The 72,089-nt window shown below is 43.1% G+C and overlaps 1 protein-coding gene across 3 annotated transcripts; it reads left to right on the top strand.

Moving 5' to 3' along the window:
- The first annotated feature begins 5,189 nt into the window (after positions 1 to 5,189).
- Positions 5,190 to 40,458, top strand: LOC129827477 (tetraspanin-11-like). 3 transcript variants are annotated; one of them, XM_055888382.1, is made up of 9 exons: positions 5,190 to 5,350; positions 8,068 to 8,169; positions 10,087 to 10,278; positions 25,676 to 25,750; positions 26,811 to 26,915; positions 27,429 to 27,587; positions 30,186 to 30,272; positions 35,501 to 35,623; positions 38,105 to 40,458. In XM_055888382.1, exons 2-8 carry the CDS (start codon positions 8,083 to 8,085, stop codon positions 35,576 to 35,578), a joined length of 783 nt encoding a protein of 260 aa, XP_055744357.1. In that variant the 5' UTR covers positions 5,190 to 5,350; positions 8,068 to 8,082; the 3' UTR covers positions 35,579 to 35,623; positions 38,105 to 40,458. The 3 variants fall into 3 exon arrangements, with proteins under 3 accessions (XP_055744357.1, XP_055744348.1, XP_055744365.1); XM_055888373.1 differs by having other exon boundaries at positions 5,190 to 5,341; XM_055888390.1 differs by lacking the exon at positions 35,501 to 35,623 and having other exon boundaries at positions 5,191 to 5,341.
- Positions 40,459 to 72,089: the final 31,631 nt, after the last annotated feature.

The raw sequence follows: 72,089 nt of genomic DNA on the forward strand, positions 1-72,089 counted from the left end.
AGTTAAAACCGCTGCAAGTCGCAAAGAAAGCATCATCAAATCACCTCAACCAAAAGATACCAAAAACAATTCAGTCCAAAAAACATAAGCTAAATATGATGTGGCTGTCTATGTTTCTGATTTCTGTGTGCGTGTGCGTGCGTTTTAGACGCAAAGTAGAAAAACATGTTGACTCACCCTAATTGTAGAGAAACGCCAATGCCGAAACGGTCTATCACTCTGTCATACAGCACACACTTTTATTTTTTGTTGTCCTAGGCTACCTGGATAAAATGCTTGCTCGCTAGCCTAACTTCCATTCATCGGCAACGTTAGCTAGTTAACATTAGCCTTTTACCTCTAGCTACATATTGAACTTCCATCCTCTCAGGCCAGGGGCACAACAAAGTATGAATTAATGGTTGGATCAGAATCGCCATTACAATCATTGGCCAGTACGGAGAATTAAGTAAAGCCACAAGTCAAAAATCCCTATCTTCATCCATGGCTAATTTAGGAAAGGGTAAATTTTAGCTAGCTGGCTAGCTAGCCATCTGAGGACAACAACACAACGAGATGAAACATTTCAGGTTTTGCTGTCAATGACATATGCCCTCAATGGGATTTGTTAGGAGTGAAGCCAATTCCAACCTAGCTTCACTTGACACTTTTTTCTGTGTGCCAGGACCATTCACAGTTGAGCGCGCTCAGTTTAGCTCAATGCTGATTTGCACATTTTTTATACTTTTTTTGTCATGGGAGGCCAGATTCTCACTGGCTTCCCTTGCCTTCAATACTATGGGCGGCAACAATGTCATACTCGTTTGGACCAGACAGCATCAGATAGATGGCCAACACATAGATAGACAGAGGGGCACTGTGAAACAGAGAGGAAAGATAAATTATAAAACATTTTGGTCAATTTTTTGGGGATGCCTGGATTCCCCAAAATACACACCACTGACTGTCAGGAATACACACCACTGACTGCCAGGTCTCTGACCTCCACCATATAGGCTTTCTCAAAATCAGTTTGTTGATCTTCAAATATGGAGTTTCGCTGAGCAACTATCTTAATTTACTTGGGTTACGGCCGGTACGTATTTCCAAAAAAGGTCAAAATAAAAATGTACAAGCAACCAAAAAAACGCCTCTTCGGCGCCTCCAGTGTATTGAGCTGTTGTAAACTTCAGACCTGTGCGTGGAAGTAATGAGTGATTTATATTGGAGGTGCAGAATAGGCATTTTTTCGGTTTCTTGTACATTTTTATTTAGACCTTTTCTCTTTTCTGGAAGTACATACCGGCCAGCCTTAATGGGAGTAAATTAAAATAGTTGCTCAGCGAAACTTGGTGATCAACAAAATTACTCTGACATTATAACGCATGCAGAGCTGGTGAATGGGAGTTTGAATTGGCGCTTTCTGGGCATTAAACATATATATAACACACAGGTACTGGTTCAGGGCCAGCTAGCTCTAGGCTAAGGTTGGTGCTAACCCACTAGAATGTGCAAGTGTGAACACTCGCTTAGCCCTGGCTAAATCTCCCTTAGCTCAGGGCTAAGGAGGCTCTTAGCCCTGGGCTAAGGTGCAGTGTGAATGCACGTAAAGTGCATTTCCCTCACATGTTGTGTCCTTTAATCACAGTGTCTTGTTTTGAGTCTTGTTTGTTGACTATATCAATTTAATTAATCAAGTGCACCCTGTAGATTAGGCTTTGGGAGTTTAAAAAATACATATTCTGGTGAAATAATGTTATTTACCTAAGCAAAGTGTTGACTGATGCAAATCATTTAATTGGACACCTCATGCGTGAAATTAATATTTTAGAGACTGATTTGGGGTTATTTAAGGTTTTGAAAAACTGTGGTCAACAAAGAGGCGGTTCTATCAACAACAGCTCCCTCTTCATTATGCAAAGTAGTCTGCCTGCTGATGAAGTGGCGGTCTCTCCGACCACCACAGACAAAGGTTAATTTGGTATTTAAAAAGAGAGCCGAACATCATTGATTTGACTGGCGTGGTCAATTAAATAATGATGGAAGTGAAAAGGAGATTGGGTCACAGTGGCGAGTTTAGCATGTAAATCTTGGTGGGGCAAACTCAAACTATTTTTTTTTAGATACATGCCAGCAAGGTCACTACACAACACTAAACCATACATTAATTGCACTATAATGGTGACAAAAAGTGCCACAAACTGTTAGGGCCAACATAAAGCTGTCGTAACAGCAGAGCTTTCTTTCAGCACAATGAAGTGAATCCTTACCACCGTTACCCTGGCTATCAGCGGAGCCTTGTCTGGCAGCCAAACAGTTCATTCAGACTCATTTACTGCCTTTAAATAAAACCTAGCTGACATGGCTGACTTGCTTAAATAAATGGTGTTTCTACTGACAATTGAGATGTACAAACTATAAGGGAACGACAAACTGATAAGAGGCAATCCATAATTTTGATGAGTGATCTAGGACGGAGGTAGTCAATATACAGTTGAAGTCACCTTAGCCAAATAGATTTAAACTCAGTTTTTCACAATTCCTGATATTTAATCCTAGTAAAAATTGCTCCCAAGGATGAACCAGAATTGTGGAGGTCTACAATTTTTTTTCTGAGGTCTTGGCTGATTTCTTTTGATTTTCCAATGATGTCAAGCAAAGAGGCACTGAGTTTGAAGGTAGACCTTGAAATACATCCACAGATACATCTCCAATTGACTCAAATTATGTTAATTAGCCTATCAGAAGCTTCTAAAGCCATGACATCATTTTCTGGAATTTTCCAAGCTGTTTAAAGGCACACTTAGTCGACTGTATGTAAACTTCTTACCCACTGGAATAGTGATACAGTGAATTATAAGTGATATAATCTGTCTGTAAACAATTGTTGGAAAAATTACTTGTGTCATGCTCAAAGTAGATGTCCTAACTGACTTGCCAAAACTAGTTTGTTAACAAGAAATGTGTGGAGTGGTTCAAAAATGAGTTTTAATGACTTCAACCTAAGTGTATGTAAACTTCCGACTTCAACTGTATATATATACTGTACATTTGAAGGTGTATGTAAACTATATATATATTTAGGTAAACAGGTGGGTTGCCACTGGTCACATAAGGAATACCGAGAAGGCGAAAAACAGTGTGAGTGATCCTCAATTGCATTTTGTGTCTTTTTGTCACAGTGAGAGGGACACACTGTTAGCAATGATCACACAGACGCCACTGTCATTACAGTGAAGCTGACTAAGACACACACACACACACACACATACACATAAAGACACACTCTATATACACACACAACCCCCCACCCCCTTTCACACAGACAGATAGATGTGTTTGTTGTCTCCTTTGCCAGTCCTGTCTTTGACTTTGTCTGCTCGACTGTCGCCCAATCTTAGGCCCTCCAGCGAGACAAGGCATTAAAGAGCTTAGCGGGCTACAAACGATGGACGATAAACTAATGACGGTGGAATGAGAAGCAACAGGCAGGTGCTGGCGAGGAATATAAATGAGTTGAGTTCTGAGAGAAGGAAGTATACTGACGCTGTTTATTTCTCTCTCATTTGAGTTGCCTCCGAGTTTATTTTCAATCTCCAGAGTGTGATTAAAAGTTGCTTCAAATTCAGAGCTGTGATAATCTCCCTCTCATAAACAGCTGCTGTGTTTGTGAATTCTGCCCATTAGCTCAGTGAAACACAGAAGCCATGATAGATTTATTTGTATTTTTTATTCATCCGTTATTTTACCAGGTAAGTTGACTGAGAACACGTTCACAGCAACGACCTGGGGAATGGTTACAGGGGAGAGGAGGAGGATGAATGAGCCATAATAATATCCCCTTCTGTAATGGAGTTCGGGGAGACTGATGTTGCTGTAGCAGGTAACATCCACACATCCTTTCTGGGTGGCACTCCATCTATTCCCAATGGGCTGGGGGATGATTGGGTTACTGAGATGAGGCTAGAGGGGAATACACAACAGTCTTCCTGTTTGTTAGAAAGGAAGCAATCTGAAGACAACGTGTGTGAAAAACTGGGGTGAACATAACATTGAAAAAAATAAATGTAGAGCTGAGCAAGAGAGGATAAATATAACCTGGTTCCAGAATCCAGATCTGTTGGTGCTGTCATTCCAACCCCAGCGTGACAATGACCTTGTTTACAAGACATCACAGACAGATCTGGAACCAGTCTAGGATCAATAGGCTTGTAGTCATAAACAATTATGATAGGCCCTCTCTATTGTTTTTCAATCAATTCATATTTGGGAAAGATTAAAGGCTTACAACTCTGACACTATGACATTTGGTTAATTATTTCCCAATTACCCTAGCTATTCAGCTGGAGGCCTCTCACCCAAACTATTTCCCTCACATACACACCTGAATTATAATCTTATGTGGCACTTTCTCCCAAACCACAACATATTTCCATGTGCCATGTACGTGTCATGTAGAACCCCGTAGCCATTCTGAGGCCTAAGAATGTTCATTGACTTGGGGATGTTTGCTTCGACCTGAACTCCCCCTGCAGAAAACACCATTATTTCCAATCATACTGCTGTTACCTCCCAGTAGCGCATTTGTTTTCCCACGTCATCGTTGTATTCATTGTGTGACCCAAACTCGCATTCTTAAAATAATTGACCACACCAGTCAAATCAATGATGTTCTGCTCTCTGTTGAAATGCCAAATTAACCGTAGCCTGTGGGGTCCGGAGAGCCGCAACTTTATCAACAGGCAGACTACTTTGCATAATGAAGAGGGAGCTGTTGTTGATAGAACCGCCCGCGCCTCCTTGTTGACCACTTGATCAGAATGGATGACGTGAAGTGTTTTTTAAACCTCAAATTACCCCTAACCAGTCTCTAAAATATGCACTAACCGCATGAGGTGTCAAATGAAATGATTTGCATCAGTCAACACTATGCTTGGGTAAATAACAATATGTTCCCAGAATGTGTATTTTTTAAACCCAAAAAACCTCATCTACAGGGTGCACTTGATTAATTGGATTGATATTATCAACAAACAAGACTCAGAACAAGACAACATGTAACACACTTACTAGACTTGCACTTGTGTGAATAAACACACAATAACAATGTAATAACCGCCTGTTACATTGTATAGGCCTATAGGCCAATGCACTGTCTCAGTTGCACTGCGGCTTCAATACTATCCAATCCAATGGGGGCGGGTAGTTTCATTCATTTCCTTTTCACCCCATAATGACCCCTCATTCTTCTCCACGGACTGGACGCTAGGGAAGCAACAAGCTTGATTGAATCACATAGCCTATGCTACAATAAGGAGACGGCTATTTGTCCGTTTATCCTCAGAAGCAAGCCGTGCATTTGGTGAGTGAGGTAACTAAAGCTGCTTTCCTAAATTGAGATGCATGCTAAAAATATAAGCAATTTCGTGAACTCTGTCTGCTACACGCAGCTCAATGCAGGTGCATCCAGTTTGCGGTGTTTTGTTAGGGAAGCCTTCTCAGTATCCATGGCCTCCAAATGTAGCAACACGTTTTGGGAAATGAATAATGAAATCATATTTTTTATGTTTTGAAAATATTGTCTAGTGCGTAGGCACCGGTTTCCTTATTCGGCTATGTAGACAGTCAGAACGTTAAAAGTGAGTCTGCAAACCAACGTCCAGCCTATTCCACTGATCAGCGAGCGAAATGGACGCTAGGTAGATAGACAAACGTGATGATCTATGGCAATTTAGATTTTCATATTGACGGTGGCGATCCCTTCTCTGATATGAAGCTTATCAAGCACTCATCTCTTAATGGATTTTTTTATGCGGGGGGAAATCGATTTCGCGGATCCTGCCTGCCTTCTGGTCGTACATAGATTGCCGCAAGTGCCCGTAAACATACTTCCATCACATATGTTCACACAGGGTGGGTAGCCTACATGTGATTGCATGTACCATGTTATCGTGGATATAATATTACAGGCTACTTGTCGCTGGCCGGCTGACCTGGCTGGTTGCATAGGTAGCCTACTTGTGAAACATTCTGTCCAAAGCATATTCTAGAATGTTCTGTTTTTGTTTCTTGTCTGTCCCATAAAAGTTACACAGTAACTGATTTGTTAGTCCGAGGACAAAACTTTCAGCTCGTTTGTTTTCAACCAGTGAACGACATACCGGTAGCCTGCAAGTCACATTTCACAGCTTGTGCGCTTTGATAATGCATGTTCAGACAGTTCAACCAATTCCCTGTGTACTGGAACTCCCTATAGCCCAAAGCCACTGGTTTGAAGGAACAGTACACACAAAACACCCATTGTGCTGAATAACGTTTGAGCCAGCAACTTCACAAAGAACTCCCCTAGAATAGAATAGAATAGAATAGGACAAGAGCATGAGTATAGAATACAAACAGTAGAATATAAATGTAATAGATTCGATTCACTGTATTTTCCCCAAGAGTAGAATAGAATGAATACAGAAAATAGTATAATATATAAAACAAACATTGTAAAATAGAATAGAATAATGAAATAATTTTTCCCAAGGGAGCTTTAGGTGTTGCAACAGTAGCCTATAAACACATACCAGCACAGTTAAAGATACAGATACCAAGAAAACAACACAGTTTTGATGCAGTTTAGGGTTTAGTTCTATTCCAGCTGATTGACAAAGCCATATTTGCAGATGTGTTACTGCAATGTTTATAGTTGGGCTGTAATGGCATGAACTAAACTTCTCCTAGGCATCAATGTGGCTAATCTATAATTAGCAGCTTGCCATATTTTCTTATGGGAGGATGGACACACACACACACACACACACACACACACACACACACACACACACACACACACACACACACACACACACACACACACACACACACACACACATACAGTGTTATTAGCTTGAGCTAGAACTGAGAGAAGTCTTGAAAGCCTTGCAGTGGCATTCGTTGCTGTCTGTTGATTGGCAGATCAATGTGGCAGGCTTAAGTGCTTACTACCATCACCTTTTATTTAAAGTGCTGCAAGTGTGTGCTTAATGAATGATTTATGTATTTCTACTCAAGTCCACTTGTGTGAATTATTTATTTACCTATTGCTGTTATTGGATATGTGTGGTCAGCAGCATCTAGAAGTACTGACACACTTACACAGTGTGTGGCAGTGACTAGAACCATTCTATGCAATGCTTTGGACATAAACCTTAATGAAATTAGTTGATTAAAAGGCCATAACTATACTATAAAGACAGTCTTACAGGAATAGTTGACTCTTGTTAGTTGGCCAGTCCTATGATTGACAGGTCTGAGAAATGAAGAAGTGGATAGTCATGTCATATTAGATTAAGCTGTCCAGTGATACTGTCATGGTGATGTGTCAATCAAAGGCCTTCAGAGGCTAGGCAGCATCTTTCTCCCTCTATTTAATTGGAATGTGCGTGTGTGTATGTGTGTGTGTGGGTGGGTGTGGGTGGGTGTGGGTGTGTGTGTGCATGTGTGTGTGTGTGCGTGTGTGTGTGCGTGTGTGTGTGTGCATGCCTCCACAAATACCTTTGTTTTGGTGGCCTGGCTTCTGTTATAACACCCAACGCGTCTTCACAGGGTGTTCACTGAGTGTGAGGATAATCAATGTCCCTTGTCTGGTGTGCTACAAGGCTATAGTTGCTAGTTATCGTGCAGAAGGGAGGAAGTAACCAACAGCAGTTTGACTGACTGCTGGTGAATCTGAGATTTGGGTTATTGTTTCTACTGATGTCATGCCTTGTGTGATGTGTTATTGTTCTCAAAATGTCCCCACATTTTATGTTTTAATTTGCATTAGAATTACCGGTTTGCATTTTGTATGTTGTTAGACCGTTTTTCAGCCATTTGAAATGCTATGTGAATTGTCAAGTACTCAGAACTCCTGGTTAGATTTTTTGTACCCTGTTTTTGGAATATTCTTCAATCTTTGGAGAATCTTGTGAGAACAGAAAGTCTGTGAGAACTGCTGGTTGGGGTTTCTACCCTGTTTTCAACCCTCTTAACTGTTATAAGAACAGTCAAGTACTTCAGATTCAGAACTGCCAGTTTAAGTTTTGTACACTGTCTGTCCAGAGCTGTGGAGGGGAGATGTCGGCCATGTACAAAGACGACCAGGATGACTGGATGACCGTCTGCCTCAAATACCTCCTCTTCGTCTTTAACGTCCTCTTCTGGGTGAGTAGCACTAGCAAGCTACCCTGGATCTGTTTGTGCTGCATTAGCCAACAACCATGGGAGTTGGTCATAGGAGTTTGCTATACATGACAAACAGATCTGGGATCAGGCTATAGCAAATTAGCAAGCCCTCCTGTTTGTCTTCAACTTTCTCTTCTGGGTGAGTAGCAATCTAGCCTGGTAAGATGGCCTGGTAAACTGGTCTGGTAAGCTAGCTCGGTAAGCTAACCCGGTAAGATCTTTTTGTGTTGGGAAAGACCAAGTGAGTTGGCTTTACAGCACAAAACAGATCTGGGATCAGGCTGTATTAAACCTCTAGTACACAGAAATAATACTTTTCTTCCAGTGACAGGTTCATAGTTGATTTATTTAAGAGGGGAATCAGGGAGAGAGTGAATTGGGTTAACGTTCGCGATGGCATGCATAGGGAGGAGTGATATTTGACAGGTTTTCCATCAAAGGAAGCTAGTTAGACTTCTTGTGTGACTTCTTGTGTTGCTCTTTCTTAGCCAAGAGAGAGAGAGAATCAGAGAGAGAGTTACGGTGAGGAAAGAGAGGGGAATAGTTACAGAGTGAGGAAAAAGAGACACAGAGGGAGAGAAAAAACATGACAGAGAAATGGAGTGGGGGATTACATTTAAGGAGCGCTAAGAAATGGACTTGGCCCAGTGTACTCTAATATTTATGGCCTGTCGGTGTTGGACCGAGGAGCTGTGGATCAAACCTGGTCCCTGGCAGCTGCTGTACGTTTACTGTTTAATAATACAGTTAACTATTAAAGCTTTGTTCTGCTGGGCCTGAAAACAGTTGTTCTCTGTCTACAGAGTAAGGGATCAGATTCAAACAGGTTCTCTTTTATATCTCTCGCTTTACATTTCACACTAACCTAACGACTTCCCTTCAAACCCCAAATTGCATAACAGTAATACCTCCCACTTTCCCCAACGGCCACAGCCTCAGCCTGCCTGTTACTCTATATTGTAACCCTGCACCCAAAGATACCACATACTAATACTCCAGAGTTGCCCATTCCTTTAAACGGTCACTTTTTCCCCTGGCATGGTGTTTTAGCACTATAGATGTCAGATCTGAATTTGAGCCAGTTTGCTACAGCAGGAAAATAATACAATAATCCTGCAGCAACAGGAAATGTGAGTTATTATGTGAATAATAATTAATGGACATTTTATAGGGGTTGATACATTTTCCAGTGGAAATTACAAACGTCAGAAGCCTTTTTAAACCTAAAATACGCTACAAGTTTGACATTTCCTGTTCTGCAAAAGGGTGATCAAATTTAAATCCTACATCTGTAGCAGCAGTGTTTGTTGTTTGGGAGTAGGGGCTTGGCGTGTAGAGGAGGAGGAAAGGGATGGGAGGCTGAATAGGAGCGACTCTCCCTGGGATTTCCTGCACGTCCGGGTGTGACATAGATGACAGAGATGGGGAAAACTGATTAAGGGCATCGCCACGTCACCCCTCTGATGTGGCCACCATTGTTTAAGGAAACAAATCACTCCACTCTGGCTCTGTTTGGCTCTCTCTCCTTTTTTGTCAATCTGCTCTCTTCCTCTCTCTCTTTCTCTCTTTCTTTCTCTCACTGTTTTTGTGTATATCCCCTTCCTCTCTGACTCACTTTATTGACACTGCGTTCTCTCTCTCTGTCATCCTCTTTGTTTTTCTATCTCTCTTTCTCCCTCTCTTTGTCTTTGTTTGTCTCCCCTTTCCCTCGCTGACTCACTTGTGGATACGCCAACACTCTCCCCCCTCCTCATTCTCTCTCCCCCTCACACCCCTCCTCACACCCCTACCCTCTCTCCTTCTCAATTCAATTTCATTCAATTAAATTGGCATGAAACATTTAAAGCCAAAACAAACATATGGGAACACATGACATCAACCTGTCTGTCTCCTCAGGTTGGTGGAGCAGCGGTGATGGGCGTGGGCATCTGGACCCTGATAGACAAGAGTGACTACCTGAGCCTGCTGGCCTCCAGCACCTTCGCCGTGTCCGCCTACATCCTCATCCTGGCCGGGGCCCTGGTCATGGTCACGGGCTTCCTGGGCTGCTGCGCCGTCATCAGGGAGCAGAGGAGCTGCCTGTCCACGGTGAGGGAGCCCTCCCTGGGCAGGGTGACTACTCTTGGCCCCAGGCTTTCTGGATGTCTGGAAGGCCCCTGGGTCTTCTGAATGTTTATGTTGATTAAAGGGATAGTTTGCACACATTACAACATTAGTTAGATACATTATATTGAAAGTAGTGTATGGCTCATAGATAACTTTCAGGGTAAGATACTAACTAATGCTGTAGTTTGTGTGAGATATCTCTTTAATGGCAGTGTTGGTGTTTGCATAAGAAAGGGACTGGTTATATACTGTAGCTACAGGTGACTAGTGAAATGAGAGCACACAATGAAACAAGGAGAATGGAGCTATCTGCACTCTGTTCTCCTTAAGGGAATATTCATTTAGAACATCCGTTTAGCTTGTTCCAATTCAAACTCACCTTGGTTGCACTCATCACTTTTGGGTACATTGTATACTTTCCTTTACCCCAGATACCGGTTTCCTTTGAAACGTCCCTGTACCTGATGCTCCTTCCCTGCACCCCTGCTCTCACATCTCCACTTGTGTCTTTCTCTTGTGTGTATGCGTGTGTGTGTGTGCGCATGTGTATCTGTGTGTGTGTGTGTGTGTACACGCTGGGAGCTGACAAATGAGCTGACAATACTGTCCTCATTGTTTTAAAGATAAAGGCCAGGCAGGAGAGGAGCAGGCCGGAGGTGAGCCACTAACTCTGCTACTGCAGCAGGATTGGTGTGTTGGCGTATCAACAAGTGAGTCAGAGAGGGAAAGGGGAGACAAACAAAGACAAAGAGAGGGAGAAAGAGAGATAGAAAAACAAAGAGGAGGATAACAGAGAGAGAGAACGCAGTTTCAATAAAGTGCTGGAGGTCAGGCATTAGTAGTCATACATGAAACTGATGTAGGGAGGAGAGGGGGCTTTGGGTGGTGGAAGCCAGTGGTCCCGTGTGGCTCAGTTGGTAGAGCATGGCGCTTGCAATGCCAGGGTTGTGGGTTCAATTCCCACGGGGGGACTAGGGTTCAATTCCCACGGGGGGACCAGGATGAATATATATGAACTTTCCAATTTGTAAGTCGCTCTGGATAAGAGCGTCTGCTAAATGACTTAAATGTATAAAGTACTTAAGTAAAAATACTTTAAAGTACTACTTAATATAAGGAATTTGAAATTATTTATACTTTTACTTTTGATACTTAAGTACATTTGATCAATTACATTTACTTTTGATACTTAAGGATGTTTAAAACCAAATATTTTTTGACTTTTACTCAAGTAGTATTTTACTGGGTGTCTTTCACTTTTACTTGAGTCATTTTCTATTAAGGTATCTTTACTTTTACCCAAGTATGACAATTGATTATTTTTACCACCACTGGTGGAGGGTGTGTTTTGGTTGTGGGGTTAGTGTGAGTGTGTGTTTAAAGGAGAGGCTTGAGTGAAGAGTTGGTGTTCATCAGATCACTATGGCTGTGGGGTTGTATGAAAGAGAGATGTGTCTACGTGTGTGTGTGTTTGTGTAGAATACAATATAATGCAATATTACTGCCACAATGGCTGTTAGGAATTAGCTTTAGTGTGGTGTGTAATAATACACCTCCCACCTGCCTCCATCTGCCATAACCAATATTCTGGCATAACCACACACACAATGTGTTTGTTGATGATGATGTGTGCTTGTGCGTGTGACTATGCGGGTGCACGTGTGTGTGTAGTGTCATGACGTGGCCCTCTTTGGGTATAGCGAATGCCTACCCCCCCTCTCCCTCTTACACCCAGGTTCTGTTATATCAGGTCGTAAATTCCTAGAGGAGACTCTCCTCATGGCCAGGCAGTATAGTCAGAGAGAGTTTCACAGTAGAACAAAGGAACTTCTTCTACATCACAGAACTTGAGAACTGAACAATATCCTTGTTTTGGAGAATGTGGAAACGGTCGGTGAAGAATCCAGCTACGACCAGTCCATTTCGTTTTATGATTGTGACCTCAGGAAAGACAATACAGCCACACTACCATAACTCTGTTTATACAGGAGCCTCCGTTCTGAGGCTTGCATCTAATTATTGTATAAGATGAATGAGTAAAGATTAAACTATTTGTGAAATTGGATAATGTGATTTTAAACCTTTAATGTGAGAGAGAATTGTATTTCTGTTTAAAGTTTCACTAAGTCATTGGCCCGCCCCCATGAGCACAGACATCAATCTGGCGTCATGGGACAGCTTTTCCACAGTTCCGAATAAAACCCCCACCTGGAGAAATCCTCTTTAGACCAGGCCTACCTCGGTCAGCTGAGGGAACTAAGGTTTGAGTAGAGACCATGTCTACCTCGGTCAGCTGAGGGAGCTAAGGTTTGAGTAGAGACCAGAAAAACCTCAGGACAAGCTAAGGTTGTAATGGTTGCTGAATTCTTAACCATACCACGTGGTTAAACTCTGAGACTATCTGTACCGACAGAATAAGAGCAAATCTTCGATACTAATTAGTAGTCTGCAGCTAGGAATTATGTACCATTGAATGTGAAGACCGACAACCGCCGAAACATCTATTCTATAAGAACATTTCTAAATGTAACTCTGAAGTATCCATTCTAACGGCGACTCCAGGGACGCAAAGAGATGTTCAGATGAACTTTGCAACAGAAAGACGGACGATTCCAACAGAGATCATGATGACACACTGAGCATAAATGTTACGAATCCCTCTGGCCCGACAGTCTAGGGGGGGATGGTAATGGGACCCGTAACACAACTCATGCAAATTATTATAGTGACAACGTAACAGTGAGAACAAAAATAACCACAGACAACTAAATTACTACCGTCAAACACTCAAGGTTTATTTAAAAACACACGGTAATGGGGGGAGCAGGAAAAAGGGGCTGAGCGGGACCCAAGGAATGAAAGAATACCAATTCAAAAACACCCCTAAGCTAAACTAGCCTAATTCACAAACAGCTAACTAACTAACCAAAAATACAGGGGGTGGTCCGCCCAGTTCTAACTAGTGTTTTTAACAATATTTAACTACGGGTAGTGTAGCCCAAGGGCGACTTGTCTGGTTACCCCCTTTTCCCACCATTAAACAAACACTCAAACACCATAACCAAAACAATACTCACAGGTGGGGACAAAGTGACATGTAGATGCAAAACACACAAGCGATCTACAGACAGAAGGCATTTACAAAAGAGATTGAGCTCTGGAGAAAACAACTGACAGGGGTTTTAAACCAAGGGAAAGGGACTGTGATTGGGTAGGGGAAAGGAGCAGATGTCTTCCGATTAGCGACTGATTGATGACTGATTGGGGAATGATTATTGTCACCTGTGAGTAGGGGAGAAGGAGAGAAAAGAAATACACACAGGATACACACAGAACATTTGTATCCGTAACACTCCCACCCTTAAAAGAGCAACCCTAGGGATTGCGAACACATTTACAAAACATACAAACATCATAATTCTCACACACGAGACAAAGCATCTGCCAACACATTCTCAGAACCTTTTTTATGCTTTATCTCCAAATTATAATTCTGTACAATAAGGGCCCAACGCATTAGGCGCTGGTTCTGGTTGTACATGCGGTGGAGAAACACTAAGGGGTTGTGGTCCGTATATACAATTACTGGTAGGGCACTGGAACCAATGTACACCTCAAAGTACTGCAGAGCCAACAACAAAGCAAGAGCTTCCTGTTCTATTGTGGCATATTTTGTCTGACAGTTGTTAAACTTCCGAGAAAAATAACAAACAGGATGATCCACTCCACTCTTGTCCTGCTGCAGTAGAACAGCACCAGCACCTCTGGCACTAGCATCTACTTCAAGTTGAAACGGTTTTAAAAAATCCGGAGCAGCAAGTACAGGGGTATTACACAAGAGGGCTTTTGCAGATTCAAAAGCTATTTTACAATCCGGAGACCACACAAATGATTTAGCCGGACTAAGTAAATCGGTCAATGGCGCAACTACCGCAGAGAAATTTTGACAGAAACTACGGTAGTAGCCAACCATCCCTAAAAAGCGGCGTAGCTGTCGTCTGGTGGTAGGTGCGGGAAATGCAGTTATAGCCAACACCTTGGCATCAACAGGGCGCACCTGTCCATGGCCGACCTCTTTGCCAAGATAAGTAACAGTAGCTTTTCCAAACTCGCACTTTGCCAAGTTCAGGGTTAGCGAAGCAGCTGCCAACCGTTCACATACTACCCTGAGAGAGTCAACATGATCTGACCACTCAGACGAATAAATCACCAGATCATCAAGATAAGCACTACAGTTGGGTACTCCAGCTAATACGGAGTTAACCAGTCGTTGGAAAGTGGCTGGTGCATTTCGCATCCCAAAAGCCATGACTGAGTACTGTAGGAAGTTGTCGGGGGTTACAAAAGCTGAAATCTCCGAAGCACGTGAAGTTAACGGAACCTGCCAGTAACCTTTTAAGAGGTCCAACTTAGTAACATACTTAGCAGCTCCAATAGTGTCGATACAGTCGTCCAGTCTGGGTAACGGGAACGAATCTGGCATTGTGACAGAATTAACCTTTCGATAATCCGTACATAACCTGGACGTACCATCAGGTTTAGGAACCAGAATGCAAGGAGAACTCCAAGGGCTTGAACTTGGCGTAGCCAGGTCATTCTCCAACAAATATGTCACTTCATCCCTCATTATCTTCCTTTTGTAAGCGTTGATACGATAGGGGTGCTGCTTGATAGGTGTAGCATTTCCAACATTAATGTCATGTTCCAACACATTTGTGCGAGTAGGAACGTCATTAAAGAGACATGGAAAACTGTGTAGTAGCCTCACAACATCGTCGGCCTGTCCGTCCGTTAAATGAACCAGACCTGACTGGATAGACAACAGCATTTCTGAGTTGGGCAATCTAACGCACTGCTGCTGAGTATTGCGCAACTCTAATCCATCTCCCTCACCATCATCAATATGACAGTCCACTATCATAGCAGTAGAAGCAGAGGAGACAGCAGTACCTTCCTCTATTTTTGAACTATCCACTTGGGTGACGGGTCGGATGTGGTAGGCTTTTAACATGTTAATGTGGCACACACGAGATTGGCGTTTTCTATCAGGCGTTTGAAGCACATAATCAGTTTCACTTAATTTCTTCTCAATGAAGTAAGGACCAGAGAAACGAGCTGACAGTGAAGATCCTGGAACAGGCAATAACACCAGTACTTGGTCACCTGGCTGTAGTGGACGAGAAACAGCCTCTTTATCATAGTGTCTTTTCATGATCCTTTGGGAGGAAGACAGAGCTTCCTTTGCAAGAGCACAGGCTTGGTGTAGGCGCTCCCGAAAGCGACTAACGTAGTCCAACACATTTTCATCTCCTGTACACAACTCTTGGGACAAAAATTGTTCTTTAAGAACTTTCATTGGTCCTCTCACTGTGTGACCAAACACTAGTTCAGCCGGGCTGAAACCTAGGGACTCCTGTACAGTGTCACGAGCAGCAAACAAAACTAGAGGAACTCCCTCATCCCAATCTTTCTCAGATTCCAAACAATATTTACGTAGCATAGACTTCAATGTCTGATGCCAACGTTCAAGCGCACCCTGAGACTCTGGGTGATAGGCGCTTGACACACGGTGCGTAATTGACAAGGATTTTAACACCTGCTTGAAAAGCTTGGACAGGAAATTGGTACCTTGATCACTTTGTACCACCTTAGGTAATCCGAATGTCGTGAAGAATTTAATTAAGGCTTTACTCACTACCGGGGCTGTAATCCTTCGCAGAGGAATGGCCTCGGGGTATCTTGTTGCCATACACATAATTGTCAACAGAAACTGGTTACCCGATTTTGTCTTCGGTAATGGTCCAACACAATCAACCACCACATGTTCGAATGGTTCACCTATGACAGGTATTGGACAAAGAGGAGCGGGAGGAATAACCTGATTTGGTTTTCCTGTTATCTGACATGTGTGGCATGTACGACAGTACTGAGACACATCTTGTTTTAAACCTGGCCAAAAGAAATGGCGAAGAATCCGATCATAAGTTTTTGTGATTCCTAAATGACCAGACCACTGGTGATCATGAGCAAGGGATAACACATTTTGTCGAAAGGCTTTAGGAATCACTATTTGGTAAACAGCATTCCAATCTCCGCCCGCGTCATCATGGGATGTCCATTTACGCATGAGGAGATTACCATCAATGAAGTAAGCCACATTTTTCTTCTTTACCTCTTCCAATGAGACAACACTAGAAAAACATTTAGCAAGCTTTGTGTCAACCTTTTGGTTAGCAACCAGCTGCTCACGAGTGACTGGTAACTGTATTGCATCAGCAATAAGTTCAACTTTCTTCGCTTCTTTCCTGGGCTGTTTGTCAGAGGTGATCAGCTTCCCAGAGGTAGCGCACAACCCATCCTCTTGATCATCCTCTTTGAACAGAACTGTGTTAGACAAATCTATCACGTCACTCTCTTGTCGTGCCTGAGCACGAGTGACAGCACAAGCAGGGAACACATGTGGATAACTCTGTGCCAGCTCATTGGAGAGAGAGTGGTCACTTTTATCCAATACTTCCAATACGGGTACTACCTTTCCTCCGGCAATATCGTTTCCCATTATAAAGGTCACACCTTTTACTGGCAACATAGGACGTACTCCCACTCTGAATATTCCACTGATTAACTCAGAGTGTACTTTCACAAAGTGCAATGGCACTGGAACAAGACCCATTTCTATACCCTGAACAAACACACTGGAACCACAGTATGTATCGTCGGATAAGGGCAACACATCAGACAATATAAACGACTGCGCCGCACCAGTATCTCTAAGGATTTTAACCGGACGCTGAGACGCTTCGTCATTCGCTAGGGACACAAACCCCTCGAAAATGAACGGTTCATAACTACGGTCGGGAACTGGGTCTTTCAAAATACATTTACCCTTAGGCACCTGTTTCATTACAGACCTCACAACCGTACGAATTAGACCAACACCTGTTGGTGGCTTGGCACGAAGAGGCATCCCTTGTTTACGTTTTAGCAGGAAGCAATCATTAATCATATGTCCCACCTTATGACAATAGAAACAGGGACGCTCATTTTTCTGGCGTGCTTGATATACTGCTGGCCGACTAGGGCTATAAGTAGGCAATTCCGTAACTCTACTCTCAGTATGAGCCGAAAACACACTCTTGTGCGTCAACACAAACTCGTCTGCCAACACAGACGCTTCTGACAGGGAGGATACTTTCTGTTCGTTTAGGTACACTACAATGCGTTCAGGTAAGCAATTTTTAAACTCTTCCAACAAAATTAACTCCCGGAGAGAGTTGAAATCAGTTACCTTACTAGCAGCATGCCATTTATGAAACAGATTTCCCTTCTCTCTAGCAAATTCCACATAAGTCTTACTAGAAGACTTCTTATGAGACCTAAATCTCTGTCGGTATGCCTCAGGCACAAGCTCATATGCGCGAAGAACAGTAGCTTTGACCACTTCATAATTTAAACTGTCTTCAAGAGGTAGCGCTGACAAAATCTCTTGGGCTTTACCAGTTAATTTACACTGAAGTAATAGGCACCATACCTCTTTAGGCCACTTCAATGCTACGGCTATTCGTTCAAATACACAAAAATAGGAGTCAACCTCTGACTCTCTGAACAAAGGTACTAAGGCAATCTGCCTACTAATGTCAAAAGTGTTGGAATCTTTAGTTGGTGAGGACGGCTCACTAACAGTCACTGCAGGCACGAAGGCTAGCCTCGCTGTCTCTGCCTCCAGTTCCATCTGGCGCATTTTTAACTCCATCTGCCGCTGTTCTCGCCTTTCCTCTTTTTCTGCCTCAATTTTACACATCTCCAACTGGAGAGTTTCTCGCCTAATTTGGGCTCTCTCTTCCGCCTCCAGTTGGAACTGTATTGACCGGACATCCCTCCTGGTATCACCGGTTGACTGTGGGGAGAGTGGATCAAAACGTGGCAATGTGGCTGGAGCTTTAGCCTCACCCTCAGACACCACTGGGCTTAGAGGAGCAGCAACATCCCCTACAGGGGTAGTAGGCTCAGGTAGCGGAAATACAAGCACCTGTTCTTCCAACAAAACATTCAACACTAATTGTTTAACCTCCGCTTTAACTACATTCTGTGGAATCAATACTGAATAATGGTCAGCCAAGGTCACTAAATCCACTCTACGACACCTATCAAAAACCTCCCACGAAGGGTTATCCAAAAAGGACTTCAAATCAAAAGTAGCCATCTTGAACTACCACACAAGAGTCAACAAAAATAGCAAACACTAATGCTACTTCAGCTACAGCGCACAACACTGAACTATACCACTACAACAATTTGCATAAGCGGTATGGGTGTCAATAAAGACAAAGATCCCGGACGAGCCCCCACTTATGTTACGAATCCCTCTGGCCCGACAGTCTAGGGGGGATGGTAATGGGACCCGTAACACAACTCATGCAAATTATTATAGTGACAACGTAACAGTGAGAACAAAAATAACCACAGACAACTAAATTACTACCGTCAAACACTCAAGGTTTATTTAAAAACACACGGTAATGGGGGGAGCAGGAAAAAGGGGCTGAGCGGGACCCAAGGAATGAAAGAATACCAATTCAAAAACACCCCTAAGCTAAACTAGCCTAATTCACAAACAGCTAACTAACTAACCAAAAATACAGGGGGTGGTCCGCCCAGTTCTAACTAGTGTTTTTAACAATATTTAACTACGGGTAGTGTAGCCCAAGGGCGACTTGTCTGGTTACCCCCTTTTCCCACCATTAAACAAACACTCAAACACCATAACCAAAACAATACTCACAGGTGGGGACAAAGTGACATGTAGATGCAAAACACACAAGCGATCTACAGACAGAAGGCATTTACAAAAGAGATTGAGCTCTGGAGAAAACAACTGACAGGGGTTTTAAACCAAGGGAAAGGGACTGTGATTGGGTAGGGGAAAGGAGCAGATGTCTTCCGATTAGCGACTGATTGATGACTGATTGGGGAATGATTATTGTCACCTGTGAGTAGGGGAGAAGGAGAGAAAAGAAATACACACAGGATACACACAGAACATTTGTATCCGTAACAATAAATATATATATTGATTGCAATTATTCCCGAACGAGTGAGTGTTCGTGTGCAAAGGATTAGAATTTCAATTATTATAATTATCAACTGTGTAGTGTCTTTTGTCTTTCGCGCCCTTCTCAGTCCCTTTGTCTACCAAGCCGCCATACCGGTTTAGCCCACTAGGGCACATCCCTATAATGTCCTTGTAACCATATCTACTTTGTTTGTTTGTTATGCATTTCTGTGATTATTTAGTTAGTAAATACATGATTAAGACAATTGATGTATGGATGATTCATAGTGAAGGCTGGGTTTGTGCAGATAACCAACAACTTACGATGTTTGGAATGAGACTAACGTGAGGTAAAGAATGATTCATTAATTAGAAGACTAATTGCTCAGATATTAAAATATCTGAAAAGTTATATTGGAAAAATTATAACTTTGTAATCTGAAAATGTTCCTTGGTGCCCTGACTTCCTAGTTAATTACACTTACATGATTATTTTAATCATGTAATAATAATTACAGTGAATTGATTTGATGAAATAACAGTCTCAATTTAATGATGCCAAAGACACGACAGTAGCTTGCAAGGTTAAGAGGGAATGGCTGCTTTAACTCTGTTATAGACTATGGTCTCCTAAATGAAGGCTCCCCTGAAGCTCTGTGTGTGTGTGTGTGTGTGTGTGTGTGTGTGTGTGTGTGTGTGTGTGTGTGTGTGTGTGTGTGTGTGTGTGTGTGTGTGTGTGTGTGTGTGTGTGTGTGTGTGTGTGTGTGTGTGTGTGTGTGTGATAAACAATGGTTTTGGCATAGCTTTGTTTTTCCTCACCTCCACACGTCACATCAGCGCCAGGCTGGGAATGAGCATCTGTCTCCCGGTGATGGCCTTGAGCACCACGCTGCACGCCAAACGCTTTGTGTCCCGCCTCTACGACAGGTGTGCCTAATTAGCCCTGGTGTGTGTGTGTGTATGTGTGGGAATGTGTGTTTGTTGCTTCATTTCGTTTTTGGATGATTAATTGTGTGTGTATTTAGTGTTTGTGTGTGTTTGTGTGTGTGTGTGTGTGTGAATGTGCATGAATGTGCGTGTGTGTGTAGCTCTCTAAAAAGCTCAACCACCAGTCTTGTTAGTCCATTGTTGCTTTGTGTGTGTGTGTGTGTGTGTGCGTGCGTGTGTGTGCGTGCGTGTGTGTGTGGTGTGTGTGTGTGTGTGGGCGTGTGGTTGTGTGTGTGGTTGTGTGTGTGTGTGGTTGTGTGCGTGGACGAAACATACTCACCATTTACATACTCTGCTGTTAAATCCAAACAGTGTTATGTCACAATGATACAGAAGAAGATTTTACACAGCAGATAATGGTTGGTTGGAACCGCCTACCCCCCAACCACCCCCATTTCTCATTGATAAAATACACAATCTTCCAGACTAATTGGCTAATAAGGTGCTAATTAGGCCACTGAGACTTGTGTGATGTCCTCTCTTCTCCAGTAGCATGCTAATGATGGTTTCATTTTAACAAAGTGTTTTTCTATTCATGTTGCATTCTGTGGTAACGATGTCTATGAAACATCCACAGTAGATTCATTTATAGCACTTTAGTTATATCACCCCGTAACATAGACTTTATAAGCATTGCTCCTTTTAGGAATGTGTTGGATGGACATTGGTGGTACAATGCATAATAACACTTGATTCATTCATAATGGCTGATGATCCATATGAGTGAATATAAATGTATGTATGCCTCCAGTGCATCATATAGAACTCATTATTGAAAGGCAGTTTAAATCCCATGAGTTATTAGTATTATTATTCATTATCCAGAAGTGACTCAAAGAAAGTCTTACCTGTATTTTGTCTCCCGTGAAGCCTGGGTTTCAGCTGTATATCAACATAATCATACAATAGCTAATCCTTGGATCAAAGTTTATGATTCTGTCAATATTGCTGTTGTTTTCTGGTGTTATTGTTGCTCCACTGAACTAAGTACTGAATGCACTGGTTTGGAGATGTTATGTTTTTTCACTGAGTACTAGTTTAGAGGTGTTGCAGGGTTTTTTACTATTAGTTTAGAGGTGTTGCAGGGTTTTTTACTTTTAGTTTAGAGGTGTTGCAGGGTTTTTTACTTTTAGTTTAGAGGTGTTGCAGGGTTTTTTACTATTAGTTTGGAGGTGTTGCAGGGTTTTTTACTTTTAGTTTAGAGGTGTTGCAGGGTTTTTTACTATTAGTTTGGAGGTGTTGCAGGGTTTTTTACTTTTAGTTTCGAGGTGTTGCAGGGTTTTTTACTATTAGTTTAGAGGTGTTGCAGGGTTTTTTACTATTAGTTTAGAGGTGTTGCAGGGTTTTTTACTATTAGTTTAGAGGTGTTGCAGGGTTTTTTACTTTTAGTTTAGAGGTGTTGCAGGGTTTTTTACTATTAGTTTGGAGGTGTTGCAGGGTTTTTTACTTTTAGTTTAGAGGTGTTGCAGGGTTTTTTACTATTAGTTTGGAGGTGTTGCAGGGTTTTTTACTTTTAGTTTCGAGGTGTTGCAGGGTTTTTTACTTTTAGTTTCGAGGTGTTGCAGGGTTTTTTACTATTAGTTTCGAGGTGTTGCAGGGTTTTTTACTATTAGTTTAGAGGTGTTGCAGGGTTTTTTACTATTAGTTTGGAGGTGTTGCACGTTTTTTGACTTTTAGTTTAGAGGTGTTGCAGGGTTTTTTACTATTAGTTTGGAGGTGTTGCAGGGTTTTTTACTTTTAGTTTAGAGGTGTTGCAGGGTTTTTTACTTTTAGTTTAGAGGTGTTGCAGGGTTTTTTACTATTAGTTTGGAGGTGTTGCAGGGTTTTTTACTTTTAGTTTAGAGGTGTTGCAGGGTTTTTTACTATTAGGTTAGAGGTGATGTAGGGTTTTTTACTATTAGTTTGGAGGTGTTGCAGGGTTTTTTACTATTAGGTTAAAGGTGATGTAGGGTTTTTTACTATTAGTTTAGAGGTGTTGCAGGGTTTTTTACTATTAGTTTGGAGGTGTTGCAGGGTTTTTTACTATTAGTTTAGAGGTGTTGCAGGGTTTTTTACTATTAGTTTAGAGGTGTTGCAGGGTTTTTTACTATTAGTTTAGAGGTGTTGCAGGGTTTTTTACTTTTAGTTTGGAGGTGTTGCAGGGTTTTTTACTATTAGTTTAGAGGTGTTGCAGGGTTTTTTACTATTAGTTTAGAGGTGTTTCAGCTTTTTTTTTACTGAGTACTGGTTTGGAGGTGTTGCAGGGTTTTTTACTATTAGTTTGGAGGTGTTGCAGGGTTTTTTACTATTAGTTTAGAGGTGTTGCAGGGTTTTTTACTATTAGTTTAGAGGTGTTGCAGGTTTTTTTTACTATTAGTTTAGAGGTGTTGCAGGTTTTTTTTACTATTAGTTTAGAGGTGTTGCAGGTTTTTTTTACTATTAGTTTAGAGGTGTTGCAGGGTTTTTTACTGAGGACTGGTGTGGAGGTGTTGCAGGGTTTTTTTACTGAGGACTGGTTTAGAGGTGTTGCAGTTTTTTTTTACTGAGGACTGGTTTGGAGGTGTTGCAGTTTTTTTTTACTGAGGACTGGTGTGGAGGTGTTGCAGGTTTTTTTTACTGAGGACTGGTTTGGAGGTGTTGCAGTTTTTTTTTACTGAGGACTGGTTTGGAGGTGTTGCAGGTTTTTTTTACTGAGGACTGGTTTCGAGGTGTTGCGGGATTTTTTACTGAGTACTGGTTTGGAGGTGTTGCAGGTTTTTTTTACTGAGGACTGGTTTAGAGGTGTTGCAGGGTTTTTTACTCAGGACTGGTTTGGAGGTGTTGCAGGTTTTTTTTTTTACTGAGTACTGGTTTGGAGGTGTTGCAGGTTTTTTTTACTGAGGACTGGTTTAGAGGTGTTGCAGGTTTTTTTTACTCAGGACTGGTTTGGAGGTGTTGCAGGGTTTTTTACTGAGGACTGGTGTGGAGGTGTTGCGTTTTTTTTTACTGAGGACTGGTGTGGAGGTGTTGCAGTTTTTTTTACTGAGGACTGGTTTGGAGATGTTGCAGGTTTTTTTTACTGAGGACTGGTGTGGAGGTGTTGCAGGTTTTTTTACTGAGGACTGGTGTGGAGGTGTTGCAGTTTTTTTTTACTGAGGACTGGTTTGGAGATGTTGCAGGTTTTTTTTACTGAGGACTGGTGTGGAGGTGTTGCAATTCTTTTTTACTGAGGACTGGTTTGGAGATGTTGCAGGGTTTTTTACTATTAGTTTAGAGGTGTTGCAGGGTTTTTTACTTTTAGTTTAGAGGTGTTGCAGGGTTTTTTACTATTAGGTTAGAGGTGATGTAGGGTTTTTTACTATTAGTTTGGAGGTGTTGCAGGGTTTTTTACTATTAGTTTAGAGGTGTTGCAGGGTTTTTTACTATTAGTTTGGAGGTGTTGCAGGGTTTTTTACTATTAGTTTAGAGGTGTTGCAGGGTTTTTTACTTTTAGTTTGGAGGTGTTGCAGGGTTTTTTACTATTAGTTTAGAGGTGTTGCAGGGTTTTTTACTATTAGTTTAGAGGTGTTTCAGCTTTTTTTTTACTGAGTACTGGTTTGGAGGTGTTGCAGGGTTTTTTACTATTAGTTTGGAGGTGTTGCAGGGTTTTTTACTATTAGTTTAGAGGTGTTGCAGGGTTTTTTACTATTAGTTTAGAGGTGTTGCAGGTTTTTTTTACTATTAGTTTAGAGGTGTTGCAGGTTTTTTTTACTATTAGTTTAGAGGTGTTGCAGTTTTTTTTTACTGAGGACTGGTTTGGAGGTGTTGCAGTTTTTTTTTCCTGAGGACTGGTGTGGAGGTGTTGCAGGGTTTTTTTACTGAGGACTGGTTTGGAGGTGTTGCAGTTTTTTTTTACTGAGGACTGGTTTGGAGGTGTTGCAGGTTTTTTTTACTGAGGACTGGTTTCGAGGTGTTGCGGGATTTTTTACTGAGTACTGGTTTGGAGGTGTTGCAGGTTTTTTTTACTGAGGACTGGTTTAGAGGTGTTGCAGGGTTTTTTACTCAGGACTGGTTTGGAGGTGTTGCAGGTTTTTTTTTTACTGAGTACTGGTTTGGAGGTGTTGCAGGTTTTTTTTACTGAGGACTGGTTTAGAGGTGTTGCAGGTTTTTTTTACTCAGGACTGGTTTGGAGGTGTTGCAGGGTTTTTTACTGAGGACTGGTGTGGAGGTGTTGCGTTTTTTTTTACTGAGGACTGGTGTGGAGGTGTTGCAGTTTTTTTTACTGAGGACTGGTTTGGAGATGTTGCAGGTTTTTTTTACTGAGGACTGGTGTGGAGGTGTTGCAGGTTTTTTTACTGAGGACTGGTGTGGAGGTGTTGCAATTTTTTTTTACTGAGGACTGGTTTGGAGATGTTGCAGGGTTTTTTTACTGAGGACTGGTGTGGAGGTGTTGCAATTTTTTTTTACTGAGGACTGGTTTGGAGATGTTGCAGGGTTTTTTACTGAGGACTGGTGTGGAGGTGTTGCAGGGTTTTTTACTGAGGACTGGTTTGGAGATGTTGCAGGGTTTTTTACTGAGGACTGGTGTGGAGGTGTTGCAGGGTTTTTTACTGAGGACTGGTGTGGAGATGTTGCAGGGTTTTTTACTGAGGACTGGTGTGGAGGTGTTGCAGGGTTTTTTACTGAGGACTGGTGTGGAGATGTTGCAGGGTTTTTTACTGAGGACTGGTGTGGAGGTGTTGCAGGGTTTTTTACTGAGGACTGGTGTGAAGGTGTTGCGGGGTTTGTGGTGTTCTGTTCATTGTTGTTCCCTCAGGAGATAGAGGCGTTTATGTCTCTCTTAGTTTTCAGTACCTTTAGCTGTCTGCGGCGGAAATCAAAACCTCTCTCTCGCTTTTCTTTCTCTCTCTCTCTCTCTCTCTCTCTCTCTCTCTCTCTCTCTCTCTCTCTCTCTCTCTCTCTCTCTCTCTCAAATATTCAATGTATCCCCCTCCCTCTACACTCTGTTCGCGCCCTATTCCCCCCTCTCTTTCTCTGCTACGAGGAATATGACAGACATCTCACACCCCTAATTCATTTCTCCTCATTCTGCACAGTCTGTCATATTCCTCTCTATTCCTCTGGTCTTTTTTCACTCTCTCTGTCAGCTTTGGGAATGCGGGTGCGTGACAATACAAAGACACTTGATGGAATGTTTTATATCTGCATTGTCACAATAACTGAGTGACTTTTGGTAGGAGTGTAAGAGTGAGTGTTGGTAAAGATGTTAAGTGAGACTGTTCTAAAGAGAGACATGCAGTTAATGCTGCATTTTGTCTTATATTCAAGAGAGAGTTTTGCCTGTAAGTGTTGAACTGAACTGTGTTAAGACTGATATCTCTCTCTGTCTCTCTGTTTCTCCAGTATTTCTGCTGTCTGTTATTGATCTTTCTCATAGAGCTGGTGGCAGGAGTCCTGGCCTACGTGTATTACCAGAGGGTGAGTGACTACTTCTCCATCTTCATCTTTTATCCTCTTGTGTAACCATCCCTCCCTTCCTCCCTCTCCCCCCTGTATTTGTTTTCTTTTTAAATACTGATCTATTCATTGAGTCTGGAGTCCAGTTCTGGGACTATCTCCATTGCATTTGAGTAGCCATGTGTGTGTGTGTGCATGCTTACCTGGTGTGTGTATGATACCTGTGTAAAGACCATGTATCTGGAGCCCTGATCTCCAGACAGAGCTCAACCCTGAGCCCTGATCTCCAGACTGACCTCAACCCTGAGCCCTGATCTCCAGACAGAGCTCAACCCTGAACCCTGATCTCCAGACAGAGCTCAACCCTGAGCCCTGATCTCCAGACAGAGCTCAACCCTGAGCCCTGATCTCCAGACAGAGCTCAACCCTGAACCCTGATCTCCAGACAGAGCTCAACCCTGAGCCCTGATCTCCAGACTGACCTCAACCGTGAACCTTGATCTTCAGACAGACCTCAACCCTGAACCCTGATCTCCAGACAGACCTCAACACTGAGCACTGATCTCCAGATTGACCTCAACCTTGAACTCTGATCTCCAGACAGACCTCAACCCTGAACCCTGATCTCCAGACAGACCTCAACCCTGAACCCTGATCTCCAGACTGACCTCAACCCTGAACCCTGATCTCCAGACAGACCTCAACCCTGAACCCTGATCTCCAGACAGACCTCAACCCTGAACCCTGATCTCCAGACTGACCTCAACCCTGAACCCTAAGATCATCCTAATCTCACACATCTGTCTGTCTTTCAGTATAATCAGAAATGAATGGTTGACTCAATATTCTGGTGAGGAGAGATCTTATTCACTGGAGTTGAGTTTCAGATAAATCTGAACATAAAGTCTCACACAAGCAAGGCAACCCCACTTTGCTCTCCTCTTTCACGCTAACTGAGGTCTCTCTCTCTCCCTCTCTCTCTCTCTCTCTCTCTCTCTCTCTCTCTCTCTCTCTCTCTCTCTCTCTCTCTCTCTCTCTCTCTCCCTCCCTCCCTCCCTCCCTCCCTCCCTCCCTCCCCTAGCTCAGTGAGGAGCTGAAGCAGCACCTGAATGAGACCATGACAGAGAACTACGCCCAGCCAGGGAAAGAGGCCATCACCCTGGCCGTGGACAGACTACAGCAGGACGTAAGGACTCAATCTCCCATTAGCCTTTGCTTCGTTTTTCTTGAAGGGACAGGAGCGCCAGTGGTAAAGCTGTTTCACATTAGTTATGGTACATAGTTGTTACACTCAACTGTTAAAGCTTCTGTGGGACACACACACACACACACACACACACACACACACACACACACACACACACACACACACACACACACACACACACACACACACACACACACACACACACACACACACACACACACACACATCCCTGTTCACCTTGAAGCATGTGAGGTTCAATGTTAATCATATGCGAGGTCACGTCCACTATATGGGTACAGTATGATGCAAGATGTCAATGCAGTCTGTAATACGTAGTTATGACTACTTGGTTTACAAATGTTTTTTGTGATGTGATTTTCTGCCTCTTCATTATTTTGTTGATTGATTTGAATTAGATGTGATGGTTTTCAGACATCAACTAAGTATAGCTAATGATAAACACAATTCCACTCTTCTCCTTCTATTGGTCAGTTCAAGTGCTGTGGCAGCAACAACTCGTTTGATTGGCTGCATAGTGTGTACATGACCTCGGCTGTGTCGGAGGGCAGGGTGGTCCCGGACAGCTGCTGTAAGACCATCACCTCCCTCTGTGGACGCAGAGACCACCCCTCCAACATCTACAAGACTGAGGTGGGTGGGACCATTGGAAAAGCAGCATTCAACAGCAAATATGTGCCAAATGTGTTACAGCAGACTTTAGGGTGTCATAACTGGACTTCTCCACAGTAAATATGTGTTACAGCAGACTTTAGGGTGTCATAACTGGACTTCTCCACAGTAAATATGTGTTACAGCAGACTTTAGGGTGTCATAACTGGACTTCTCCACAGTAAATATGTGTTACAGCAGACTTTAGGGTGTCATAACTGGACTTCTCCACAGTAAATATGTGTTACAGCAGACTTTAGGGTGTCATAACTGGACTTCTCCACAGTAAATATGTGTTACAGCAGACTTTAGGGTGTCATAACTGGACTTCTCCACAGTAAATATGTGTTACAGCAGACTTTAGGGTGTCATAACTGGACTTCTCCACAGTGAAAATGTGTTACAGCAGACTTTAGGGTGTCATAACTGGACTTCTCCACAGTAAATATATGTTATGTTGTCATTCTATTTCATAGCGATGACAGCAGAGCCCAGCACTGTCAGTGGAATGGAACGGTCCATCATGATTTCAGATCTAACCATTTGTTCATATTTAATGGATCAATACAATTCAAGTTGGATCCTAAAATATTCCTTCAAATAAATATTTCAAAAAATATAAATGGATCTCGACATGGAACAATTGATCAATATTTCAGGACCAGAAGGTTGTATTGAGCATCACATGATTTCTGAAATGGGGACAGGCAGATGATATGTCCCTCAGAGCTACACTGTCTCCTTTCTTATTCTGTCTATGAATCTGAAACAGTCAAATACTCTGGTTTGGAAAGTCACTTTTGCCAACAACTCTTCTCTACTTGACAGGCTTTCTTATCAGTAAGGGCTGATAGCGTAAGCGCTCTGAGAATATTTAATACAATATTTGAGATGCTCCTTTCGCTTTTATCTGTGACAAGCAGGAGAAGTCTGTGCTTGTTTCTCTCTTCCACACACACACACACACACACACACACACACACACACACACACACACACACACACACACACACACACACACACACACACACACACACACACACACACACACACACACACACACACACGCACGCACACACACACACACACACACACACACACACACACACACACACGTCTCGCTCCTTGGTTCCCGCTATCGTCACTCCACTTGTCAGTGTTACTGCAGTTCAGAGGAGTGAAACTTTGATAAAATCTCTTTATAATTAAACAAAGTTTATATGGGTGGAACTGCAATATTTACTGTGCATTTAGGGAGTCAGCTGTGGTTGACAGCTCTCCACACAGTCGGAAAACACTTGGGTTGAAAATGTGCTCGTCAATGAGTTTTCACTTCCACAGGAAGCTGAGATGTTTTTGAAAATGTCCTCAGAACTGTGACTCACAACATGGCTTGAAACAACCTACTCAGTCAAAGCTCTTTGCTAAAACAGTATGACACGGAGGTGACTGCAAATGGATGTTTACGTGCACTTCATCCAGCCATGGCTCCTCAATACCCCCTCTACCCACATCTGAGTGACGTGTGTGTGTCTGTGTGTGTGTCTGTGTGTGTGTCTGTGTGTGTGTGTGTGTGTGTGTGTGTGTGTGTGTGTGTGTGTGTGTGTGTGTGTGTGTGTGTGTGTGTGTGTGTGTGCGTGTGCGCGCGTGGTCAGAGAAAGAGCCTCCTGAGAGAGGCCTAATGCATCCCACTGTTCTCTCTACTTCTCTCAGTCTGCCTGTTAGCAGTTGATGTTACTCTTCAATAACACAGACCCCAAAGCAAATCAGGGAAATCAGACAAATAGGTTTATTCAAAAAGGAAAAATCATAGATGTTATGCTGAGAGGTAGATGTTCATTATTCCCTGTCCTCAGTGATTCTTTCCACAGAACAAAGGGACAGGATGTAATTTATAACCCAACCCTAGCCTGGGGTTGACCAATTAGAATTCCTTGCAAATAAACTGGGCCAATGGCCAAATAACAAGTCTCCTATTTCAGGCTCAATGTATTGACAAATTCCTCCCATGTCTCTGACCATTGATCATTAATTCCCTATTACAGAAAAAAACACTATTTCCATTCATCGTTAATTCCCTCTTGACCTTTAGTCCTCTGCGTTGTGTATTATCTTAAAATATTCTTACACTGCCCAAGCCCTATATCTTTGTTCTCTGCAGTGTAACTCTGTACCACACACACACACACACACGCACGCACGCACGCACGCACGCACGCACACACACACACACACACACACACACACACACACACACACACACACACACACAATTGCCGCAGCAATTTGGAGACAGACATATAAAGAGCTGGAGAGGGTAGGGTTGATAAATATACTAAGGTAAATGAAGAGCATAGCCCAATTTCAATTCTCCTTCTTCACCCCCCTCAAGGATTTAAAAGCATTGGATTGATCCAAATATGATAGACACTGACTACATCAATCAGGTGTGTCTGTGCATGTATGTGTGTGTGTGTTCATGCCTGTGTGCGTGTGCATCATACATGTACGTGCTTGTGTGTGTGTGTGTGTGTGTGTGTGAAGTGATTTGACCCCTGACCTGTAACCTTTGTCCCACAGGGTGGCTGCATCACCAAGCTGGAGCAGTTCCTGGCTGACCACCTGCTGATCATTGGAGCTGTGGGGATAGGAGTGGCCTGTCTACAGGTCGGTCTCCCAACACTGACCAGCGGCTTTATTAAGAGGAAATGATGAGGTCTTATTATATTTCAGTACTGTGGTAGCACCTCACTACAGACACAAGCTATCACTATCAGACTATCACAAACTATCATTTTTGGGGGGATTTGGGGTATCACCGATGTCATGGATATCAATATAATGTAGTGATAATAGTGGATATCATCTGCTACTATGGAAATTGGTAGCCTTACTGTTGAAATGTTTTCAATACTAGCTAGTATCTAGATGGATAGGTGGGGACAAGCGAAATAGAGATTGTGAACAGAAAGGGAGAGAGAAGGCAAGGTAAACTTTGCTAGTTCCTCTTAGTAGAGTAACGGGTTAAGAGATGAGACGATTGCTTAAGAAAATATAGATATATTTTTTAATCAGTCTCAAAATATATCCACATGATAAAAGGCTTTCCAATTTTTTTTACAAATAAACATCAACGTGGCCATAATCTTCCTAGTACCTCAAAGATGCACCCAGTAACTCCTATTACCGGTCAGACAACCTTTCAATGCACTCTATTAACCCCCCCCCCCCCCCCCCTATATCCTCTCAGCTGTAATCTGATTCCATTCACATTCTGGGATTTGATTTGCTGTGGCCTCAGATGGACCAAGCTCGTAGCCCAGTCCACTCACAGCCCCTGTCTTCCCGTATACGGCTTCAAAATGGCAGATTTTGTCATTGATAAGTGCCTGAATTGGAACGAAGTGACTGTACAGTAACATGCTATACCTGACTTCAGAGCTCAGGGCTTCACAGCTCTGTATGGGTTTTGACTGACAGCCATTAACTTGAGCACTGCTCGCGACAAGAAGATACCGCCGTCCCTCCCGCTAATTGGGCTACGTTAGCACATTTGTTGTTGTCTGAGTGAGGGAAATGCTGGAAATCGAGAGGAGTCGATGTGTTCTGAAAGATGAAACGTTGAGGATTATAATAAATACAGCTTTAATGTCATACAAGAAAACCGCACACCTGTGAGTCCAAATGTGCACTTCATATTTCCATATTTGAAGCTCATGTCGTTTACAGTATCAACGTTTCTGATCGATATAAACCTAACCCTTCTCAGCAGTATCGTAACGTTTCTGATCGATATAACCCTAACCCTTCTCAGCAGTATCGTAACGTTTCTGATCGATATAACCCTAACCCTTCTCAGCAGTATCGAAAAGTTTCTGATTGATATAACCCTAACCCTTCTCAGCAGTATCGTAACGTTTCTGATCGATATAACCCTAACCCTTCTCAGCAGTATCGTAACGTTTCTGATCGATATAACCCTAACCCTTCTCAGCAGTATCGTAACGTTTCTGATCGATATAACCCTAACCCTTCTCAGCAGTATCGAAAAGTTTCTGATTGATATAACCCTAACCCTTCTCAGCAGTATCGTAACGTTTCTGATTGATATAACCCTAACCCTTCTCAGCAGTATCGTAACGTTTCTGATCGATATAACCCTAACCCTTCTCAGCAGTATCGTAACGTTTCTGATCGATATAACCCTAACCCTTCTCAGCAGTATCGTAACGTTTCTGATCGATATAACCCTAACCCTTCTCAGCAGTATCGTAAGGTTTCTGATCGATATAACCCTAACCCTTCTCAGCAGTATCGTAACGTTTCTGATCGATATAACCCTAACCCTTCTCAGCAGTATCGTAAAGTTTCTGATCGATATAACCCTAACCCTTCTCAGCAGTATCGTAATGTTTCTGATCAATATAACCCTAACCCTTCTCAGCAGTATCGTAACGTTTCTGATCGATATAACCCTAACCCTTCTCAGCAGTATCGTAACGTTTCTGATCAATATAACCCTAACCCTTCTCAGCAGTATCGTAACGTTTCTGATCGATATAACCCTAACCCTTCTCAGCAGTATCGTAACGTTTCTGATCGATATAACCCTAACCCTTCTCAGCAGTATCGTAACGTTTCTGATCGATATAACCCTAACCCTTCTCAGCAGTATCGTAACGTTTCTGATCGATATAACCCTAACCCTTCTCAGCAGTATCGTAACGTTTCTGATCGATATGACCCTAACCCTTCTCAGCAGTATCGTAACGTTTCTGATCGATATAACCCTAACCCTTCTCAGCAGTATCGTAACGTTTCTGATTGATATAACCCTAACCCTTCTCAGCAGTATCGTAAGGTTTCTGATCGATATGACCCTAACCCTTCTCAGCAGTATCGTAACGTTTCTGATCGATATAACCCTAACCCTTCTCAGCAGTATCGTAACGTTTCTGATTGATATAACCCTAACCCTTCTCAGCAGTATCGTAAAGTTTCTGATCGATATAACCCTAACCCTTCTCAGCAGTATCGTAACGTTTCTGATCAATATAACCCTAACCCTTCTCAGCAGTATCGTAACGTTTCTGATCGATATAACCCTAACCCTTCTCAGCAGTATCGTAACGTTTCTGATCGATATAACCCTAACCCTTCTCAGCAGTATCGTAACGTTTCTGATCGATATAACCCTAACCCTTCTCAGCAGTATCGTAACGTTTCTGATTGATATAACCCTAACCCTTCTCAGCAGTATCAACGTTTCTGATTGATATAACCCTAACCCTTCTCAGCAGTATTGTAACGTTTCTGATCGATATAACCCTAACCCTTCTCAGCAGTATCGTAACGTTTCTGCTCAATATAACCCTAACCCTTCTCAGCAGTATCGTAACGTTTCTGATCGATATAACCCTAACCCTTCTCAGCAGTATCGTAACGTTTCTGATCGATATAACCCTAACCCTTCTCAGCAGTATCGTAAAGTTTCTGATTGATATAACCCTAACCCTTCTCAGCAGTATCGTAATGTTTCTGATCTATATAACCCTAACCCTTCTCAGCAGTATTGTAACGTTTCTGATCGATATAACCCTAACCCTTCTCAGCAGTATCGTAACGTTTCTGATTGATATAACCCTAACCCTTCTCAGCAGTATCGTAATGTTTCTGATCTATATAACCCTAACCCTTCTCAGCAGTATCGTAACGTTTCTGATCGATATAACCCTAACCCTTCTCAGCAGTATCGTAATGTTTCTGATCGATATAACCCTAACCCTTCTCAGCAGTATCGGAAGAAAAAGGTCCCTCCCCCCAGACCAATGTGTTTTGAAGAGGAAGTGAGGAGATAGGATGTAAAGAATCAAGGAAAGATACATTGAGATGGGGCCATGGACAGGAAACTGTATACCTTTCTCTCCCAGCATGCTTTGTAATAACTCTTGGATGGGGCGGCTGCTCTCCACCATCGATCTGCTCTCTGCAAATTAACTCCACAGGGACTGGACTGGACTCTCCATCCCCCAAAAATGGATCGATCTCCTGAAAATGGTTTACTGTTCAGCCAATGCTGTTCATAGATTGGTGTTTTCGTCAAGCTTGGGATGTGATGCTCGGGTTGAGAGGTTTCTTATTGCAGTCCGGTGATGTTTAGTAGCCAAATCTCAGATTTAGTTTGTGCTCTCTAGCCAACTCTCGTCACGCTGTATCAGTCAGTTATATACAGCACACAATACGGCATCAACACATCTGGGACCAGGCTAGATGTTTTGCAGTCAGGAGCAGGACATCTCCAATCTAACTGTGGTACCACTTCACTCTGTTAATAATTCCAGACCGTGCCATTTCTTTGCTTATTTACAATATTATTGTCGTATTCTCCATACATGATCTTCGTATGGCGAGATAACAAGGCTTAGTTCATTCATTTAGATTTTACGTAACATTTTGATACAGCCTAACTGATGAAACTGCACAGTTTTGATTTGTAAATGTAAGATGAAGTATAGTCTTGCACTTCACGATATATCGTCATTGTCAAATAGCATGGTATTACATTTAATCATATATCAGCCCAACCCTAGCTTAGACCAAACCTGAACATACAGTACTGGCTCCATCTTGGCTACTCCTTCCAACCAACCAGGGCTCTCACTCTTCTGTGTTCCCATAGCTTTTCTCTTGGAATTCCACAGAGGAGTCATGTGATCTATTCACTGTGGAGACTGTCGACATGGGAATTTGGGGTTCCTAAGAAAAACAAAAATGTTTTATTAGCCCCAAAACCCTCCCCCTAGTTGACAAATTATTCCCAAATAATATGCTAACATTTTTCCACACACATATATGAAGCATACATGGGTAAGATAACTACTGTAGCTATGTCCTTAATATGTGTTAGCGGTCCATTGACAAATCACCCATCTTGTCCCTAACTAATTTAGACCAGCATTTGATGTAAATGGGCTCTTCTCTATTGGGCTTGAAGGTCTCTGTCTGATTGTATGTTCGTTGTATGTCAGCAATGTCTCTGTGTGTGCTGTCTCTGTGTCAACTGTTCCTCTCTGTCTTTAATAACTGAAATAGTAATGTCTCTGTCAACTGTTCCTCTCTGTCTTTAATAACTGAAATAGTAATGTCTCTGTCAACTGTTCCTCTCTGTCTTTAATAACTGAAATAGTAATAGTCTCTGTCAACTGTTCCTCTCTGTCTTTAATAACTGAAATAGTAATGTCTCTGTCAACTGTTCTTCTCTGTCTTTAATAACTGAAATAGTAATAGTCTCTGTACCTTTGTTCTTAGTTTGGTTGTAATTACGCGAATCAATTTAGTCTCTATCCTCTTTCAGTGTCCCCCTATACTTTGTCTAATATAGGTCACTAACCCCTCTGTGTGTATGTGTGTGTGTCTCTATGTATGTCTGTGTGTGTTTACGTGTGTGTCTATGTATGTCTGTACGTGTGTGTATGTCTGTGTGTGTATGTCTGTACGTGCGTGTATGTCTGTGTGTGTATGTCTGTACGTGTGTGTATGTCTGTGTGTGTTTACGTGTGTGTCTATGTATGTCTGTACGTGCGTGTATGTCTGTGTGTGTTTACGTGTGTGTCTATGTATGTCTGTACGTGTGTGTATGTCTGTGTGTATGTGTGTGTGTCTCTATGTATGTCTGTACGTGCGTGTATGTCTGTGTGTGTATGTGTGTGTGTCTCTATGTATGTCTGTGCGTGTTTACGTGTGTGTCTATGTATGTCTGTACGTGTGTGTATGTCTGAGTGTGTATGTGTGTGTCTCTATGTATGTCTGTGTGTGTTTACGTGTGTGTCTATGTATGTCTGTACGTGTGTGTCTATGTATGTCTGTGTGTGTATGTCTGTGTGTGACCTCTATAGCTGGCCGGGGCCATGTTGACGGCCTGCTTTATCTACCTGCTGTATAAAGAAGAGGAGGAGGACTTCTCTGCCGTGTGATAGGCTAAGCCTCTGTCTGGTCACACTCAGTGGGGACGGGACAAGGTTGGAGGGCATTGTGGGAAATGTGTTCTGTGTGTGTCTATGTGTTCATTTTTGTGATTGTGTCTTTTGTGTTTTTGTGTAGATATGTGTTGTCTGCATGTTTGTGTGTGTGCGCACTCGTGCGTGTGTGTGTCTGTGTGTGTGCGCGAGTGCGTTCATGCGGGTGTGTGTGTGTGCGCGCGTGCGTGTGCGTGTCTCTGTGTTTATATGTGTGTGTGTGTGTGAAGAAGACAAAGAGACAGTTGATCAGAGATCATGCATGCTATATTGCCTGGCCTATGCTTTATTCTCGGTACCACCGAGCAACACCCACCCCAATAGGGACACCAGGCTGACCTCCACATGCATGTTGACCTTTGACCTTTGCATGGCTGAAAGGGCTTGACAACATTATCCACAATCCAAGGAGGTCATGAGCAAAACAAACAGTTCACTGAAGTGCTCCCACAGACTAGACAATGAGATTAATGTCCACAGATAAACGCGAATGACAGGTGTGCTTGACCAGATTTGAAAGAAACTTGTACAATAAATAGAGGACACTGCTAAATGTATTCTTCATGATTTCTTTCTTCATAGTTTTTTATGATTGCAGCACATTTGATAACTTATTTCTTGTCAGTGTCTTCACCTGCCACATTGAAACTACTTTCTATATATTCCTTGTCATTCCAAATGCTAAACTAACGAGCAGAAAGGAAGTTTAGACCATTCTGTCCTCCATCCTCTGTCTCCTCCTCCCTTCTGTCTCCTCCTCCCTCCTCCATCTCTTCCCCCTCCTCCTTCCTCCCTCCCTCCCTCCTCCCCCCTCCTCCCTCCGGCTGCTCTTCCCTCCTCCTCCCTCCTCCTCCATCCCCTGTCTCCCCGTCCCTCCTCCTCCTCCCTCCTCCGTCTCTTCCTCCTCCGGCTCCCTCCATCTCTCTGTGAGTTGTGAGTGTCATTCTCTACCTCCTCACTCTGTCATCTGAATTCTCAGTGGTGCTGGCAGGGTTAGAGGCATCATAAAACCGCCCTGGGTGCCGAGCCGCAAAGGCCTTCTTTGACGAATCTACTCCCCATGTTGTGACCCCGGTCGATAAAACCCTCAGAGAGGAGAAGACTTGCAGGGGGGCCGTTGATTGAATCTCAGCCCTCCTCTGTTTGTCGTTTGTCATCTGTCACACACACACACACACACACACACACACACACACACACACACACACACACACACACACACACACACACACACACACACACACACACACACACACACACACACACACACACACACGTCCAGCGAATGTGCCTCATCTAAGTCCTAACCTCTCAGCCTTTTCCCTGTGTATTACTGTAACTCTGCTTTTGTCTCACAGATCAATGAGACCTTTCATATCCCCTATCCCTTAATAGTGATGACATGGGATGATCTTGTTAGAAATAAGGACCGGTTTAAGGCTTTTGGCAGAGGGAAAGCACAAGTGTGTGTGTGTGTGTGTGTCAAGGCCTGTTGTATCCTCCCATTTCTTCTCTACCTTAATCTCATCTTTTTGATGTTGGCTCCTTCATCCAAACAAGCGCCAGCTAAAGCTCTCTCAGACCGCCCTGCCGCTAGCTGAAAATTACTTATTTTTCTCAGATCAACCAAAGTACCTACACAGTTCTACTGTTGTATCCCAGCATCGCTTCACTTTTTTATTTTTCCTACACACAAAGTAGTCATAGGATTTTAAAGCAGTCCAACTCACAAGTGGACTTTTGAATGTACTTTATAGAATACTTAAGGAGAAGAAATATCAAGTGTGATGTATAACCTATTAAGTAGTCAACAAAGCAATGTTTAGGGCTTTCTCAAGTTAAGCTGGTCGCAACACTATTACAATATATTTGTGCTCGGTGGGGAGAATTTGGAGTGCACTAGGCAAAATGTTTTGCATCACAAAGCTCCAAAATGCCACACTCCTTGTGTCCATAGACTCCTTTCTAAGTATTTACATATGTTACATTCATATTTTGTCTTTTCTAATTATTTTAAATGCCTCACAGAAAATGACAAAAACATCATAAAACATATTCTTCACTTTGTAAAACATCCATTTCATTGTATCCAATATTTTCCCTCAGTTTAATCATGTGATTTTTTGTAGATGAATTATTAATGGATTATAACACTAAGTTATGGTTTTGAGAACGTTGGCAGGGCTTCAGACAGAAATGTCCTTTGAAAAATGGAAGTTGCTAAATGAATGTTTGTTCACAGATTATCTCTCTCCAACAACAGTCATAGTGGGAGCTTTAACATTCACCACTGGCCACCACAGGCCCAATTACACCACTGCTGCAATAATGGCTGCTCAGCACTCCTGTTCCCATAGTAACCACACACTTCCTCACCCTCTCACCCCTAAATCACTCTCCTCATGCAATCCCACTATGCTACCATGACAACTGACCTTTACCCTTGATTGACCTTCACAACAATTGTGTGTGTGTGTTTTTCAGATCTGTGGGATGGTGTTCACATGCTGCTTACACAGAAGGATTAAGTTGGATCCTTACTGAACCCTACCGTCAAGCCCCCCCAACACCATCCTGCCTCATGGGCCAGGGAGCAATGATGCCTGCTGAACACTCAACCTTGACCTCTAACCCCTCCTAACCTCTGAACCTTACGATCCAACCCTGCCTGGACCCTCCTGGATCCTTCTGCACCCCTCCCTTGGCTTGGATGCATGCACAGCCCCCCCCCCCCCCCCCCCCCCGCTCTCAAAGACAAGGCCAATGAAGAAGAGGTGATTTGGTATTATGGTATTGTTATTTTCTGTAGTAAGCCTACTGCTGTTTATGTAAGGTAGTTCTTACTGTATGTTGTCAATACAGTCAAATCCTTACTGTAGATTTCACAACATTCCACACAACTGGAAGGCAAACCGAAGTGGTTGTGACTGAGAATCAAGTGTACTGTACACACTCTCATGGTGTTGCTGCTTACGAAGGGTTATTCAATTAGTGCTATATCCAGTGTGTCACGGATGTGGACCACAACGTGCCTCTGTCATCGTTTTTATCACGCATTCTTTGATAGCAATGTTACACCAATTTAATGGTTCACCACAAAGGGAATCGCATGGTCATCGATGTTTGATCTACGTCATAAAGAAAACAATCATGTGTTGATTGATATCCACAGAATAATCAAGCAGATATGGGGAAAACCTAAACTTGAAATGAATGAAAATAGCACTAAACGCTGCTAAGAGTAACGTTGCAACATTTCTGTATGTGTTGCCTCCGTAGTTTGACTAACACATCTGGTTCTGTGTTGTATGCTATGCTAAAGGTGTTGATATCGACGAAGTCGCCTTTCTCGCAGTACCATATACACCTACCACTCATCTTTCAATCCCAGGACCAATTGACTTGTTTTACGACCACTTTTATTATGCTGGAGAAACATGTTGTCATTTACCACTGATACAGGGTCAGATCTTTCTCTGTCACGCTACTGGTTAAGATTAGGATTCAGGGGTTATGGTTGACGTCTAGTTGAACGGGAGAGGTTTGAACTGTCATGAGTCTGTCCTCTCCTCTGGTGTGGGTTAGTATCCCCATCCAGTGGTAGATATTGGTATATACTCCTGTGCAGCGCTCCTGTAGTATTCTGTGTAAGGTTGCACAATTTGGAGAACTTTCAATAAATTCCCTGGTTTTACAGAAATCCTGTTTGGGGGATTCCGGATTTCCTGCTTATTCCCTCCTGATTCCAGGATTCCTGCAACCGAGATTTCAGGAAAACCAGGAAATTTGTTGAACGTTGCCGAAATTTCACAACCCTATTTCTGTCTGATTGGTTGTGGAGCAGCCAGGCAGCCTTGCATCGACTACTGCTTTTAAAGACTAACTACATTCCTCTGAAGGCAGGAGATATATTTACATTTTGTTGTTTTCTAAGACTTAGAAAATGTCTGACACATTTCCACGAGAGGACACTTTCAAAGAGAGCATTCATTGGCTTGACTATTGTCAGGGACACATTCAAATAGTATTGGTTGCCCATTACCAAGATAGGACATTGGTCTTTGTTTTTTAGGAGTACTGGTAATTCAGCTGACAAATTCCAGATGATACAATGACAACAATCCTTTGTCAAAGTTCTATGGATGTTTTGCTGTTATTCCAAGAGATGAAGACACGTATACAGATGGTATTTTTTCTAATCCTCCCAGTGACCAACAGAAAGCTCTTCTTGTTGTTCATGTATTTTTCTAATCGAAATGGGTCAAAATATGATATAACATTATAGTATGTATAATATAAAATATATAATAAAACATATTCGATATGATCTGGGCTCTTTCTATACTGTAGACTGTAGTAATCAAAGTATGCCTTTGTCTGTTTAACAAAAATGTCATAATAGCTTTTGAAGTTATGTTGATGGTAGTCTTTAACCGGATAAACTTTATTTGTGTTTCCTACATCATTCAATGGTTTGGTATTAGACATCATAAAATGTTAATATTCATACTTTGAGATATGAAGAAGGTTATGTTATGACCATGTTTGAAAGAAGTGCATATGGATGGACACATTCATCTTCAGCGACATGTAGTCTATCTTTTAAGAGCTGCAAGGTAAACAAATCTGTCAATGTGCCCTTGAGCAAGGCACTTAACCCTAATAGCTCCTGTAAGTCTCTCTGGATAAGAGCGTCTGCTAAATGACTAAAATGTAAATGTTTGTAAAAGCTGATGTGACAATGGTATTGGGATGCACTGTATGACTTGTTCTATACAATATGATTACATAAAGGGTTTCTAAACTTTACTCAATAAATATAATACTATATTACTGAATATATGACTATTTATTAATGTTGTGGTTGGGTTGAATCCTCTAGTTGTGGAGGATATAGTGTATGTTAAGGTGATATGTTGTCACTAGGTGGAGACTAAGCTGTGCCCCTAACAAGCATTGGAAGGTAATCATCCCAGGAGGGTTTGTCTTCCTCAGTTCCTGTATGGATTCATCACTTAGTTAGAAAATGTTCATGTTTATTACCACTTCCGTTAACCTGTGGGTAGGTTATTTTTCACAGGACAAAAAGTACATCCTTCAAATCCAAACTTAAAAGCCATGATCATTGAATGATCATGGCCATGATCTTTGTTCTATTCACCTATTCTCCTAAACTCGTACAACCATAGCTCAGAGGTAATCAGTCTGGTAATACAAGGCTACTGTTCTCCATCAATCTTACAGTATTGATGCTTCACTATGCTTGCTGACTGCATTTGCACTTAGGCCAACTAAATTCCCTCAACTCAATACACCATCATGTACACATACAATAGTGCTGTAGCCATAGTAGGATTCATCTGTAGGTTAATGGTATTACCATATGACTGGGGATGTGTTCCAATATTCTTTAATAGCTCCCTTGCCTCATTTGGTTTCTTTCACAACCACTGATCTGACATGACATGTTAGGTGAGTGCATTGTGACGCAGTGTGATCCAATGCTTTAATCTCTCAGTAAAGTAAGGAGATGAGGAGGGGGAGCCAGTTTAGAGTGTTGGGACATAGTCCAGGACATCAGTCGGTTAGGGAAGGAGATGAGGAGGGGGAGCCAGTTTAGAGTGTTGGGACATAGTCCAAGACATCAGTCGGTTAGGGAAGGAGATGAGGAGGGGGAGCCAGTTTAGAGTGTTGGGACATAGTCCAGGACATCAGTCGGTTAGGGAAGGAGATGAGGAGGGGGAGCCAGTTTAGAGTGTTGGGACATAGTCCAAGACATCAGTCGGTTAGGGAAGGAGATGAGGAGGGAGAGCCAGTTTAGAGTGTTGGGACATAGTCCAAGACATGGGCTGGGGGAATCTGTCAGTCTGTCAGTACTTCCATCTCCATCAGCAAGCATAGGATGGCTCCTATTTCCTCAGCATGTCTCACACACCCTGGAGAGAGGGTGGACATGCATGCATACACACCTACTGTACACACATAAACACACACACACACACACACACACACACACACACACACACACACACACACACACACACACACTGATAGAGCTTACAAACACACCCACATGAAAAAACATTCAGTTGTACTATACAGTATTTACTATAGAATAATACAGAATACTACAGTTTACTATAGAATAATGCATTATTTACCATATCATTTTGTAGTATACTGTAGTAAATACTACAGTATTCTACAGACATCAAAAACACTACAGTAAATACTACAGGAATATCCACAAAACACTACAGTAAATACTATAGTAAAGTCTGCAGAAACAGTGAAGTGAATCCTACAGTAAAGTCCGCAAAAACTACTGTAAATACTATAGTATTTAGCCGTAGTATACTACCGTAGTATATTTTCACGTGGGCACACACATACTGTACACACATACTGTACACACATACTGTACACACACACACACACACACACACACACACACACACACACACACACACACACACACACACACACACACACACACACACACACACACACATACTGTACACACACACACACACACACACACACAGCGTGCTTTACACACACATTGCTGGGGCCGACACATTGGGTGAATTGGAAGCAGCTGGAGATACACTCCTCCCATAGCGGACTCTGCACATCATCCACATCATCCACATACACCCTCTCCCATATCTCACCCTCTGACAGCCAGGGGGTGGACGTTTCTTTCTCTCCCATATCTCACCCACTGACAGCCAGGGTATGGACGATGCAGAGGGACATATCCAGCAGTCAGCTACTAACACATGCTGTGGTCTCCACACACTCTCTCCATCTCTACATACCATATTGTACGCACGCACGCACGCACGCACGCACGCACGCACACACACACACACACACACACACACACACACACACACACACACACAGACTTCTGGTCTGGATATCTTTTTACATTGATAATGTGCTGCTTGAATAGGAGTAATTTTTACAAATGACCCATATTGATTCCTATACCATGTGGAACTCAGTGTATGACGATATCATTGTGGCATGGATATCTGATGTCAGAAAAGGGTTTTGTCCTCAACACATATAATATATCATGGCACTTTACAACACAACCATTGTCCGAGCAGTAGGCCTACACCTGCACTCAATATGTGTGAAAACGCTGGGAGGCTTAGCTATGAATAAATACGGTTGATGTACATTACAAGGAAGTGCCGTAGGCCCTGTGTAAACTGATGCATGTGTGTAAATGCAACTCCTCCTCACCTGCCTGTGGAGTCATGAGACTGAAAGTGGTCTGGGTCTGTACTGGGTTTAGACTGGGCCTGGACCAGATCTGACCTTTCTGTGTGGATTGGGTCCAGATAAGACTTGGAATGGATTTGGACTAGGTCCAGACTTGATCTAGACTTGATCTGGATTGTCTGTCTAAACATGGCCTGGACAAGGTCTGGACCAGAGATCTAGAAAGAGATTCTATGGTCTAGACTTGGTCTGGACAGATTTGGACTGTTTTGGTTTGGACTTGGTCTACTTTGTCTAGACTAGATCTGGACTGGGTCTAGGCAAGGATTTGGTCTGGACTGAATCTGGACGAGACATATTCTAGCTGTTACCTGGGGTCTGGACTAGACTGGACTAGACCTATTCCAGACTGCCTGTTACCTGAGGTCTGGACTAGACCTATTCTAGTCTGCCCGTTACCTGAGGTCTGGACTAGACCTATTATAGACTGCCTGTTACCTGAGGTCTGGACTAGACCTATTCTAGACTGCCTGTTTTCCTGAGGTCTGGACTAGACCTATTATAGACTGCCTGTTACCTGAGGTCTGGACTAGACCTATTCTAGACTGCCTGTTACCTGAGGTCTGGACTAGACCTATTCTAGACTGCCTGTTACCTGAGGTCTGGACTAGACCTATTATAGACTGCCTGTTACCTGAGGTCTGGACTAGACCTATTCTAGATTGCCTGGGTCCTGAGGTCTGGATTAGACCTATTATAGACTGCCTGTTACCTGAGGTCTGGACTAGACCTATTCTAGACTGCCTGGGTCCTGAGGTCTGGACTAGACCTATTCTAGACTGCATGTTACCTGGGGTCTGAACTAGTCTGGACTAGACCTATTCTAGACTGCCTGTTACCTGAGGTCTAGACTAGTCTGGACTAGACCTATTCTAGACTGCATGTTACCTGGGGTCTGGACTAGACCTATTCTAGACTGCATGTTACCTGGGGTCTGGACTAGACCTATTCTAGACTGCCTGTTATCTGAGGTCTTGACAAGTCTGGACTAGATCTATTCTAGACTGCATGTTACCTCGGGTCTTGACTAGTCTTGACTAGACCTATTCTCGACTGCCTGTTACCTGAGGTCTGGACTAGACCTATTCTAGACGCATGTTACCTGGGGTCTGGACTAGTCTGGACTAGACCTATTCTAGACTGCCTGTTACCTGAGGTCTGGACTAGACCTATTCTAGAATGCATGTTACCTGGGGTCTGGACTAGTCTGGACTAGACCTTTTCTAGACCCTGTTACCTGAGGTCTGGACTCGACCTATTCTAGACTGCCTGTTACCTGAGGTCTGGACTAGACCTTTTCTAGACCCTGTTACTTGAGGTCTGGACTAGTCTGGACTAGACCTATTATTGACTGCATGTTACCTGAGGTCTGGACTAGTCTGGACAAGACCTATTCTAGACTGCCTGTTACCTGGGGTCTGGACTAGTCTGGACTAGACCTATTCTAGTCTGCATTTTACCTGTGGTCTGGACTAGACCTATTCTAGACTGCCTGTTACCTGGGGTCTGGACTAGTCTGGACTAGACCTATTCTAGACTGCCTGTTACCTGGGGTCTGGACTAGTCTGGACTAGACCTATTCTAGACTGCCTGTTACCTGGGGTCTGGACTAGTCTGGACTAGACCTATTCTAGACTGCCTGTTACCTGGGGTCTGGACTAGACCTATTCTAGACTGCCTGTTACCTGGGGTCTGGACTAGTCTGGACTAGACCTATTCTAGACTGCCTGTTACCTGGGGTCTGGACTAGTCTGGACTAGACCTATTCTAGACTGCCTGTTACCTGGGGTCTGGACTAGTCTGGACTAGACCTATTCTAGTCTGCCTGTTACCTGGGGTCTGGACTAGTCTGGACTAGACCTATTCTAGACTGCCTGTTACCTGGGGTCTGGACTAGTCTGGACTAGACCTATTCTAGACTGCCTGTTACCTGGGGTCTGGACTAGTCTGGACTAGACCTTTTCTAGACTGCCTGTTACCTGGGGTCTGGACTAGACCTATTCTAGACTGCCTGTTACCTGGGGTCTGGACTAGTCTGGACTAGACCTATTCTAGACTGCCTGTTACCTGGGGTCTGGACTAGTCTGGACTAGACCTATTCTAGACTGCCTGTTACCTGGGGTCTGGACTAGTCTGGACTAGACCTATTCTAGACTGCCTGTTACCTAACTTGATCAACAACCAGAAATAACCACACATGTTCTGGTTCATTAAGAATGCTAAACTTGATAAGTGTTTTTTGTTGCTGGATAAACTAAATCATGCTCATTTCAAGCTTATTTTTAAAAATAAAAATAAAGTTATTTAAAAATATTTTGCCAAGTTAGCTGTCTAGCTCCTTGATCCTGCTATGTAATATACCCCTCTGGGCTACTTGTGGGAATGAATGCATTATATTAGCTGCAGCAGTAAATGTGTCGGACAGATTCCTCCAGGGATCAAAGGGGGATAACCAAAGCACCGGCAGGCAGAGTGCATGGGGCCATAGTGCCAGCATAAATCCAACATAATATTGCTGTCAGCATACGGCCATGTGTTGTCAGCGTCACAGAACCAAAAAACACAGAGAGATGCCAGATGTGCTGGTTGGAGTGGGCGGAAACTGCCTGTAACCACTGATCTGAGGTCAGATATATTTTATTGGTATTATGGTTGAGTTTAGGCTCGGAGGTGGGGTAATCTGATCCGATCTGTGGTTAGCATGTGATCTCGTATCTTAGATAGAGTTCACATTGTGTTAGCTTCCCATTTCATTAAATATATCACTTAGCCTGAGAATGAAGGCTATGTGAGGTTTACACGTCTTGGCCATGAAATTGAATTAAGATGTAGAGACACATGACAAATGCATGAACTAATATCCTGAACAGAGATGTATTCCATAATGTTAGTGTAAAGGGGGATGCTGTTTCCCCAGTCCAGGTTGTCTAGGAACAAGAGTGCTTTTATTTTGAAATACCAGAGTTCTGCAACTTTTATTTTGACTCAGCAGCTGAGTGATAGAGTGGACTGGGTCAATGAGGTCACATTAGGGGTTAACACATTTTCTATTAATTTGTACTGCCTTATTATTTTACCATAACAGTGGTATTGTGTAATTTCTCAAATCAATTTAAATCCGTATGATCTGTATGTCTAATCTAGCACTGCTATAAGAGAATATGAAGATAAAATATCATAATGGTTCGGTCCATTTCCTGGTTTACCATTATGTTTTCCAGGTCATGTCTAGATGGGATACAGCTTTTGTCAAATTGACGTCAAAAGTAGATTTTTGACGAGTCGACAGATGGAACCACATTATGATTGGCTCAATACTCAGGCATGCTATTCCTGTACAATCACACAGCCTAGTCCTATGGCTATGATGCTGCCCTCAGCATAAGACAATGACGAGGACACCCCCTCAAGAGGGTACAATGAACATTATTACTATTAGTACTGGACTGTTATTAGTATATTGCCTATTGTCCAGGATATGAACACAGTGATGACACCACACCAATTAATGAACAATTGTGTCACACGGACTTGGACAGAGACATGTTGGGCTGGGAGAATGGGATGGGGAGTTGGGGAACATGTTGGGCTGGGGGGAATGGGATGGGGAGTTGGGGAGAATGGGATGGGGAGTTGGGGAACATGTTGGGCTGGGGGGAATGGGATGGGGAGTTGAGGGGAATGGGATGGGGAGTTGGGGGGAATGGAATGGGGAGTTGGGGGACTTGTTGGGCTGGGGGGAATGGGATGGGGAGTTGGGGAGAATGGGATGGGGAGTTGGAAGTAATGGGATGGGGAGTTGGGGGACATGTTGAGCTAGGGGGAATGGGATGGGGAGTTGGGTAGAATGGAATGGAATGGGGAGTTGGGGAACATGGGATCGGGAGTTTGGGGGAATGGGATGGGGAGTTGGGGGGAATGGGAGGGGGAGTTGGGGGACATGTTTGGATGGGGGGAATGGGATGGGGAGTTGGGGAACATGGGATGGGGAGTTGGGGGGAATGGAATGGGGAGTTGGGGAACATGGGATCGGGAGTTTGGGGGAATGGGATGGGGAGTTGGGGGGAATGGAATGGGGAGTTGGGGGGAATGGGATGGGGAGTTGGGGGGAATGGGATGGGGAGTTGGGGGGAATGGAATGGGGAGTTGGGGGGAATGGAATGGGGAGTTGGGGGGAATGGAATGGGGAGTTGGGGGGAATGGGATGGGGAGTTGGGGGGAATGGAATGGGGAGTTGGGGGGAATGGAATGGGGAGTTGGGGGGAATGGGATGGAGAGTTTTGGGTGTAGGCCCACCTCTTTTTCTTTCTTTTTTCTTTACTTGCCAATTGTATTATTACAAAATCCTGTGTGATCAATATAATAATTTATCTGTATGTATTTCTTACTTTAGAGTGGCAGCCTATGGTTACATGTGGTATAAACTAAGTGTGTAAATTGACATGAATATTGTACCTGGATATTTTTTGCATTTTAGCTAACCCTACCCTTTTCCTAACCTTAACCTAATTCTTCTAACCTGCTACATAAGTTCTCCTGACCTGCTACGAAAAGTCAATTTTGAAAAGGCTGTATCCCTTCTAGACAAACCCATTTGTTTTGCACTCTTTTCAGTTTACCTCACCTGCGAGAAGGTAGGCACTTGTCTGCTTTATTTATTCTGTCACTAAATTGTATAAATATCGCTCCATGGCTTTTACAAAGTAGTAATATTTCCCTTGTCGACTTTGTTCATGCATTTAGTCACACTTATGTTTCTTTAGAATTGAATATTTCTGCCCCAGCTTCATAGCCCTGGGAAGTAGGGGTGCTGCAGCACCCCTTGATGAGCATGCCCAGCTTAACTCAACAGAATGTCCACAGCCATTTACATGCTTGAACTGCCAGCCAGCAAACAGTGTTTTAGCATTAGCCAGGGCCCATAAATACACTGGTTTTACCAAAGGAAATAACACAGTATGAGCATAGCTTAAAGTTAACAACATGCTAAGTTTTGACTATTTATTTTTTCCTTGGTAGAACCAGTGTATTTGTATTTTCACTGGTCAGACACCGAGGGTTATTGTATTCATTAGAACTGCAAATAGGCTGCCTTTTTGTTATGGGAATTGCAAATGTTACATCATTTATTAATATTGTAATATCTTGTAAGCTTGTAACATAGACTTTGCTTTATCGCTTTATAAAATTCGATGTGGTAATAACCTTTGGCCTTTCTATGAAGGAGGCCAAAAGTAAATACTTAGATCCACTCCATCAATCAGTCGTTGTGGTGTCGTCTTTATACTCTGAATACAACCCAATGAGAAACCGCTGCCATTTACAAGACCCCGCATTCAGTAATTACCTTTGACCTTTCCTTAAACAGGAAGCGTGGGCCTAGGAAGCATGTGGAGAAAGCTGTGGTTTTCAATGTATGTGTGTTGTGTTCAATCAGAGTGAGATGGAAACAATGTAAAGTGTTTCAAGACGGATTTCAAATCCAGGTCTATGATGATGATGATGATGATGATAGATGCCAAACATCAGGAAGGTGGTCTGGAGGTTACCATGGCTACACCATGATGGATTGACATTTCCTTTTCAGTCTCTAATGGCGTTTTAAAAAGGAAGCCGCTGTAAACAATGAGAAAGACCCAGCAGGAGTCTCTGACATGGGAGTTAAAAATGGACACCTTTATGGATGCCGGCCCGGCTTCCTGCTGCTCTCTGGCCGTGACATGGAAGCGCAGTGCATTCTACCACTCAACAGAAGTTCAAACCCTAGGAATAGCTGTCACCTGGAGGTAAGTGATCTGCCATTGTTTAACTATATTTCCCACTGTGTTGTTGACAAGTGAACAGGTCCCAGCAGTGACAGAACTGAAGAATAGTTGTCAGTGTTGTAGTCTAGCTTGGTGTGTTTGGGTCAGTGCCCAGGCCATGTTGGTGTATTGTATTGACTTTGTAACTGGTCTGGAGGTGTTGAAGAATTAGTGTTTGTGATTTGTAATGCTTTGTCAGACCAGCTTCTGACTGTGAATCTCTTCAACACCAGCTTCTGACTGTGAATCTCGTCAACACATGCTTCGTAACTTTGGCGACTACTACGTTTGTGTTTTTTAACCTCCTGCTTTGCGCTTGATGTGTCAATGTGTAGTTCACACATGCAGAATTACTGTCTTACCTCAGTTAGCCATAAAGTCTCTAGTTTGAAAGCGACTGTTTTTCTGGAAGCTGTGTTGTGCCATTCCCCCTTCATTTTCCCCCACTTGGGTCAGCCCCCTAACAATTCGAGATCAACCAATGAGCTTCAGCCCCTCGCCATTTGAGTGACACCTAGCAAGATGCGCACACACAGCAGAGAGAGAGAGAGCGAGAGAGCAATCACGTGGTGCACATTTGTGATGTAGAACAAATGGGTAAAACTGCACAAATGTGCTAGTTTTACAACTACTGGCTAAAAAGTATACAAAAGTACCGGAGAATCTCTTTCAGCTAGCCTAGTATTGTTTGAGTCACGGAAGTGACCCAAATGCTTGTCGTGCTAAGTTAAAGTAACTTATAAGTGATCACCTATAACCTAGGTTGTCTTTGTCGGTGGCTGATGAGGTCAACATACACTACCGGTCAAACGTTTTAGAACACCTACTCATTCAAGGGTTTTTATTTATTTAGACTATTTTCTACATTATAGAATAATAGTCAAGACATCAAAACTATGAAATAACACATATGGAATCATGTAGTAACCAAAAAAGTGTTAAACAAATCTAAATATATTTGAGATTCTTCAAATACTAGGGACTCATCCCTAACCTTCTCAATTTGGTTGAGGTCATGGGATTGTGGAGGCCAGGTCATCTGATGCATCACTCTCCATCTTGGTCAAATAGCCCTTACTCAGTCTGGAGGTGTGTTGGGTCATTGTCCCGTTGAAAAACAAATGATTGTCCCACTAAGCGCAAACCAGATGGGATGGCATATCGCTGCAGAATGCTGTGGTAGCCATGCTGGTTAAGTGTGTCTTGAATTCTAAATAAATCACTACCAGTGTCACCCGCAAAGCACCCTCATACCATAACACCTCCTCCTCCATGCTTTACAGTGGGAAATATACATGCGGAGATCATCCGTTCACCCGCACTGCATCTCACAAAGACACAGCGGTTGGAACCAAAAATCTCCAATTTGGACTATAGACCAAATGACAAATTTACACCGGTCTAATGTCCATTGCTCGTGTTTCTTGGCCCAAGCAAGTCTCTTCTTCTTATTGGTGTCCTTTAGTAGTAGTTTCTTTGCAGCAATTCAATCATAAAGGCCTGATTCACAGTGTCCTCTGAACAGTTGATGTTGAGATGTGTCTGTTACTTGAACTCTGTGAAGCATTTATTTGGGCTGCAATTTCTGAGGCTGGCAACTCTAATGAACTTATCCTCTGCAGCAGAGGTAACTCTGGGTCTTCCATCCCTGTGGCGGTCCTCATGAGAGCCAGTTTCATCATAGCGCTTGATGGTTTTTACGACTACACTTGAAGAAACATTCAAAGTTCTTGAAATTTTCCGTATTGACGGAACTTCATGTCTGAAAGTAATGATGGACTGTTGTTTCTCTTTGCTTATTTGAGCTGTTCTTACAATAATATTGACTTGGTCTTTTACCAAATTGGGTTATCTTCTGTATAGCCCCCTACCTTGTCACAACACAGCTGATTGGCTCAAAAACATTAAGAAGAAAATAAATTCCACAAATTAACTTTTAACAAGGCACATCTGTTCATTGAAATGCATTCCAGGTGACTACCTCATGAAGCTGGTTGAGAAAATGCCAAGAGTGTGCAAAGCTGTCATCAAGGCAAAGGGTGGCTATTCGAAGAATCTCAAATATAAAATATATTTTGATTTGTTTAACACTTTTTTTGGTTACTACATGATTCCATATGTGTTATTTCATAGTTTTGATGTCTTCACTATTATTCTTCAAAGTAGAAAATAGTAAAAATGAAAAAAATAAAATAATTGAATAAGTAAGTGTTCTAAAACGTTTGACCGGTAGTGTATATACATTTTATTTGGATTTGTTTGCGTTTTTGTGGATGCATGGAGTTCCAAGATGCATCTTGCATCCAACCTTTTTTTTGTTACTGACAGTATACGGTTGTTTTATGTAGGCCTGATACTTTTAGTTTGTTGTGTGTGGGCACACATTTGCACGTGTGTGCTCCCAGGCATTTAGATATTTATGGTCCTCAAGAGAGGGAAATACGTTTTTGTGTGAATGTTTACACAGAGTCATATCTGAGGATCTCTCCTGCCTCAATGCTGTCCCCAATGGGCCGGTCAGGCTTCTCGAGTAATGAGAATGTCTGCCATTGGATTTAACCCTGCTTTCTTAGCCAATAGAAAGAGAGGAGGAACGCCATTTAAAACAGATTAGGCTGTCACCTTGTGTTTGTGTGAGGGACGCCCGGGGTACAAGAGAGAGCAGGAGGAAGAGAGAGAGAGGGTGAAAATAAGAGTTCACTTTATTGTGTGAGATTGATGGTAAGGAAGGATGAGAGAGACTTTGGCTTGGCCTTAGAGTGGTGAGCAGTGAGGACACAGAGTGAATCATCAGAATGGAAGGTAAACAGCCTTATTTCACTTCCAAGGGGAAGTAAACACTCACATTTACGGGTGCAGCGCTGCCCTTGCGGGCTTTCTGCTGCTGCCTTTGACTCTGAGGAGGAATACGAAACAAAATAGGAGAGACTGAAAAAATCCATTGGCCTGTTTAAGGGAAAGTGGTTTGTGGTCAATGGATAGAAATGTGCAGGATTGGCATGCTGTTCATCAACTGTACTTTATAAATGCTCTCTTCCTTCCTCTTCTCTTGATCAAACCACTGATCTGGTGTGATTACCCAGGCCAAAGCAAGGCTTCAACTGCATAGTCTAGCAATGTCCTGGTTACAGTTTCTCAGTTCATCTTACCATTACCACATGACAGGATCTGAATGGAACATCGGCCCCTACCTTCTACCCTCTACCCTTACTGTAGATCTAGAATATCACTGTCAATCTGAAATATTACTGTAGATCTGAAATATTGATATAGATCTGAAATATAAATATAAATCAGAAATATTACCGTAGATTTGAAATATTAATATAAATCTGAAATATTTTTTTACATTTTTTTTATTTGACCTTTATTTATACAGGTTTTTCTCATTGAGATAACATCTCTTTTCCAAGAGAGACCTGGTCCAATATCAGCAGGGGGAACAACGTTTCAGACAAAACAACTTACATACACTAACACAACATTAAACAAAACTATAAACACACATACAATACAACAAAAACATTTTACATTAAAAATACGAAAGTCTTGACTAAAAACAGCTGGCTTAAATATATAACCGTAGTTCTGAAATATTAATATAAATCTGAAATATTACTGTAGATCTAAAATATTAATATTAATCTGAAATATTACTGTAGATCTGAAATAATATAAATCTGAAATGATTTGATAGGTAGGCCTATAAAAAATATGGCGAACACTCCGCTGATAGAGTAGGGACTAGGCTGGGCCCACAGGGAAATCAGCGATAGTCTCCTGGCTGACACCATATTTACCTGTATCTAACCTACCTATCAACTGTACATGTACAGCATGCCCAACCCATTTTAACCTTCCTAAATCTTGATATTACTGTATATAACCATTTCTGATATAGTCAGCACGAAAATCACCATAGATGTGATACTAGAGCATGTGAAACAAGCTAATGGATGACATTAGGCTTAGTTAGGAATGTGTTGTGTATTTGAATTTGAAGTTTCGCACCATGCCGATGCACACAATATGACTATGATTTTGACATTGATGAACCCATACTACAAGTAAAAAAAAATGTAAACAAGCTTATCGGATGTCACAGGATACCAATATTTTGTTTATGCATGCAGCGATTAAGGTGTCAACGTACATTTTCTAAGCCCTGTCTAAGCGCGAGGAAGAGGGGGCTTACTGAGCTACAGTTGAAGTCGGAAGTCTACATACACTTAGGTTGGAGTCAGTAAAACTCGTTTTTCAACCACTCCACAACTTTCTTGTTAACAAACTATAGTTTTGTCAAGTCGGTTAGGACATCTACTTTGTGCATGACACAAGTAATTTTTCCAACAATTGTTTACAGACAGATTATTTCACTTATAATTCACTGTATCACATTGCCAGTTGGTCAGAAGTTCACATACACTATGTTGACTGTGCATTTAAACAGCTTGGAAAATTTATGAAAATGATGTCATGGCTTTAGAAGCTTCTCATAGGCTGATTGACATCATTTGAGTCAATTAGAGGTGTACCTGTGGATGTATTTCAAGGTCTACCTTCAAACTCAGTGCCTCTTTGCTTGATGTCATGGGAAAATCAAAAGAAATCAGCCAAGACCTCGTAAAAAATTTTGTAGACCTCCACAAGTCTGGTTCATCCTTGGGAGCAATTTCCAAACACCTGAAGGTACCACGTTCATCTGCACAAACAATAGTATGCAAGTATAAACACCATGGGACCACGCAGCCGTCATACCGCTCAGGAAGGAGACACGTTCTGTCACCTAGAGATGAACGTACTTTGGTGCGAAAAGTGCAAATCAATCCCAGAACAACAGCAAAGGACCTTGTGAAGATGCTGGAGGAAACAGGTACAAAAGTATCTATATCCACAGTAAAACGAGTCCTATATCGACATAACCTGAAAGACCGCCCAGCAAGGAAGAAGCCACTGCTCCAAAACCGCCATAAAAAAGCCAGACTACGGTTTGGAACTGCACATGTAGACAAATATCGTACATTTTGGAGAAATGTGCTCTGGTCTGATGAAACCAAAATACAACTGTTTGGCCATAATGACCATTGTTATGTTTGGAGGAAAAAAGGGGGAGGCTTGCAAGCCGAAGACACCATCCCAACCGTGAAGCACAGGGGGTGGCAGCATCATGTTGTGGGGGTGATTTGCTGCAGGAGGGATTGGTGCACTTCACAAAATAGATGGCATCATAAGGCAGGAAAATGATGTGGATATATTGAAGCAACATCTCAAGACATCAGTCAGGAAGTTAAAGCTTGGTCGCAAATGGGTCTTCCAAATGAAAAATGACCCCAAGCATACTTCCAAAGTTGTGGCAAAATGGCTTAAGGACAACAAAGTCAAGGTATTGGAGTGGCCATCACAAAGCCCTGACCTCAATCCTATAGAAAATGTGTGGGCAGAACTGAAAAACGTGTGCGAGCAAGGAGGACTACAAACCTGACTCCGTTACACCTGCTCTGTCAGGAGGAATGGGCCAAAATTCACCCAGCTTATTGTGAGTGTATGTAAACTTCTGACCCACTGGGAATGTGACGAAAGAAATAAAAGCTGAAATAAATCATTCTCTCTACTATCATTCTGACATTTCACATTCTTAAAATAAAGTAGTGATCCTAACTGACATAAGACAGATAATTTTTACTAGGGTGTAAACTTTACTAGAGTTTACATGTATTTGGTAAGGTGTATGTGAACTTCAGACTTCAACTGTATATGGAATTGCTTTAAAAAGGTCATACCAAGGATCATTTTGCTATTTGATTTTGAATTATAAGACCCCTTGAAGTATCAAGAAAAAATATTTGATTAAAATGTTTATTTGGCCTTCACGCTGTTAGCCCGTACAAATGCATTGAATAACAGATTCACTACAGATAGTCGCCCCCCCCCCCCCCCAAAACAATCTAAAGGAAGATTGTTCTGAAGTGTCTGTCCTATATCTGAGAGATATGAGAAAGATCAGGAAACATTATTATATATATATATATATATTTTTTTTTACATGTATTTAACCCCTTGTGACACTAAAAAGTATCCATTATATACTGTACTTCCATTTTAAAAAAATAAACTGCTGCCGTGGGACCTTCAGAAACTAACAGTTTGTAGGCCAAACCATTCGGGTGCTACAGACGATTTTGTGAGAAGACCAATTTTCAGCGTGTCTCATGGTCTGACAAACACTGCTATAGCTCTGTCACCTTTCACTGCAGGTGCAGAAGTGCAACATCGGCGCAGGTGGTGGATTGAGACGCATCCAATGGCAAAAAACTGATACAGTTTCTCTTAAACTGATGATTCTTATGGGGATTAATATGCTAATTTTTCCCAGCGGGCGTGGACATGGACTCTAGGGGGTTAGGTTTGCAGCTGTTAGAATATGCGGGTCCTTTATCCATCTGGATATCCTTTAAAACTTCCTCCAGGTTAATATGCGTCTCAATAAATCATGGTTTCTCCTGTGAACATGATTCAGTGTCTTCATATGTTCTTTGTTGGTCCGGTTGGTGTTGCTTTGAATCTGTAAAAGATATTAGCCAATTAAATGTTTATACAAATTTTTTCCATATCATGTACGATTTCCATTATGACATGCTAGAGAGTTACTTACCCATAACACATCACTGGACTAGGCCTATAGCCTATGTCATATTTTCCTATGGTTTGAGGTGTCGGCATAATCTAACTACTGATTCCAGGACAGCTGTATTTGTTGCTGATAATGGATTTAGATTAAGGCTGTAATAAGAATAACTGATCCAGAGTCAGTCGTAAACTGGAGTCAGCAGAAGTATAGTTGGGTGCAGACAGTCCAGTAGACAGTGGTAAGCCACTCTCCTGTGTGGCTGGGGAAGTGTTGTCATTTTCTTTTCCGCAGGAGTGTGTGTGTGTGCGTGCATGCGTGCGTGCGTGCGTGCGTGCGTGTGTGTGTGTGTGTGTGTGTGTGTGTGTGTGTGTGTGTGGGAAACTCTGGCTGACTCTGAAGCATGCATAGCTTTGGAAAACACACACACACACACACACACACACACACACACACACACACACACACACACACACACACACACACACACACACACACACACACACACACACACACACACACACACACACACACACACACACACACACACACACAGAGAGAGACATGGAGATAGAAAAACACATGCACACACACTCTCTGTCTCTCTCTGTGTGTCTCTCTCTGTCTGTGTGTCTCTCTGTGTGTCTCTCGCTCTCTCTCTCTCTGTCTCTCTCTCTCTCTGTGTGTGTCTTTTTCTCTCTCTCTGTCTACTGTCCCACTGCCAGGATGGGATCCATGCCTTACATAGCACAGCGTTTAGACTGTCTCTGACACACATGCCTCACATTACTCCTGGCGTCTTCAGCCCTTCTACAAGGGAGATGTACGTGTGTGTGTCTGGCTGTCTGTCTGTGTACATTTGTGTGTGAGAGACGGATCTTCTCCAGTAGTATATTACAGTTGTATAAATAGTACTACTTCCCAGTGTTTTAGATTACAGATATCTTAACCATGAGAAAGGCTTGCCAAATACCAAACAAGTTGGGCATACGCTGCATATACAGCTGTATGAACATATTGCCACTTGCAGGTTTCGTATTGATCAGCAGAGGGACCCAGTGGTCTAAATGAGAGTTTTGGCAGTCATGTACTGTAGACATCCACTGCCATCAATTCGGGATGAGACAAATCCCAGCATTTGGTGCCTTCTGATGATAGCGGCTAGCTAACGTGTCTGACGACAGAAATGAACACATTTGATGCTGTGTTGATAACCTTTTTGATTAGTGACTGATTACAATGGAAGAGAATATGAATCCTGAGAGATGATAATAATTAGTGATCAGATTTAAATAATGTAGTGGGTTGAAGTGAGGGGAAGAACAGGCAAACAGATTATAATAATTAGAGATCTGATTTAAATAATGTATTGGGTTGAAGTGAGGGGAAGAACAGGCAAACAGATTATAATAATTAGAGATCTGATTTAAATAATGTAGTCTGTTGAAGTAAGGGGAAGAACAGGCAAACAGAAGGGGAAGAACAGGCAAACAGATGCATGAGGACAAGTTCACATGTGCTCTAAAACAATCACCATGGAGACGGCCATTTAAGCGTGCGCTTCCAAACAAAAGCTGGCAATATCCTGGAACTAAAATGTCTGTGAGGAGATGGCACGTGCCTCCATTTGGTGGACGAGAGTCGTCCACGGCTACTCCTGACCAAATGGTGCAGTGAAATCTTTTGAAAAACACAGGTGAAAAGGGGGAAGTACAGTACATCATTGTAAGAGCATTAAAAACTCCTTTGAAATTCTAAACAGCTTATTATTGGATTCTAATTCTTGGCCATTAATACTTGTAATGGATTTTTAAAGAATTTGTTATGACAACAAATATATTGAAAGCATTTATTCAGCAATAGCCATCATGGTGCTACTCTCACTCCTCCAAGGCTCCTATTTGTTACCCTGATACATAAACCCACTATAGCATCGGCACAGTATCAATTCCATCTGCAGTGTTCTATGAAGGCTTATTATGCAATATAAGCTCTGATAATTTTACCAGGGCAGATTCTAATTAAGAACACATGCCTACAGTTGGGGGAGTGCAACAGTATAATGTCAGTCTGTAGATGAGGAATTGTTTCTCCGTTGGTCGCAGCCAGGGGCCATTTTTAAAGTCCTGACAGCGAGAAGGAGAGCGGGAAGATGGCAAAGAGAAGGCGAGAAGGTTTTGCACATGGACTCAGCCCTAGACCTGTCTTCAGAGTGAAGGCTCGTGGGAAATAACCTTCCCCTTATTATTTTTCGGTGAGGTACTTCTGAAGAAAGAGAAAGGCGGGAAGAAAGTGAGATGGAGGGAGGGATGGAGGGGTGAGTTTCTTTCCTTATTTCCTTCTGTCCTTTCTTTCCACCCGGGCAGCAGTTGTTAGAGGGTGAGAAGTCCCAGGTGAGAGGAGACCAAGAGAGGCTGACATCATGACAGGCCACTTCATCAAAGCTTTGGGATCGGAGGGCCAATTGGATACTTGCCCAGGGAGAGCCACTGTTCTCTCCGATATATGTGTGTACATATATACCGGCCACGGCTCTGGTACGGCAGGCATTGTTGGAACTGGCCCGCTTTTTCCAGACTACGTCTATGATGTCATCTTTTTCAGATACCCTAGCCATCTCCATTTCTCGTCACAGAAAACTGAATACAAGGTTGATCCCCTCTTTTTCAGTGGACTTATGAACTGATAGTTCATCCGTTGCCATGGACACGCTATTGAATATTTTTTTCTTTACCTTTTTGAAAACGAGAAGTTTTTCTAAAGCTTATTTAAATGAGGATAACTAGTCACAGCACTGCTACTCTGCTGAAGTGCAATCAGGCACACATGTATGAATAGATTATTCAGAGGGATTGAATGAGAGGCGCGCATTCAGAGAAAGTCAGTCAAAATAGATAGGGGAGATTTCGGTCTCTACAGCTGTCGTGGATGGCAGTGGTACTGTGTCGTTTTGATCTGTAGATACTCCAAAGCGCTGGGTTCATCATAATTGGTATAAATCATATTATGAACTGGAGCTTGAAAGACCATAAACAACATAGTTATTTACCAGCCAGTGACATCAATCTAGACCCCAGTCCCAGTAACTAATAAACCGAGGCCCCACTGTTTGTTGTTCATATCCAGGTCAAGGGTCGTTCTCCCTCCATGGGTATCTACTACCCCATGTCAGATGTCAGTCATACTTGACAGACAGACCAGTCCAGCACCCTGTGCGGTGTTAGACATATTCAAAACCCACAGCTGTTCTCAAGCCACTCGGATTGCGAGAGGGATGGAGAAAGAAAGACTGGTAGTTCTGATTCTGGAACAGCCACCACCCCCCCAGCTCCACAGCTTCCCAAATGCCCCAGGAAGATTACTGACTCTGGGTCAGTTCCAGCGTCCCCTCGCTCCGGTCTGGCCGGTCTCTCCCTCATGGCTCCCATACATCCAGAATAACCATTAGAGGTGGAATCCAAGCCTAGATTACTCAAATCCTCCACTGCAGGGGTTAACTGTTTGGCATGTCGTGCCGCCGGCCAACGCTGATGATGTCACCGGGCCCCAGTTGTCAGTGAGTGGACCCAGTGGATGATGTCACCGGCATGTCGTGAGCGGGTGACGGACAGCTTGGTGTGTTGTGGGCCGCAGATGGCGGGGGACTTTTGTGTTCGCCGAGTGCCTAGACTGGTGTCTTGTCGTGTTGGAGGACACATGACACAGCTCTGTGCTGGGTTGATAGGTGTGTTCTCCTTCTCTCTCTCGCTTGTTGTTTATCATTGCATTATCTCTGTTTCTCTCCCTTCTCTCTCGCTTGTTGTTTATCAATGCATTATCTCTGTCTCTCTCCCTTCTCTCTCGCTTGTTGTTTATCAATGCATTATCTCTGTCTCTCTCCCTTCTCTCTCGCTTGTTGTTTATCAATGCATTATCTCTGTCTCTCTCCCTTCTCTCTCGCTTGTTGTTTATCAATGCATTATCTCTGTCTCTCTCCCTTCTCTCTCGCTTGTTATCAATGCATTCTCTCTCTCTCTCCCTTCTCTCTCTGTTTTTGTGTCAGTTTGTCTCTGTTTCATATGTATATCACCATCTATGCCTCTCCATAGCTCTCTTTCCCAGTGCAACCCTGTTCATCTCTCTCTCTCTCTCTCTCTCTCTCTCTCTCTCTCTCTCTCTCTCTCTCTCTCTCTCTCTCTCTCTCTCTCTCTCTCTCTCTCTCTCTCTCTCTCTCTCTATATATATATATATACTGTATATTCTCTCTCTATCTCTCTCCCCCTCTCTGTATTCTCTGAGTGCTGGGTGAGTGTGTCCTCTGTGTGTCCTGTCACTGTGTTTCCTCTCTCATTGAGGGTGATGGCAGGGGCCATAGGCCCTCTATATAATACCCCTCATATTTTCCCACTGGAGACCCCGCTGCTGCAGTCTCCTCCGCTTGAGAAATAGGCTGAGACAACACCCCCCTCCCCCTTCTCCTCTGTTTCCTCCAGCCCTGCCAACCCCAGTTCAGCGGGGAGCAGTCCAACAACATTGCGTTTGTGGTGGAGTCACTCGCCCAAGCTTCATAGAGATTAATGCCCAGACAGAGTGAGATGACATTTATGAGGCTGAAAGAGGAAGGGAAGGAAGAGAGAGAGGGAGAGAGGGAGAGGGAGGGTGGCACAATGGTCCATCAAATCTACCCCCCTACCTTCCAACCAAACAGAACTATTGAAGAAGACGATGGAGGAGTGTGTGTGTGTGTGTGTGTGGGTGCGAGTAATGAAAATCTACGTGAACACCAACTTGCCCCTGCATCAGAAAGAGCTTCACTTGTCCCTCAGCGGGTCCCTCGGTGCCGAATTGATAAATTCGATCGATGTGGGCGACTCCAGAGCTAATCAAGCGTTAACCAAACTGAATTGAGTCATTGGTCTCCGAACTGCCCATCCAGAGTAACCATTAATACTCTTATTGACATAGCCTTCACACAGAGTGGATCAGTTGTTGCATCTACCAACACAGACTACAACACAGTCGTGTGTGCACTTTCCCCGCATCAAAGTCTCCCAATTATAACTGCCCTTTCCTCTGGATAATTAATGTCAGTCTATAGTAACTGCCCTTTCCTCTGGATAATTAATGTCAGTCTATAGTAACTGCCCTTTTCTCCGGATGATCAATGTCAGTCTATAGTAACTGCCCTTTTCTCCGGATGATCAATGTCAGTCTATAGTAACTGTCCTTTCCTCCAGATGATGAATGTCAGTCTATAGTAACTGCCCTTTTCTCTGGATGATCAATGTCAGTCTATAGTAACTGCCCTTTTCTCCAGATGATCAATGTCAGTCTATAGTAACTGCCCTTTTCTCCAGATGATCAATGTCAATCTATCGTAACTGTCCTTTTCTCCAGATGATCAATGTCAGTCTATAGTAACAGCCCTTTTCTCCAGATGATCAATGTCAGTCTATAGTAACTGTCCTTTCCTTCAGATGATGAATGTCAGTCTATAGTAACTGCCCTGTTCTCCAGATGATCAATGTCAGTCTATCGTAACTGCCCTGTTCTCCAGATGATCAATGTCAATCTGTCGTAACTGCCCTTTTCTCTGGATGATCAATGTCAGTCTATAGTAACTGTGCTTTTCTCCAGATGATCAATGTCAGTCTATAGTAACTGCCCTGTTCTCCAGATGATCAATGTCAATCTATCGTAACTGTCCTTTTCTCCAGATGATCATTGTCAGTCTATAGTAACTGCCCTTTTCTCCAGATGATCAATGTCAGTCTATAGTAACTATCCTTTTCCCCAGATGATCAATGTCAGTCTATAGTAACTGTGCTTTTCTCCAGATGATCAATGTCAGTCTATAGTAACTGCCCTTTTCTCCAGATGATCAATGTCAGTCTATAGTAACTGCCCTTTTCTCCAGATGATCAATGTCAGTCTATAGTAACTGCCCTGTTCTCCAGATGATCAATGTCAGTCTATAGTAACTGTCCTTTTCTACAGATGATCAATGTCAGTCTATAGTAACTGTGCTTTTCTCCAGATGATCAATGTCAGTCTATAGTAACTGTCCTTTTCTACAAATGATCAATGTCAGTCTATAGTAACTGCCCTGTTCTCCAGATGATCAATGTCAGTCTATAGTAACTGCCCTTTTCTCCAGATGATCAATGTCAGTCTATAGTAACTGCCCTGTTCTCCAGTTGATCACTGTCAGTCTATAGGGGGCTGAAGGCCACTTGTTCCGAGGTGCATTTTAACCCTGTCTACTACTGTACTTGCTACAGGGTCGGGAGAGGTTATCAATAAGGTCCAAATTGTAATGGATTAAAGTGGGATTAAAGCATGTGAACAGCTCTCTCCTGGCCTGCAGCCCATCTGTCTTCCACAGGGCCTTGATCAATGGGGCTGAGACGCTGCAGCCGAGACACCAGTAATCCTCGTTACTGACACCACTAGGCTAGCAGTAGTGGTACGCCGGGCTGGGTGGCTGCTGTTTGGCTCTGTCTCTGCTCTCTCTCTTCCACTCGAGAGATCAAGGCACTCCGTACTAGACTACTACAGTACTTCAGTCACAGAGAGCAAGGCGCTCCGTACTAGACTACTACAGTACTTCAATCACAGAGAGCAAGGCACTCCGTACTAGACTACTACAGTCCTTCAATCACAGAGAGCAAGGCACTCCATACTAGACTACTACTGTACTTCAGTCACAGAGAGCAAGTTACTCCGTACTAGACTACTACTGTACTTCAGTCACAGAGAGCAAGGCACTCCGTACTAGACTACTACAGTACTTCAGTCACAGAGAGCAAGGCACTCCGTACTAGACTACTACAGTACTTCAGTCACAGAGAGCAAGTTACTCCATACCAGACTACTATTGTACTTCAGTCACAGAGAGCAAGGCACTCCGTACTAGACTACTACAGTACTTCAGTCACAGAGAGCAAGGCACTCCGTACTAGACTACTACTGTACTTCAGTCACAGAGAGCAAGGCACTCCGTACTAGACTACTACTGTACTTCAGTCACAGAGAGCAAGGCACTCCGTACTAGACTACTACTGTACTTCAGTCACAGAGAGCAAGGCACTCCGTACTAGACTACTACTGTACTTCAGTCACAGAGAGCAAGGCACTCCGTGCTAGACTACTACAGTACTTCAGTCACAGAGAGCAAGGCACTCCGTGCTAGACTACTACAGTACTTCAGTCACAGAGAGCAAGGCACTCCGTACTAGACTACTACTGTACTTCAGTCACAGAGAGCAAGGCACTCCGTACTAGACTACTACTGTACTTCAGTCACAGAGAGCAAGGCACTCCGTACTAGACTACTACTGTACTTCAGTCACAGAGAGCAAGGCACTCCGTACTAGACTACTACAGTACTTCAGTCACAGAGAGCAAGGCACTCCGTACTAGACTACTACAGTACTTCAGTCACAGAGAGCAAGGCACTCCGTAGTAGACTACTACTCTACTTCAGTCACAAAGAGCAAGGCACTCCGTACTAGACTACTACAGTACTTCAGTCACAGAGAGCAAGGCACTCCGTACTAGACTACTACTGTACTTTAGTCACAGAGAGCAAGGCACTCCATACTAGACTACTACTGTACTTCAGTCACAGAGAGCAAGGCACTCCGAACTAAACTACTACTGTACTTCAGTCACAGAGAGCAAGGCACTCCGTGCTAGACTACTACAGTACTTCAGTCACAGAGAGCAAGGCACTCCGTGCTAGACTACTACAGTACTTCAGTCACAGAGAGCAAGGCACTCCGTACTAGACTACTATTGTACTTCAGTCACAGAGAGCAAGGCACTCCGTGCTAGACTACTACAGTACTTCAGTCACAGAGAGCAAGGCACTCCGTACTAGACTACTACTGTACTTTAGTCACAGAGAGCAAGGCACTCCATACTAGACTACTACAGTACTTCAGTCACAGAGAGCAAGGCACTCCGTACTAGACTACTACTGTACTTCAGTCACAGAGAGCAAGGCACTCCGTACTAGACTACTACTGTACTTCAGTCACAGAGAGCAAGGCACTCCGTACTAGACTACTACAGTGGATGTGTGGAATTTTGGCTGCTGGTTATGTCAGCCAAATGACTGTGTCCACCGTTATAATTGTACCATCTTCAGTCAGCTGTTCATGGTGGTCTTTATCCATGATCGGAGGTTACAGGATTATATAATTACCGTGCCAGCCCTAGCAGTACTGTAACTATACAACAGCATTTTCAAGTTGTGAGCTCTGCGCTACGCTACTTCAGCGTACATTGTGTGTATGACAGCATTTTCAAGTTGTGAGCTCTGCGCTACGCTACTTCAGCGTACATTGTGTGTATGACAGCATTTTCAAGTTGTGAGCTCTGCGCTACGCTACTTCAGCGTACATTGTGTGTATGACAGCATTTTCAAGTTGTGAGCTCTGCGCTACGCTACTTCAGCGTACATTGTGTGTATGACAGCATTTCAAGTAAAAAAATGTGCACTGAAACAGTGGTTGTTTGGAGATGTGTTTACAATGGTGTTACAATTGAAGGATAATGGCTGTTCAGTTTGTGACGTATGTCAACCACAGCAGTGGTTCAGGTTTAATGTCTGTGTACTAACCACATATCACATTTAGAACAGGTCAATGCTATAACATAACTCACCATCTACAAACTATTTAGATTTGAGTATATTTGTGCTATAACACAACAGGAGGCTTTCTGTTTCCTAATATGTCTTCTGTAACGTAGCAGGAGGGTTTCTGTTCCCTAATATGTCTTCTGTAACGTAGCAGGAGGGTTTCAGTTCCCTAATATGTCTTCTGTAACGTAGCAGGAGGGTTTCAGTTCCCTAATATGTCTTCTGTAACGTAGCAGGAGGGTTTCAGTTCCCTAATATGTCTTCTGTAACGTAGCAGGAGGGTTTCAGTTCCCTAATATGTCTTCTGTAACGTAGCAGGAGGGTTTCAGTTTCCTAATATGTCTTCTGTAACGTAGCAGGAGGGCTTCTGTTTCCTAATATGTCTTCTGTAACGTAGCAGGAGGGTTTCAGTTCCCTAATATGTCTTCTGTAACGTAGCATGAGGGTTTCAGTTCCCTAATATGTCTTCTGCAACATAGCAGGAGGGTTTCAGTTCCCTAATATGTCTTCTGCAACATAGCAGGAAGCTTTCAGATTCAAAATGTCTGCAATTAATCTCAGCAGCATTTCAGTTTCAAAACGTCTGTTTCAGTTCCAACAGTATTCCCAAGCATGCACTATAATTCTGCAGTATTTCAGAATCAGTAGATCAATATCAGCACTGTTCTATAATGGAATGTTAGTTTTCTTATAGGTTTCTTCTGTAGTGCAACATCATTACAGTTTCACTACACAGTGTCACGAACCGGCTCGAAGCCCGTAACAAAAAGGGAGACAACATGGAGATACGGAATAAACATATATTTAATAACTGAAGTAACCTATAAACAATGGTGTATGTAGTCAGCAGTGTACGTGAGGGGCTGTTTGCATAGATGTGCTAATGAGAGGTGTTGAAAGGTGCCAAAGCAAACAAACAAAACGGCCACAAAAATGCCACAACCAAAATCCAACAGTGTGTTGAATGGGGAAGACGTGTATTTATCCCGGGACACACCCGGGCCCAGGTGTGTCCCATTTCGCTGACGACCCTCCCGGGTCCACCCACAGACATCCTAATAAGGAAAAGGAGAGCAAAGAGAAAGAATACGGCAGACAGAGTGCGAGGTCGTCACCCCCCCCCCCCCCCCCCCCCTCATAAACCCAGGGACCAACAAGGACACCGGAACACCACACCAATCATACAAACAAAATACTGCCCTGGATCCTAGTAGATGACCCAGACTGCGTCCCAAATGACCCAGCCTGCATCCCAAATGACCCAGCCTGCGTCCCAAATGACCCAGCCTGCATCCCAAATGACCCAGCCTGCATCCCAAATGACCCAGCCTGCGTCCCAAATGACCCAGCCTGCATCCCAAATGACACAGCCTGCGTCCCAAATGACCCAGCCTGCATCCCAAATGACCCAGCCTGCGTCCCAAATGACCCAGCCTGCATCCCAAATGACCCAGCCTGCATCCCAAATGACCCAGCCTGCGTCCCAAATGACCCAGCCTGCATCCCAAATGACACAGCCTGCATCCCAAATGACCCAGCCTGCATCCCAAATGACCCAGCCTGCGTCCCAAATGACCCAGCCTGCGTCCCAAATGACCCAGCCTGCATCCCAAATGACCCAGCCTGCATCCCAAATGACCCAGCCTGCATCCCAAATGACCCAGCCTGCATTCCAAATGACCCAGCAACGTTTAAGAGGAAAGACAAACGAGACCAGAAGGGAACAGACAGGAGCGACAGAACAGGACAATACCAAACAAAATTAACAACGGTCAGTCACGTAGACATTCAGGAACAGGGCGTACGAGAGAGCACGTCAGCAACAAGCTCCAACGAAAGAACGTCTCAGGGTCCTTCTCATTACATTTAGGCAATAAACCGTAAGTTTCCAACAATATCAAATGAGTCCGGGGAACGACCGAGAGAGGAGCGACCCCTACGGAAAATCTGGGTCACCTTCCCAGCCAATCTCTCCCCTGAGAGCTTTCCTTCCCTAACCAACTGTAGCTGCTCTTGTTGCAACTTGATTTTAGCACACACCAAATCCTGTTTAAATACCAATTCCTTTTCATACTTTACACGATCATGCTCTAGTTGTAACAGAAGCAGTTCTTTCTGTTTTTCAAAAGACAGACCACTAGGTCTAACAGATGGGACGGCCATTGTAACGAAACGGGGAGACGGCTGGGGAGGTGTCGAGTCCTCCTCAGAGGCTGCTTCAGGGGTAACTTCAAGAATACCACTCTCCATCAGATTGGCCTTCAATATCAACCTAACAGAATTTCAACCTTGTAGTGTTCAGCGATCTTCAACAGCTGTTCTTTAGTACATCATTCTAATAGTTCCTCTGGTGGAAAGCGAATGAACTTGTCTACATTAGACACCATAGTCACAAGTAAATACCCCCAAAAATACTTGCTCTTCCCCTCCGCTGAGCACACCAGACCACAACAAGAGAAACACCAATCACACTGGGCACCACAGGAAAGACGAGGTATATAGCCTGGGCAGGGGCCTGGAAACTAACCAATGTACTCTCTCCAAAGCAGCACACAACCAACTATCCACCGCAGTGGCAAGTTCACGTAACAAATAAAGGCAACCAACACTGGGCACCAAACATTACAACTCAAAAAGCTGTAACCAAAGATGCAAACAAAGCACCTACAAAGTTTATCATTAACTCCACGTTTTCTCCCAAACACAATACTCACACCAGTTAGCCTAACGACACATGTATTAGTCCTTCATCATGCAACAAAGTGCTATATGGCAAAATGTCTAGGAACCAACATTATGATCCCGGATGACTCACACCACAAAGCGAGAAACATACCTTTCAGATCCTGGATGAGCCCCCACTTGTCACGAACCAGCTCGAAGCCTGTAACAAAAAGGGAGACAACATGGAGATAAGGAATAAAACAATATATTTAATAACTGAAGTAACCAATATACAATAAACAATGGTGTATGTAGTCAGTAGTGCAAGTGAGTGGTTGCGTGAATAGATATGATAATGAGGGGTGTTGAAAGGTGCCAAAGCAAGCAAACAAACAAGTAAACAAACAAACAAACAAAACAGCCACAAAAAATGCCACAACCAACATCCAACAGTGTGTCTACATGGAAAGAGTCTCCTCAATGAATGGGGAAGAGGTGTATTCACCCCGGGACACACCCAGGCCCAGGTTTGTCCCATTTCGCTGACGACCCTCCCGGCTCTGCCCACCGTCATCCTAATAAGGAAAACAAGAGCAAAGAGAAAGAGCAGAGTGAGAGGGTCGTCACGACAGTATATCGGTGTCTGCGCTGTACAGTAGTACTAAGTTACACTACATCTACGGGATGTTTACTTGAATAGGTTCCCCTGGAAAACAGATCTCACCACCCTCTGTAGAGCCTTGCGGTTGAGGGCGGTGTAGTTGCCATCCCAGGCGGTAATGCAGCCGGGCAAGATGCTCTCGATGGTGCAGTTGTGGAACTTCTTTAGGATCTGAGGGTCCATGTCAAATTTCTTCAGTCGTCTGAGGTTGAAGAGGCATAATTTAAGCACTACAGCAGTGGTTTAGTTACAAAAAGAATTGTGTGTACAATTGCAGTTCCAATTTAAAGACTGTTTTAAAGAGTGTGTACAATGACAATTCAGTTTGTGACGTGTGTTAACCACAGCAGTGGTTCAGGTTTAATGTCTGTGTACTAACCACATATTACATTTAGAACAGGTCAATGCTATAACATAACTCACCATCTACAAACTATTTAGATTTGAGTATGTTTGTGCTATAACACAGCAGGAGGCTTTCAGTTTCCTGATATGTCTTCTGTAACGTAGCAGGAGGCTTTCAGTTTCCTAAAATGTCTTCCGTAACATAGCAGGAGGCTTTCAGTTCCCTCATGTCCTCTGTAACGTAGCAGGAGGCTTTCAGTTCCCTCATGTCTTCTGTAACGTAGCAGGAGGCTTTCAGTTCCCTAATATGTCTTCTGTAACGTAGCAGGAGGCTTTCAGTTCCCTAATATGTATTCTGTAACGTAGCAGGAGGCTTTCAGTTCCCTAATATGTCTTCTGTAACGTAGCAGGAGGCTTTCAGTTCCCTCATGTCTTCTGTAACGTAGCAGGAGGCTTTCAGTTCCCTAATATGTCTTCTGTAACGTAGCAGGAGGCTTTCAGTTTCCTAAAATGTCTTCCGCAACATAGCAGGAGACTTTCAGTTCCCTCATGTCTTCTGTAACGTAGCAGGAGGCTTTCAGTTCCCTAATATGTCTTCTGTAACGTAGCAGGAGGCTTTCAGTTCCCTAATATGTCTTCTGTAACGTAGCAGGATGGCTTCTGTTTCCTAATATGTCTTCTGCAACATAGCAGGAGGGTTTCAGTTCCCTAATATGTCTTCTGCAACATAGCAGGAGGCTTTCAGATTCAAAATGTCTGCAATTAATCTCAGCAGCATTTCAGTTTCAAAACGTCTGTTTCAATTCCAACAGTATTCCCAAGCATGCACTATAATTCTGCAGTATTTCAGAATCAGTAGATCAATATCAGCACTGTTCTATAATGCAATGTCAGTTTTCTTATAGGTTTATAAGCCCTGTAGTGCAACATCATTTCAGTTTCAGTGATAAACATTATACGTATGCTAAATGATTATTCTGTTATTTTATTATTATTATTTTATTTATCCTTTATTTAACAAGGCAAGTCAGTTAAGAATAAATTCTTATTTACAATGACGGCCTACACAGGTCAAACCCGGACGCCGCTATGCCAATTGTGCGCCGCCCTATGGGACTCCCAATCACGGCCGGTTGTGATACAGCCTGGATTCAAACCAGGGTGTCTGTAGTGACGCCTCTAGCACTGAGATGCAGTGCCTTAGACCGCTGCACCATGAGCCATTTACTTTGTATTCAGATTCTTATATTGTTTCTTATTGTTGTTGCATTGTCCAGAAGGAACCTGCAAGTAAGCATTTTGTTGGACAGTGTATACCATGTGTATCCTGTATATATGACAAATACAACTTGAAACTTACAAGTTGTACACAGTATATCAGTGTCTGCGCTGTACATGTAGCACAGTAGTGCTAAGTTACAGTACATCTAAGGAATGTTTACTTTAATAGATTCCCTTGGAGAACAGAGCTCAGGTGAAAGACGTTTGCATGTAATGGATACAAAACCAAAAACTAAAGTACATGGCTTATGGCTTAAATGTACAGGGAATGACATCAGAAGATCTTTTGTGTCCCCCACATGAAGCCCCAGTGAGATCTGACTATTGTCTGCTCTTTTCATAAACAGCCTGCTTCTTTGAGGTGAACCGTCTAACCCCAGCCAATACACTGATTCTATCTGGTGTCCTTGAGATTCATGCTGTACTGTATGTCACATGTTGCTTAATAAGTTAATGAGTGACACACATATAGTTACCCACAAACCAAAATAACGCAAATGCGCACCCATGCAGATGAAGCTGTCAAAGACTTCAGGGCTCTATTGATTCTCCATCACTGGGGCTTCTGTCAGTGAACATGTTTGAGCACAAAACCCATCTTTTCATTACTCAATTAAATTACAGTGAGGAATTTAGGAAATCTTGTTTTTCTTGCTTGGGATACACATTTATCTCAGTTATGTCCGTTAAAATCCCCTCTCTGTTCTTCAGAAGCATCTCCATTGTAAGGTCTAAGCCTGGGAGCGATAGAGGACGAGGGATAATTAAATGGAAAGGGCGAATATTTTTTCCCTCAACCACAACTGAGAATTCTCCCTTGTCATGTAGGTAGCTAATTGCTCTGTGGATGTGGCTTACCACTAGAGTAAATCTACAATAACTTCATGTTTTGTTACATTGTCTCCTGTTGTCAAACACCGGGCTGTTTGAATAGCTAAGATGTTGAATTAGTATTTAGGATGTGTTGTGGCATACGGCTATGTCCCCGAGGCTTTGTATGTAATCCAACTAGACTGAAGCCACTGGAGACATGTCTTAGTTTCCCAGAGCTCCTCTGGAGTTGGCTGACGTTACGTCTTCAACAAGAACGCTGTGTTCCTACTCAGACTGTTTGTCGTGGGGGTGATTCAAATCCTCACCACCTGCACTGAAGAGACTATATTACTAATCCACCACAAGAGGAATAGTTGTAATGAAATCTGGCATCTGGATCATTGAGGCTGCTCGGCATACAGAGTATCATATTTTGTTATCATGTAAACATTTATAAGGAATCATACAGGATTCGGTTCTCATTAAAAGTCTGGGAACGGACTGCGGAAGCGACAGGCCTGAAAGACGATATCGATTTTGATGAAGGCCAAATGCACTCTGGCGGAAACGAGGCGATTTCACAGGGGCTGCGGGCCGTATTAAAGTGTCGCTCGTCTCTGGTTTCAACCCCTGTTAATTTGGGAAACGTGCAATCCATTTAATTTGTCTACCACACGCGTTGTTCCCCGAGCGGGAGTTACCGACAGTGATGGCTTTAAAGGAGTCCTCCATCAGAGGTGAAGGGGAGTGACAGTAATGCAGACTGTAGCGGCTAATGGGACCTCCGGGATTCGCTGATGTGTGACATCAATCAGGGCCTCTTCGCTGGCTCACACAGCCTTTCCTTGCTCACTCAACGCGCGGCAGATGTCTCGCTCTGATCCGTCGCCCATTGCCGCTGTGCATAAATTATGCCAAAGCAGTATGTTAATGAAGCCAATGGCAAAACAAACCCCCATTATTGGGACAAATGGGCGCCAGGCATGGGGTACTGCGGCTGGGCGTCGTTTCGCTCTTATCCATCGCACTGCAGAGCCTTCATTTGCTCTCCCCCGTATCACTGACCTTTTCCTGGGTTGTTTTTCTCTCGAAGGACGAGGCCGTCCCTGGGGGTCCCCTTGTGGCTCTGTGATAAAGTGACTCACCTTCATGAAGGATTCTCCCTAGTTTGTAGAGGAGTTCTCCCTAGTTTGTAGAGCAGTAATCCTTAGTTTGTGCGTTATCCTTAGTTTGTAGAGGAGTTCTCTCTAGTTTGTGGGTTATCCTTAGTTTGTGGAGGAGTTCACCCTAGTTTGTGGAGGAGTTGTCCCTAGTTTGTGGAGGAGTTGTCCCTAGTTTGGGGAGGAGTTGTCCCTAGTTTGTGGAGGAGTTGTCCCTAGTTTGTGGAGGAGTTCACCCTAGTTTGTGGAGGAGTTCTCCCTAGTTTGGAGGAGTTGTCCGTAGTTTGTGGAGGAGTTGTCCGTAGTTTGTGGAGGAGTTCACCCTAGTTTGTGGAGGAGTTCACCCTAGTTTGTGGAGGAGTTGTCCCTAGTTTGTGGAGGAGTTGTCCCTAGTTTGTGGAGGAGTCGTCCCTAGTTTGTGGAGGAGTTGTCCCTAGTTTGTGGAGGAGTTGTCCCTAGTTTGCAGAGGAGTTCACCCTAGTTTGTGGAGGAGTTCTCCCTAGTTTGTGGAGGAGTTCTCCCTAGTTTGTGGAGGAGTTCTCCCTAGTTTCTGGAGGAGTTCACCCTAGTTTGCGGAGGAGTTCTCCCTAGTTTGTGGAGGAGTTGTCCCTAGTTTGTGGAGGAGTTCACCCTAGTTTGTGGAGGAGTTCACCCTAGTTTGTGGAGGAGTTCTCCCTAGTTTGTGGAGGAGTTCTCCCTAGTTTGTGGAGGAGTTGTCCCTATTTTGTGGAGGAGTTTCCCCTAGTTTGTGGAGGAGTTCACCCTAGTTTGGAGGTAGTGTCTTTGTTTCTTCGTCCTCCAGTCAGGTGCTGAATCGACACGCCATTGTCTGGCGGAGCGAAGCATCGATCCCTCCCTGACCCCCATCCATCCCCCTTCCCGCTCCCCTGGAGTAGTCAGCAGTCCAGAAGGAGGGTGAGAGATGTGCTTAGAGCAGCACGGCCCCCAGAAAACGCTGAGACAGAGAGAGGGGACGGGCTGGGCTGTGGATGATACACTCCCAGTACACAGCATGATGGAGGCGATAAGCTGTAGCCTCTTGGCCAAGTTTCAAGGCATACTGTATAGTAATGTTAACAACACAAGCTGACATAAAGGTTGTTAATGCATTGCTAGTAGTGGTAGAGGTCATAATGCTTGCTGTAATTCAAATAAAATAGACCTGGGGTGGCTATGGCTGTTTGTAATGGTAGC

This window comes from Salvelinus fontinalis, chromosome 2 (genome assembly GCF_029448725.1).
Source record: "Salvelinus fontinalis isolate EN_2023a chromosome 2, ASM2944872v1, whole genome shotgun sequence".
NCBI classification, from domain to species: domain Eukaryota; kingdom Metazoa; phylum Chordata; class Actinopteri; order Salmoniformes; family Salmonidae; genus Salvelinus; species Salvelinus fontinalis.

What these genes read in the sequence shown, in the direction of transcription:
- LOC129827477 (XM_055888382.1), top strand. Translation starts at nt 8,083, where the DNA reads ATGTCGGCCATGTACAAAGACGACCAGGATGACTGGATGACCGTCTGC. An exon ending in TCTTTAACGTCCTCTTCTGG is followed by an intron (nt 8,170 to 10,086) that starts GTGAGTAGCACT and finishes CTGTCTCCTCAG; the next exon opens with GTTGGTGGAGCAGCGGTGAT. An exon ending in AGAGGAGCTGCCTGTCCACG is followed by an intron (nt 10,279 to 25,675) that starts GTGAGGGAGCCC and finishes CTGTTTCTCCAG; the next exon opens with TATTTCTGCTGTCTGTTATT.